General features: G+C 45.2%; 2 protein-coding genes across 4 annotated transcripts in view; one reads left to right on the top strand and one right to left on the bottom strand.

Moving 5' to 3' along the window:
- Positions 1–11,357: 11,357 nt before the first annotated feature.
- Positions 11,358–36,858, top strand: SLC6A7 (solute carrier family 6 member 7). The gene is made up of 13 exons (XM_069102628.1): positions 11,358–11,537; positions 15,710–15,841; positions 17,045–17,279; positions 18,628–18,766; positions 19,387–19,521; positions 20,075–20,178; positions 20,342–20,466; positions 24,314–24,426; positions 24,532–24,663; positions 25,028–25,127; positions 27,399–27,499; positions 27,853–28,020; positions 32,274–36,858. Exons 1-13 carry the CDS (start codon positions 11,375–11,377, stop codon positions 32,478–32,480), a joined length of 1,854 nt encoding a protein of 617 aa, XP_068958729.1. The 5' UTR covers positions 11,358–11,374; the 3' UTR covers positions 32,481–36,858.
- An 8,399-nt stretch (positions 36,859–45,257) lies between these two features.
- The window catches only part of CAMK2A (calcium/calmodulin dependent protein kinase II alpha), a 90,332-nt gene continuing 82,856 nt past the window's right edge, over positions 45,258–52,733 (bottom strand). For 2 of the 3 annotated variants that reach the window (XM_069102625.1, XM_069102627.1), the window contains one exon: positions 45,258–50,930. In XM_069102625.1, coding sequence (XP_068958726.1) covers positions 50,927–50,930 — 4 coding nt within the window. In that variant the 3' untranslated portion in view covers positions 45,258–50,926. The remainder of the gene's footprint in view (positions 50,931–52,733) is intronic. The other variant, XR_011171243.1, reaches the window with a different exon arrangement.

The raw sequence follows: 52,733 nt of genomic DNA, 5'->3' as shown, positions 1-52,733 counted from the left end.
CTCTCTCTCTCTCTCTCTCTCTCCAGAGCTTAGCACAGAGCCCAGGGGGTGCTCTCTCTCTCTCTCTCTCTCTCTCTCTCTCTCTGTCTCTCTCTCTCTCTCTCTCTCTCTCTCTCTCTCTCTCTCTCTCTCTCTCTCTCTCTCTTTGTCTCTGTCTCTGTCTCTTTCTGTCTCTCTCTTTCTCCCTCTCACTCCAGGGCTTAGCACAGGGCCCAGGAGGTGCTTAGCAAATGTCTCTTCCTCCTCCTTCTCCTCTATATCTTCTTTTCTCTCTCTTCTCTCTCTGTCCCTCTTTTCTCTCTGCCTCTGTGTCTCTCTGTCTCTCTGTCTCTCTCTCTCTGTCTCTCTCTCTCTCTCTGTCTCTCTGTCTCTCTCTCTTTGTCTCTGTCTCTCTGTCTCTTTCTGTCTCTCTCTTTCTCCCTCTCACTCCAGGGCTTAGCACAGGGCCCAGGAGGTGCTTAGCAAATGTCTCTTGAAAGCTTCCTGGAGGTATTCAGGTAAGCTGGGTCTTAAAGGAAAGAAGAACTTTAATTTAGGGAAGAAGAGGCATGGGATGGGGATGATGTCAGCAGAAGGCATAGAGATTAGAGTAGCTAGGAGGAAAATGATTACTGGTGAATAGTATAATTTGGCTGGATCATAAAGTATATATGGAAGGGGGTATTAGGAGATAAGGCTGAAAGGGAAGGTTGGAACCAACAGAGGACCTTGGATGCTTACATTTTAAAAAAAATGTATTAATATCTTTTATTTTCAATGTCATCTTCATTTCTAAATATATCTTTGCTTACCCCCCCCCACCTAACAAGCAATTCCTTGTTACAAAGAATAAAAAAGAAAGAGAAAAACGCATTCCAGTAAAACTAACCAAAATAGCAACTTAATTTGACGGTAGAAGCAGTGTTTCAGATCTATAGACCCCTACCAAGGCACCAAAAGGACAGAGTACATTTTCTCATTTCTGGGGTCAAGATTAGGCATTATAATTATACAATGTTCAGCTTAGTGGTTTTTGTTCTTTCCGTTTACATTATTATAATTGTAGTTATTTTCCAAGTTGCACTTACTTCATTCTGCATCAGTCCATATATATCTTTTCATGCTTTTCTGAATTCCTCACATTCATAATTTCTTATGGTACAATAATATTCCATTATATTAAAGTGTCACAATTTATTTAGCCATTCCTCAATCGGTGGGGATTTACTCCATTTCCAGTTCATGCCGCCATAAAAGAATTCTCCCACGAATATTTTGGTGTAGAGAACCTTTTCTTCTGTCTTTAACCCTCTTATGGTGTATGCCTATCAGTGATGGGTCTAAGGGTATGGTTATATATATATATCAGTTAGTCAGTCAACAAGCATTTTTTAAAATGGAATTTTATTGTTCCCAATTATGTGTAAAGACAGCATTCAACATTTATTTTTTATAAGGTTTTGAGTTCTAAATTGTTCTCCCTCCCTCCCTTTTCCCCTCCCAAAGATGGCAAGCAATCTGATATAGGTTATACAAGTGCAATGATGTTAAATATATTTCCACATTAGTCATGTTGTAAAAGAAAAAAAAATACAGAACAAAAGGGATAAAACAGGAAGAAGAAAAAAAAGTGAAAATGTATGCTTTGATCTGCATTTAGACTCCATAGTTCTTTCTCTGGATGTAGATAGCATTTTCTATCATTAGTCTTTTGGAATTGTCTTAGATCATTGTAATGCTGGGAAGAACTAAGACAATCATAGCTGATCATCAAACAATGTTGCTGCTATTATGTACAATGTCTTCCTGGTTCTGCTCATTTCACTCAGTATCAGTTCATATGTCTTTCTAAGTTTTTCTGAAATCCACCTGCTCAACATTTCTTAAAGCACAATAATATTCCATCACAATCACATACTACAACTCGTTCAGCCATTCCCCAATTGATGGGTATTCCTTCAATTTCTAATTCTTTGCCACCACAAAAAGAGCTGCTGTAAATATTTTTGTACACGTGGATCCTTTTCCCTTTTTAATGATCTCTTTGGGACACAGACCTAGTAGTGCTATTGCTGGATCAAAGGGTATGTACAGTTTGATTGACCTTTGGGCATAGTTCCAAATTGCTCTCTGGAATGGTCTGGTTGGATCATCAACAAGCATTTATTAAGTGTTTACTATTTGCTATGCATTATACTAAACTCTGGGAATACAAATAGAAAGGAAGAGTCTGGATTGGAGCCTGGTGAGAAATAGAGGTTGCTGGACTGGTTGCCCCATCCCCTTAAATGGAAGTTCTGAGAGCATACAATGAGAGGGAGGGGATGCAAGAGTTGAAGGGACTTCTGAGGTGTAAATTCCAGGGCTGGAGTAATCTTGCAGGGTGAAGGAGTTTTCTGTGTCATTATGGAGGAGTCTTTTTTTTCTTTTTTTTTTTAAGGGGGGGGAAAGGCAGGGCAATTAGGGTTAAGTGACTTGCCCAAGGTCACACAGCTAGTAAGTGTCTGAGGCTGGATTTGAACTCAGGTCCTTCTGCCTCCAGGGCTGGTGCTCTATTCACTGCACCCCTAACTGCCCTAATGGAGGAGTCTTAATGACATTTCTAAATAGTCCCTTTCTAAATAAAATCCAAATTGCTTACTGAAACTATTAGACCAATATGTATGAGTGTGTCCATATTTCCACAGCTCCTCCAGCATTGACTATGTGTATCTTTTGTCATCACTGCCAATTTACTGGGCCTTATATGCTAAAAAGAAAATAAAACCTTTTCTTTATTTGGGAACAAGGAAATATAGACTTTTTGAGTAAAGGAGTGAAATGATCCAAGCAGTACATTAAATAGATCACTTTATGCTTTTAAATCCACTTTATTGATGCTTTATGTATTTGCATCATCATTTCCCATCCATCCCACTCTAGACTAAATCATCCCTGTCACAAAAGAAAAAATGAGCAAAAACATCCAATACAGAAATCTTGCCTGACAATGTACGCAATCATCTTTCCTACCAGTCCTCTACCTCTCTGCCATGAGAGAAGATGCATGTGTGGTTCATTGCCTCTTCTCTGGGACAGGGAAAGTACTGGGGTAAGACGCTGTTGCTATTTTTGTTTGTCCTTCATACTCAGAGAGGGCCATGACATCAGGATGTTGAGGCCATGACTTGCAAGTGCATTGGATTTAAGTGAAGGACGACTGTGCAAGGACGCCAGCCTCACTTTCTCCTCTGGAGCCATCTGGGTCCAGTGACCAGATATAGATCAGAACGACTGGAGATGGCCTGGGGCTGAGATGTCAAGGATGGCTTGTGGAGCGGATCGCCCAGAGGCAAGAAGTCCTATTAGGAGACTATTACAATATTTTAGGTAAGGTAGATGAGGATAGATGCAGTAAAAACAGAAAACAAGATGTGGGTATGAGAGATATTGTGAATGTAGAAAGGACAAGAACATAGCTGCTTGGGTATGGGATGTGAGGGAAAGGGAAGAGTCAAAGATGATTCCGAGGTTACCTGTCTGGAAAATGGTGATGCTATAAATAGAAATAGAGAGGTTTGGAGAAGGGACAGGTTTTTTGGAAAGAAAAATGAGTTGTTTTTGGATATGCTGAATTTGAAGTACCAAGGGTGGGGGTATCTAAGTAGAGATGTCCCATAGGCATTTAGAAATTCAGGAGTGGAGCTCAAGGAAGAGGCCAGGGCTACAGATATCGATTTGGGGATCATCTGCAATTGCTCTGGGAGAAGGTGGGGTCACCACTGGGGCACAGCATAGAAAGAGAAGAGGTCCAGAGACAGAGATGCCCACATAGTGGGCAGTGGCAGGGAGAAGAAGAGATAGAAGTCAGAGAAGAGATATTTGTGGTTGTGAATAAAAGGACATCAGGAAAACTCCTGGATGTTGGAAGGTGAGTGTATCCAAAGCAAAACAGTACAAAAGTTTATAGAATTTAATTTAACAACATTAATAAAAACTATTGTGTGTCTGGACAGCTAGATGGTGCAGTGGATAGAGTATTGGTCCTAGAGTCAGGAAGCTTCATCTTTGTGAGTTTAAATCAGGCCTTGGACACATGCTAGTTGTGTGACCCTAGGCAAGTCACTTAACCCTGTTTGCCTCACTTTCCTCATCTGTAAAATGGGCTGGAGAAGGAAATGGCAAACCACTCCAATATCTTTGCCAAGAAAACCCCAAATAGGGTCACAGAAGAGTCAGACACTACTGAATAGCAACAGTGTGTGTCTAATACAGTGCTAGGTGAACTGAATTGGGCAAGAATATGGGGTTGGTTGTCAGAAGATCTGAATTCAAGTTTTGCCTTTCTCTACCCACTAGCTGTGTGACCATAGGCAAGGCATTTCACTTGTCGGCCTGAATTTCCTTATCTGAACAATAGGTATAACAATCTCTGCCATACCAAGTCCACAAGGTAGATATGACATAATGGCGATAAAAGCACTTTGAAAGCTATAAATATATGAGAAAAACTATGATTATCCTTTTGTTAGTCCTGAGATGAATGAGATTCAGGCCCTTTTGCTGTTCAAACCCTCATTTAACCTCCCTGGCTGGCAGTTTCCTTATCTATAACAGGAGGAAGATGAACTAGATCAGCATAGGGAGCCTGTGGCCCTCTAGGACCTCAAGTGTGGTCCTTTGAATCCAAACTTCACAGAACAAATCCCCTTATAAAAGGATTTGTTCTGTAAAACTTGGACCACATTTGAGGACCTAGAGGGCCACATGTGGCCTTGAGGCCACAGGTTCCCCACCCCTGGAACTAGATGGTGCAAAGAAAGGTTGTGAAGATGAAGGCCTTAAGATTGGAAGGTAGTCGCCCTGTGAGGTAAGCAGTAGGGGTAGGATTGCTCCTGGGTGAGGAAACTGAGTCTCGTGAAGGTTAAATAACTTGCCCATACAGCTAGTAGGTGTCAGAGGTGAGGCAGGCTTCTCTGCCCAGTGTGGGGAGCCTACCTCATTGGCCAATTATAGAAAGCAGCTGCAAGATGTAACTTTCAGACACAATTCAACTCCTCCTTTCCTTTCTCTGGCTGCGGGTCAGACAGCTGGCAGGTTGCCATTTCTTACATCTTCACTGTGCCAATGTTTTCCTGGACTTTTTAGAACTGGGAAGAATCTTGGAACTCATGTTGTTCATCATCTGGGAGGAAGTGGAGACCTCGAAGGTCTGGAGCGACTTGCCTAAGGTCACACAGTGACTCAGTGGCTGAGGTAAGGCTCGGATCGGGTCTCCTGATTTCTAGCCCCTGGTTAGGTGGGCTTGAGGCACCCATTTCCCTCCAGGCCAAAGCAGGAAAAAGCTCTAGGCGGGCCGGGGCAGGGGAGGGATGAGGGAGTGAGCGAGCATGAAGCCATCCTCGGCTTCCTCAGCCAGAGTCCCTCAGCCCCACGCCGCCCTTAGCCCATGTTCCCTTCCCCAGCTTTCCTCGCCTGCTCAGGCCGGTAACTCCCCGCAGACGGGCGGCAGCGCGTGCGCCGCGGAGAGAGAGGCAGGCAGCAGGCGGGCGCGGGCGCTGCGGGCAGAGGCAGGCGGCTGAACCGGGGCAGCCGCGAGCCAGGCGCTCTCCAGCGCGGGGGGAATCCGAGAAGGGGCGGGAACGGAGGCGTGCGAGGGAGCCTCTGGCCGGTCCCGGGCCCTGCAGGATGAAGCGGCGCCAGGCATCCCACCTGGGCGAGGTAAGAGGCAGCGTGACGCGGCGGGGCTGGGCGCGCTGGAGGATCGTGTGCCCCGGCACCGAGGGCAATGGAGGGAGTGAGGGAGGGGTTCCCCGGAGAAAGCCTGATGCTCCCTACGCCTCAGGGGCTCTGCAGGCCACCGGCCCCGCCAGCCCGCCCACGGGTGGCTCAGATGGCGCGGCGAAGACGGGCTGGGTTGGCAGGCACAGGTGGGTTCTTTTCTAAGGGCCGGGTACTGAATTAGAGAGCTGGGTAAACAAACACTGACTGAACCGGGCCAAGGGATTGCGGGGTTGTCCCAGAGAACAGGTGCTTGCATTTGGGAGGTGTGGCTGAATTGGGGCGGGGGGGGGGGGGGAGGGGGGGGTAGACGAACCTTTTGCAAAAAAAAAAAAAAAACAGTTCTACAAAGATGTGTTTTGGGTCTTTCTACACCACGCAGGTTGATGGTTGGTCGGAAGGGGTGTTAAAGCCTACCTCCCTCCACTCTGATCCTAGATCTCTGGGCACTGGACCAGAGACAGCACGGATCCAGAACCCTATGTACCTGGATCTTCCCTGGGACATCTATGGAATACCCCTGCAGAGGAAACCCTTTTAATTCTCCCTGCCTGCCAGCTCTCTTGTCTCAAAGGACCGAAACATTTGCCCTTCACCTGCTCTCTTAGACCTGTTTTCCCCTCCCCCTCTCCAGTCTTGGGCTAGAAAGACTGAGAGAAAGGTCTAGAGCAAGAGATGGAAGGGGAACTGGGGAGGAAAGACCAGGAGAGTTAGAAGTGAGCACCGGAGAAAACTGAATAGAAGCAGTAAGGGTTGGTAAGCAGAATACAGAGATGAAGAGAAGGAAGCCAGAGTCAAGAAAGATGTATACATGAAAAAAGCAGTACCTAACTAGGTCAGGTTCCAGTCCTGATCCTCTCCTCATCAGTGTTACTGGTGGCATCAATTTAGCAGTAAAGTTGAGGATGATAGCTGATTTTCACCAAGCCCGTGAAATCTGCAAAATGTTTTTTCATGCATATCTCATTTGTTCCCCACAATAGTCTTACAAATACCTCAAATGTTAACTGCATTCATTACAACTGAGAAAACCCCATCCCAGCGATTTTCCTGTTCAGGTACCCTTGCAAGGATACAGGAGTAACTGGCAACAGATCTGTTACTTCAATCCAAGTGCTCTGACACCAAATTCAATATTCTTTCCACTTTACCAAGAGGGATATAAGGATTTAAGTCTCTCTTGTATTTCTGTATTCCTGTCTGATGAAGAATTACCTTGTTGGGGAGAGAGTTTATGAGATTTGGCCTTTAGGAGAGGACACTGAGCCTGTGGGAGTATAGAACAAAAAGTTTCTCATACTTTGGGCCAGTTTCCAACCCAGAGAAAGTCCTAGTCAGATTCCCCGGAGGCAGAAGTTTATTCTCCTTCACCTTGTTATTCTACCTACACCACCCCCACCCCTGCCTCAACCTTTTTCTTATCAGGAGAGATGGACACATCCCTGTCTGTGACTGAGCTTGGGCTCAAACTCACAACCCATTCCCATTAACATTGTGCAGAGTGGGACTGGCATCCAGTGATGCTGAGCTATCTACCATCCATTGTCTTTCCCTCTATTCCAGCCTGAAGCTGATCTCTTACTATTTCCCTTTTCACTTTATGCAACTCCCCATTACCTTTTCCCTCTAGAAATCCCCAACCATCAGCCACCAGTGGCATCCCAGGATAGAAAGAAGCTAGAGGACTGTTTCCAGAAAAAATACAGTTGGGTTGAAGCTATTTGTTCTAGGAGCTGCATTCTGCATTTCATGGCCCCCCTGTAATGTGTAATTCCTGGGAGGGGAGATAAATATTTTACATACATAGATATATCTATATCTACATATGCATATTCACACATACCTGTCATATAAACTGAATGGAGATGGTGGATGCCAGTGTAATATAAGCTCTGAGAGGTCTTGCCAAGCTAGAAAGGCTTTGAGTATGAGCCTGGCAAAGAATAATGTGTCTGCTATCTGAGGACCAGTCAGCCTAGCTAAGCACAGAGGCACACACATCGCCAGAAGGTTTGCCACCAAGCAATTTTTTTTTTATTTTGGAAGGGGCTATGGCAGTTCAATGAAACTGTCTAGAGAGATGTGGACAGGTTATGATCTGTGCCAGCAGCAGGAACATTGGCAGCAATAAAATCACAGTTCTTTTGAAGTATCAAAGAGATACAGAATCACACATATAGAAACACATATATACTCACAGGCCTATGTGCTAATGGATTTATTTATTGCACGGCTGATCTTGTCCTATTTTTTTTTTATAATGCCTTCCTTCTTCCTTTTTATATTAACTCATTCTTTTTTGCCAGTCTGTGAGGTTTAGGCCCATGGTAAGACTAAGGTTCCAGGTAGCTAAGCCCAGGCCCTAGTCCTACCGCTAGGCCCCCTTCTCCCTGGAACAGGGACAGGCCTCCCCCTGAATGGGGTGGGGTGGGGGAGGGTGGAAGTGAGCTGCAAGCATCCTACTCTCGGAACTCTTTGTCACCATGGAAACAGAGCGGAAAAGGGCAGCTTCTTCCCAGGGAGTGGGGAGAGCGGCCTCATTAGCTGGTTTCTCCGGCTGCCTGTGCCCCTGGAGAGGGGGTTTTGGGGTGGTGCCGGGCTGCCTGGCATCTTGCAAACTCTACCGGCTCTTGCTACCAGCTACTCTTGCCCTAGGCAGGCATCACCACGGCCTGGTGTTTACCTATTGCTTTTAGGACTGAGCTGTGAAGGAGAGGTTCTAGAAGAGGGTTAACTGGGCAGAAGGATAGGAAGCAGGCCTGGAGTGCTGAGGGCTTGGCAGGAGGCTTGTGTCTAACAGATCTAAGCCCAGCTGGAGAAGTCACTATGATGCATGTGCCATGAATGGAGTGGAAGAACTGTTGAATGGTTAACCCTTCGTGCTATCCCTCTAGAATAGCTGCTACAACTAGTGTCCCTCTCACTGGCACCATTATGAGCAGAAGTCGCGCCTGTCATCACCACCATCAGTGCCTCCATCATCACTGTCAGTGAGGTCGGTCCCCGAGTAAATATTGTGTCTATGTCGGTCAATCAAAGAACATTCATTAGTCACGTACTACGTACCAGGCACTTTGTTAAGGAATAATAAGGAATGGCAAAATACATTGCCTGCTCTTGAGATCATAATCTGTGTGCGAAGCAGCGCAGTTTAGGAGACAGAGAGCCAGCCCGGATGGTCAGAGTGGCCTGGGTTCAAGTCCCCCTCTGACACATGGGGCTGTATAACCCTCAGCAAGTCAGTGCGTGGTGCTCTAGGTACCTTTCTAAGACACTGGTCTCCCCAGAGAACTCCCTTTGTCAATGAAATCGTAGGAGAAAATAACGTACAGAACACAGTGCAAGGGGAGGTGCCCCATTATTCCAGAAAATCTGTGATCTCATTCATGTAGATATGCCCTTCAACAATATAGATTGCCATCCATTTATATCTGCCCATCCTCAGTGCCTCTCATTTACATCCTCTCTTAAATTCACCATGGGAAGACTCTCTTAAATTCACGTGGGAAGGAAGACCCAGTGTGCTGAAATCCTTTACACACTTTTTGTATTTCATGGGTAGTAATGGTATGCACCTGCAGGCTCACCTGTTTATCAGTTATCCTTTATTTTTGCTACATGGAAAACCCCTTTTCCCCCTGCTACTCACCTCTCCATTGCCCACTAGGTGATCTTCAACTTCAGTTCTTTGGAGACCACAGTGTTCCATGACTCACAGCCATGCAGTATTAAAGAGTGTTGGTGGAAAAAAAAATGGGCCTTTGTCTCAGGGAGAAAGATGGATTCTTAGAAGAACTTTTCAGCTTCCCAAATAAAATCCATCCTACTCTCCTCCTATTTGATTCTGGGCTTGACTCATTGTTACTTTGCAGAGTCAGTCCCAGATTCATACAGCGGTGGACAACTGCCATAGGGTACCCATCCAGTTGCATAACAGTCTCAGCAATAGTCATTATTTCTCTACTTAGTTTTACTATGTAGATAATTGGGCCAGACTGACTTATGATCTTGGATCTCATTCAGGAGATTCTGCAGTGTGCCAGGGATCGTTGCAGTCAGCAGAATGTCATCTGTGACCAGGAGTATGGAGAGAATCCCTCTTTGACATGAACTCTGCTGGACTTCTCTGTGCAGAGCCACGGGCCTTTGGCAAGCACATCTCCATGTTTTATGCTTCACTTGATATCAAGAAGCAGAGGGCTGTAAAACACAGTTATTTACCCTGTTAAACCTTTCTAGCAATCTCGTATCATTTTGACACTTTGTTGGAGGGAACCTTTTAAGGCAGGATTTTGTTGTATTGAACCAAACACTTTTTGTTATTGTCCATAAATAACACAATAAATAGCTACATCTCTATACTTTCTAGTCAAGTAGATGATACTAAAGACATGGTCTACTGTGGAATATTCCAGTGGAATATTTGCCTGCCTAACCCCATTTAATAACATTTATCAAGGAGGTCAATATTTTCATATAGATGAAAAGAAGCCATCGTGACTCAGTAGTGGTTGAAAGTCATCTAGCCGTCTGTTTTGGTAATAATAAATTTTGTATCTCCCGTAGGTTGCTGACCAAGAGAACATCCTGGGGTGATATAAAGTGTAATCAAAATAAGCCCTGTCCTGGAGCCTACAACTCAAACACAAATAACTATTCAGTCACCACTTTCACTTTCACATCAGCATGCCTCCATTATCATCTCCATCATTTGACAGGAGTGTTCAGGGAATGCCAAAAAAACAGTACTAGGCAGCAGATGGATAGTAAAATTTAATTCAACTCAATTAAGTACTGAGTACTGACCATGGATACAACCTGATTTGCCCCCTCCATGAATTTCCCCAGGCAACAGAGGGAGAAAGGAGGTGTCTTTTTTGTTTTTTGATTTCTTGGACTGATTTGATATTAAGTTTCTCTTGTAACTTACTCTTTCCTGCACAAGGTGGATTGTCAAGTGCTTAGGAAAGATGAGTAATATGTGACTGCCTTCCTCACCAATTAGATCTTCCTTTTGGTAGGAGACATTCTCTCTCTTCCCGACAGCCATCATGGCTTTGCCATTCCTTCCTTTCTGTCCTTAATACCAGGTGTTTCATAGGTTTCTCCAGCTCTCGTTATTCATATGTCCAGAAACTTAAGCAGCTAGAGGAGGCATCTGGTATATGTCTTGTTTGCACAAAGCTGTTTCCAAGTTGTCTCCTCCATTTGATTGTGAGTTCGATGAGGGCAAGGATTGTCTTTATCTTTCTTTGTATCCGAAGCACTTAGTACAAGGTCTTTGAATGATTTTTTTAGTCAGAGATACCAAAATCTTGAACTGTCTCCCTTCCCCCCATGTGGGGGAGGGGGAGAAATTAAGGCAAAGAAAGAAGATAGGGAGGGGGGAGAAAGAGGAGAGCAGAAAGAATGGAGAGAGAAAAGAGGGAACAGAGTGTGAATACTTAATACATGGTTGCTGATTCGACTTGGACCATTTAATGTGGTATAGGTAGTAAGGCTGCCCTTCCTACAGTGTTGGGGTGGGGGTGGGGTGAAATGAGGTTAGGGTTAACCTCTGCCCTTTGTATTTCTTCTTCTTCTCCCTCATCCTTCTGGTATTTCTTGTTGGCAGCCTGTGACCCCAGATCTACTGATGACTCCTAGTGATCAGGGTGATGGAGATCTGGAAGTAGACTTTACAGCAGACCGTGGAAACTGGACAGGGAAGCTGGACTTCCTCCTCTCCTGCATCGGCTACTGTGTGGGCCTCGGCAATGTCTGGCGCTTCCCCTATCGTGCTTACACCAATGGAGGAGGTAGGGGACCCTTTGACCCATTCTTGCCCAAGCGTGGGGTCATGCTGACCGAGTGGCCCACGTGGATCCCTTTTATGTGCTGTCTTCTTCCATTAGAATGTAAACTCCTTGAGGGCAGGGACTATCTCACTTGCTTGTATTTCCCAATGTATCTCTCTCTCTCTCTCTTTCTTTCCCTTTCTCTTTCTTTTTTCCTTTCTTTCCTTCCTTCCTTCTTTCTTTCTTTCTTTCTTTCTTTCTTTCTTTCTTTCTTTCTTTTTCTTTCTTTCTTTCTTTCTTTCTTTTTTTCTTTCTTTCTGTATAAAAGGGTGTGGGGGCAGTAAAGTGAAGTGTCATTTCTGCTTATTCTATAATTACTCAATTAAAAGCAGTTTTAAATTAGAGGCTGGGGGGAGGGGTGGGGGAAGGAGTAGAAGGGGCAGAGTAAAGTACCAGATAACTGGATCCCAGGCATGATTTTACCTACTCTAGCTCCCAAGACTTTTCAGCTTTCCCCCAACTCTTATTCTGTAGCAAAAGGCTGAAACCCTAGAAAACAACTATCAGTCACCAATATTTCTTCTTCCTTTTTCTCTCCTATCTTGCTCCGTTTCCTCTTCTCCCTCTCCATTCTTTCTGCTCTCCTCTTTCTCCCCCCTCACTTTCTTCTTTCTCTGCCTTGATTCCCACCCCCCCCCATGGGGGGAAGGGAGACAGTTTAAGATTTTGGTATCTCTGTCTAAAAAACCTCACTCAAAAGGCATGGGCCGCACAACAAGGTGGTAAGAACTCTGATAATGGGATTGAGAACAGGAACCAAGTTCCAGTTCTGGTCCTGGTTGGATGACTTTAGCCAAATCAAGTCTTCATTCCTCTAGGCCTATTTCTCTCTGTATAAAATGAAGGAATTGGACTATAAAATCTCAGATACCTTTCTAATTACATCATTCTGAGACTATATATAAAACGAAAGGGTTAGACTATAAAATTTCAAATGTCTTTCTAATTACTTAAACAACTTCTTGGTTGCTATTGCTCTCTCTCTTCTCAAATCACCTTGCATTTAATAACACTATCTAGCAATTGTTTAATGCAGCCCATACATGTGTTAACTCATCCTCACAAAAACTCTGGAAGGTGGGTGCTATCAGTTCCCATTTTACATATGATAAAAACTTAAGGTTAAGTGATTTGCCCAAGGTCACACATACAATAAATTAAATGTCTGAGGTAGGATTTGAACACAGGTCTTCTTGACTCCATGTCCTTACCACCGAGCTGCCTATCTGTGTACAGTTTCTATTTCCATCAGCTCTTAGGGCAGGTAATGCTTGCCTTTTCCCTTTAACTAGAATACCCAGTACCTAGCACGGTAAAGGTCTATGTGGTCAGTGCTTTATGCTTATAGAATTTGAGTTCTAACTTTAACATTCTATGCCTTCTCCACACAACAATAATACCCTGACGATACAATTCAATTCAACAACAGTTTATTAAGCACTGACTTTGTTCCAGGCCTTGTACTAGGTGCTGAGGACCCAAGGAGTCAAAAGAAAATGAGGCCCTGCCCCCTTAAGGACCTTCCACTCTTCTCACTAGCTCACCACATAACTTCCTGAGACAGCTTTGGCCAGCCTCTTCCTGCCCCTTGGCTTCCTGCCTGACCTCCCACTGGGATTTATGGGGGAGGGGAAGGTTAGGCCCACCTAGGGCCTAGGCCTTTCCCACCTGCAGCTTGAAGGATAAAGGATTGACTTTGTATTGTGAGAAGCATTTCTCTCCCTCATGTGAAATGAGCTTTAAGCCTTATATCTGTGCCTGGTGCTGGGAAAAATACAGAGATGAACAAAATGGAGTCCCTTCCCTCAAGAAACTCAGTATCTACTGGGGACATAGGATAAGAAAAGTACCATAATGCAAGATTAAAAGTACAAAGCAAGGATGTAGGTGAGCACCAAGGAGGGAGAAGATAGTTTATCCCTCAGAGGCTGAGCGCCAAGGAGGGAGAAGATAGTTTATCACTCAGAGGCTCAGAGGAGGTGAGTCTTTGGGGGGAAGGAGAAATGCCATAGATAATAATGGGAGAATAAGACTGAGTGTAGGAACAGTGTGACTAATGGCAGGGGAGCCAGAAGAACAAGATATAGATGGGGATCCAGTGTGGCTATGACAGCACATTGTACATAGAGGCAAGCCTGGAAAGGAAGGAAGCAAGCATTTATTACACGCCTACTGTATGCCAGGCACTGTTATTTCATTGGATTGTTATTTCATTTGCTCCTCGCAGCCCCCTGGTAGGTAGGTGCTGTTATCATTCCCATTTTACAGTTGAGGAATCTGAGGCAGATAGAGGTTAAGTGACTTGCCCAGGGCCACACAGCTAGTAAGTGTCTGAGGCCAAATTTAGAGCTCAGGTCTTCCTGATTCAAGACCCAGCACCTATGAGTACTATGTTCAGTTGACTACCTACTGACTAGGTAGGTTAGAGTCAGATTTTATAGGGTCCTAAATGGAAGACTGAGAAATTTGAGTTTTATTTAGAGCCCAAGAAGGAACCATTGAAGGTTCCTTTGGCAAAGGAGTGATAGGAACAATTAAACCCAATTAATGAATGAGGAGTCTGAAGCTCCCAGATCTTAATACATTAGCACTGGAAGGTACCTCAGAGATCTAGTCAGGCTTCTTAACTTTTCAAACCAAGCTCTGTCAGGGGTGAGGAACCTGCGGCCTCAAGATAACACATGGCTCTCTAGGTCCTCAAGTGTGGCCCTTTGACTGAATCCAAATGGATTTGTTCTGTGAAGTTTGGATTCAGTCAAAGGGCCACACTTGAGAACCTAGAGGGCCACATGTGACCTTGGGGCTGCAAGTTCCCCACCCCAGGGAGAGATGAAGAGACTGGCCCAAAGTCACACAGGTAATAGGAGTAGAACCACTATTCCAGGCCAGGTCCTTTGATTCTTTTTCCAGCTCCTTCCTTCTCCAATTCATTTTGCAGATGAGGAAACTGAGGCAAGCAGGGTTAAGTGACTTGCCCAGAGTCACTCAGCTAGTAATTGTCTGAGGTCAGATTTGAACTTAGGAGGGCGTGTCTTCCTGACCCAAGCCTGTCACTCTATCCACCGCTCCACCTAATTGTTGGAGAAGTAAATGGCAAACCACACCAGTATCTTTGCCAAGAAAACCCCAAATGGGGTCAGGAAGAGTCAGACTCCACTAAACAACAACAGCAGCAGCCGCAGCAGCAATTCTCTTAAGACCGTAAATCTCTGATTTACAACAGTGCTGATCTGCATTGATAGAAGGGGTATTCCTCATTGGGAATTCACTCTCCTAATGAAATCATGAGCTCAATGCAATAATAACAACTTCTACTTCTATAGTGCTTAAAGTCTACAGAGGACTTTCCTCAGGATAATCCTGTGAAGAAAGAAATACAAGTATGACCATCATCATTTTAAGATCGGGAAACTGCCTCTCAGAGAGCTTAAGTTGCCCAGGGTTACCCAGCTAGTAAATAGAGAATCTTGGACTGTAACTCAGGCTTCCCAACTTCAAGTCTGGTTTGTGTGTTTATGTTAAACTGCTCCAAGGGTGGTGACACCTTACTGGTATCCACTGGCAGGGAAAGAAGTGTTAGACATGAGCTGGACTTTAGAACATAGACTATCAGAACTGGGAGGGACCTTCAAACAGAAGAGAGCCTGTCTGTGCTAGGAAATCAGCAAGTCCACCCTGCTCATTTTATAGAGGAAGAAATAGGTCCAGATAGGAGTAGTGTCTTGTTCAAAGTCACAGAAAGAAGGGAGGTGGGAGGAGTGGGAGGAATGGGGAAAGAAAAGGGAAGAGGGAGGGAGGAGGAGAAAGAGGGGGGAGGGAGAGTGTCAGAGACAAACAGAAGAAAAAGAGACAGAGACAGACACACACACACACACACACACAGACAACCAACCAGGTCGCAGGGGGTATAGACAGACAAGAGGAACAGAAAGAGGCAGAGACAGTAGGACAGAGACAGACAGAAAAGGAAGGAGAGAAGGGAAAGAGAGGAAGGGAGAAGAGGGGAAGGGAAGGGAGAGAAATGCAGAGAGAGCACATAACCTCTTCACTTCTTAGCTGTATGTGCAGAGAAAGAGATTCCCCTAAGGGTCCCCAGCTGGGGTCTCTCCCCTTCCCCTGTCCTGTCTTTTCAGGTGCCTTTCTTGTGCCCTATTTCATCATGCTGACCATCTGTGGCATCCCCCTCTTCTTCCTGGAGCTCTCCCTGGGCCAGTTCTCTAGCTTGGGGCCACTTGCTGTCTGGAAGATCAGCCCTCTCTTCAAAGGTAGGCCCCCTTTTTATACCGCAGAGCAATTCTTTGGGCCTTCCTGCATCTCTCCCACCCAGCAGAACTTAGGGCTGAAAGGGAGATAGGGAGTGCTTGCCTGGAGCATGGCTCCAAGCTCTTTGAAAAGTCTCTGCCATCCCATCATGGCAATTTTCCTTATGGGGAAAAGTCAAAGTTCACAAGAGATTTCAAGATAATAGTTTTAGAGCTTGAAGGGTACTCAGAGATCATCTAGTCCAACCTCCTCATTTTATAGATAAGGAAACTGGGGCCCAGGGGAAGCTAGGGGGCACAGTACATGGAGAGCTGGGCCTGCAATCCAGAAGACCTGGGTTGAAATCTGGCCTCAGATACTTACTAGCTATGTGACACTCTTGGTGATTTCCTTAACCTCTCTCTGCCTCAGTTTCCTCATCTATAAAATGGAGATAATAATAGCACCTACCTCCCAGAGTTATTGTAAGGATAAAAATGTTTGTAAAGTGCTTTGCAAACCTTAAAGTGCTATATAAATACTACGGTGTTTCCCTGATAATAAGACACTGTCTTATTATTTTTTTGGACAGAAAAACACCAGAGGGCTTATTTTCAGGGGAGGGCTTATTTTAATGAACATTGACAGCAATTTTAATAAACAGGTAAATGTGAACAAAAAAATGTACCTTTATTCAATAATGAATTCAATAAAGAACAGGATTACGCGCTCACTGCTGCAGCTCTGATTGGATGCAGCTCGGAGCGCGGCGTGCGTTTCACCCGGGGGGGGGGGCACGGTGCATACAGAGGGTACCGTAATGTAGCATGTAGTGCAGGGGATCACCTTCACTACAGTAGCAATCTCAATAGGGCTTATTTTTGGGGGAGGGCTTATTTTAGAGGAATCTTACACAGTAAGGGGAGGGCTTATTTTCGGGATAGGTCTTATTATCGGGGAAACACGGTAGCTATCTTTATTATCTTGTCCAAGGTCACATAGCAAGTAAGGGGTAGGGCCAGGATTTGAACCCAGGTCCTCAGATTTCAAGTTCGATGCTCCTTCTCCCTATACCAAAATCCCATGGCATGTTGACATGGACCTTTGGGTGTTGGTGGGCTGTCTGAGTCATGGGGCACATCTCAGACTGCTTGCCAAGGGAGCAGGAGGTCTGAGAAGGCAGAAGTGAGGCTGCCTCCACTGCTCCCCTTGTGTGGGCCCTGCAGGTGTTGGCGTGGCCATGCTCATCATCGTCTCCTTGGTGGCCATCTATTACAACATGATCATCGCCTACGTCTTGTTCTACCTCTTCGCCTCCCTAACCAGCGACCTTCCCTGGCAGCACTGTGGTAACTGGTGGAACACCGACCTCTGCCTGGACCACCATGCAATGAGAGAAGCCAATGGCACACTGCCCCTCAACATCTCCAACACCGTCAGCCCCAGCGAGGAGTACTGGAGGTCAGGCCAGCTGGCCAAAGGTTCAGGGAGTGAGGGAGGAAGGAGGAGGGAGCTCCTTATGCCCAGACCCTGGGTCGTGGCCTTTGGTGTGCCAGCGTCCCAGTGGGCACTGTAGCCTCACTCCAAAGGACTATGAGTTGGGATGCCTCAGGAATTGTGAACAAGCCCTGGAACCAGAGCCTCCTAGAGATGGAAAGGAGCCTTAGCAACCCTAGACTCCCTTCACTCAATAGCATCGTGATCCTCCAACTTCCCCACAGTGCTAGAACCTAGAAAGTTCTCTAAAATCATTATTTCTAATGTCTATGAACAAACAACATAAGGTTTGTTATTTTTAAAAAAGACGAACTTGGGGTGTTTTAGGATTTCTTGTAGCAATTAGAGAAACACTTCTATGGCATATGGTGGAAATACTATGGAGACAGTGGGAAAGGCTGAGGGCCATGTAGAAGGCTCAAGCCCTCTTCTGATACATACTGATTAGATGACCTTGGTCAAGTTACCTAACCTTTTAATGCCCCAGGCAACTTTCTAAGACATAAATTTCAAAGGGACTCTCTGTGACCAATAAAATCATAGGTTTGATCCCCCCCCCAAAAAAAAGTGGAAAGGCCACTGAACTTGAAATCAAGAAATCTGTGTTTGGATCTTGGGTCTAACAGACTTACTGGCTATATAATGGAATATTTTGCCAAACCAGAAGACTTGAGAGTGTGTGTGTTGACAAAGGAAGAGGGACATGTCACAATAGCTTTCTTCAAGTATTTTTAGGGTTTTCAGGGGAAGAGAGATTAGACTTGTTCAGCTTTTGGAATGTTGCAGAGAGATGGATTTTGGCTCCACATTAGGAAAAATCTTCCTAACAATGATAATTGTCCCAAAGTGGAGTGAACTGCCATGGGAAATAGAGGATTCTATTTCATATTCTATTCTAATATTTGCCCATTGTAAGAGTTAGAGTCCAGAAAATGCTTTGGGAAAAGTATCGCATAAATTGGAATTTTATTATTGAGAAACATAGACATAAATAACTTGGTCAAGGTCGGACAGTGAGTTATAATTAGGTCTCCTGACTTCCTAAGCCAAAGACTGTCATTACACAGAACTTAATGCCAATTCCTTTTCCATCTGATGTCTCAGATGTAAGAACAGATCAAGGGTTTCCCTACTCAGGGATTTCAAATAATTTCTGTCCCTGTGGGTGGTAGGCATAGATGCTAAAGGAAGACTTGAGGTTCCTGGGGTCTTGGATGTGTGGCCTGGTGGGTTTTGAGTTGGTATGTCTATCCAGTCCTAGAATATAGTAACTACAGCCTTGGGACACTCAGGCCTCTTTCTTTTACCCTAGCCGATATGTCCTCCACATCCAAGGGAGTACAGGCATTGGAGATCCAGGTGAGATTCAATGGAAACTCTGTCTCTGCCTCTTACTGTCCTGGGTCATCGTCTTCCTCTGCATCCTCAAGGGAGTAAAATCCTCTGGCAAGGTGAGACTCTGAGAGGCTTGTCCTAGCTCAGGTTAGGGTAGGAGCTGTGAGACCCTGAGTTCCTTCAGTTCCTCCAGCTACTCCTCTCCTTTAACTAGCCAGAGATACTGAAAAGTAACTGCCATGTACAAGGCTTTATGCTAAGCTAATTTGGGGGAGATGCTGAAATGAAAAAGACTTAATCTTTGCTTCCAGGGACCTCATTATCTAATAGGGGAATATAAAGAAATATTCCAGGGAAGACAGCTCTAAAATGACCACCAGAGCAGACTTCTTCCTTTTTCCAAAGCCCATAAAAGCCCCAGGTAGGAAGATGATTGTAATATAGTATTTTGATATTCATAAATCACTTTATTTACATTAGCTTATTTGATCCTCACAATGACCCTGTGAGGTAGGTGCTATTATTATACTCATTTTACAAATAAGAAAACTGGGGTCAAGAGAGGTTTGATTGCTTGCCCAAGACTATACAGCTAAGTGTCTGAAGTAGGATTCAAATTCAGATCTTCCTGATGGGAATTCAACGTTCTAGCCATAGCCTGGGTGATCAGGACCATGGAGAGCTGCCCCACTTCCTCAGCTCCATCCTAGGCTCCCGCTCCTTGTCTCCTTCCCAGGTGGTGTATTTTACAGCCACCTTCCCATACCTCATCCTCCTCATGCTGCTAATTCGGGGGCTGACACTTCAGGGTGCCTGGAGAGGGATCCAGTTCTATCTCACACCCCAGTTTGAGCACCTTCTGACCTCCAAGGTAAATGAATTAAAGTAGGAGATTGGGGAGGGGGGAGACAAGGGGAGAGAAAGGAAGGGAGTGGGGGGGCAGGGAGAGAGGAGGGGTAGCCTAGCATATTGTGGGGTAGGGAATCAGAGCAGGGATGGAAGGTAAGAGGGCCTCTGGATGTTTCAAGTTATTTACACCCATGTACAGATACATGCATGTTCTGGTGCTCTTATAGTGAGGATGTACTTAGGTTGCATGTTTCCCTTTCTTTTCTCTAGCTAAGGGAGCCAGCTGGATTGAAACATGGGGCGGGCAGGCAAGCATTCCATAAGGATCAGTTCCTAAGATCAGGAAAGAAGGATAGAGTTGTCCTTTGGGGATACTTTCCAGGACAGTTTTCTCTGTCTCTTCTCTCCCCTCATATCTCCTTAACCAACAGGGTTCTTCAACTTCTCCCTTTTCCCCTTACCTCCACTTACCTTTCATCTCCTTTTCCTGCTCCTGTCACCTTCCTACTCCCTTATTCTGGTCCCATTTTCTCCTTCTTTCCTCTCTCCCTCTCATCTCTACTCTTCTCCTGCAGGTATGGATTGAGGCAGCCTTGCAGATCTTCTATTCTCTGGGGGTGGGCTTTGGGGGCCTCCTTACCTTTGCCTCTTACAACACCTTTCACCAAAATATCTACAGGTCAGTCCCTTGCAGCCTTCTCTTCCCAGAGGGTAATTTCCCTGGGGGTGGGAGAGTTAGAGGGTGGGCAAACTGACCCTCATAGGGTCAGGGAAAACAGGAGACATCATGGCCTCTCATGTCAAATGATCCCTATCCTACCCTATCCCTCTTCCTTTCCCAGAGACACATTCATTGTCACCTTGGGCAATGCAATCACCAGCATTCTGGCTGGCTTTGCCATCTTCTCCGTTCTGGGCTACATGTCTCAAGAGCTGGGAGTCCCTGTGGACCAGGTGGCCAAAGCAGGTAGACAGATGGGCTACTTAGAATGTGTTGGGCATAGATAAGGCATGTGGTACCATATGTGTGTGGGTCTGACACTTGAGGGTGACATGATGGGTGGATGTTTGCTTGTTGTGTAGAGGGAGTTGCTATAGAAGTGATCTGGGAATGTAAAAGGAAGTTTGGGTGTGTGTTTGGAGCATGAGACTATGTGGAGACTTCCACATTTCTGAAAGATGTTGGAGAAGTCTGTGATAGAAATGCAGTCCTTGTTTGAGTTATGGCTCTACTCCTTTGGTCCTCAGTTTCCCCATATGAAGAATAATGAAATTGGACTCAATTATCTCTAAGGCAGGGGTCCAGAACCTGGGAGATAGATTTCCAGGTGACTGTGAACTCAAATGAGAAAGAAAATTTTTATTTCAACATAATTTTTTTTCCTTTTTAATCCTACACATTTTAGTTTTTGCATTTAAAAACATTATTCTGAGAAGGGATACATAGATTCCACCCAGGGTGCCAAAGGGTTAGACACAAAAAAGTTTAATAACTCTTTCTTTGAGGTCTTTTCTAGATCTGGCAGTCTGCAAGTCTCTCTATGGAAGTGGCATTTTCAACCTATGTCAATCACAAATGGGTCTTCAGTCATCTCTGCTACCTTCCAAGAACCTTGTCCCCATCCATCTCCCACCAATTTCCCTGCACAGTGGCCCTTTCACTCTGATTTTCAAACTTGCCCTTTGTTTTGCTTTGGTTTTTGTTGTTGTGTTTTTCTATTTTATCATATCCTTCTGAGCCCCAAAGACTCCTGGTGAAGGAGTCATCCCATCCGTGAAGGTGGGGCAGGGCGTTGGTGGAAATGAGTCCAGGTGGGACTGTGAGAAGCAATAGCAGTAGAGGGAAGACAGTGACCAGGCCTAAGAACTATAATAAAATCAGTCCTCTTGAGAGTGGGAGCCTGTTGGGATGATAATATCATAGATTTAAAGCTGGAAAGAGCCTTGGAGGCCATCTAATCCAATCCCCCCATTTTACAGATGGGTATACTGAGCCTTAAGGAGGTAATGTGATTTATCCAAGGTCGCACAAGTAGTAAGCTCAAAGGCAGGATTTGAACCTAGGTCTTCTGACATGAAAATTGGTGCTTTTTTCCAATGTGCTAAAATGCCTCCTGAGGTAGACTATGTACTTACTGAGTCAGTTCAGGAGATGTACCAGCAAGTCTAATCTTCCCCATAACAAGTCCTGATATAAAAACAGAGGGGAATTGAAGCTTAGGGAAGGAAAATAACTTTCCCAAAGCCATACAGGGACTTAACAACAGAACCAGAGACTAGAACTCAGGTCTCTTCATACATATGCCTGTGTTCCTTCCAATTTGCCATGTTGGTTTCCTTTATTTTATTATAATTTTAAATTTCCTGGTGTTTATGGGAGGCCAAACAGATACTCTGAGGAAAAAGAGAGGCAGACATAGTTGCTAACTACAAAAACTGATTCAGACCTAGCAGGAGAGAAGGGCTTCCTACCAGACTAATGCTTTCCTTCATCTCCCAAGAAAAACTCCAGCGGATTATACCCATGGGATCTGCAAGGGGGTCTGAAGCAGTAGATGGGACTGTGGGACACAATAAGCAGGGGTTGGGAACCTTCAGAGACTCCAGCAGTGGGGAAGGAAATTGTGGGTGGCAAGTAGACAATATCCACCCCTCACCCACTCCCACCCCAGCTGTCTGTAACTCTAGTTCCAACAACCACACATTAAAATGTATTTTTAGGGTGAGGACAAAGTCGCCTAGGTTTCTGGACTAGCCACCATTGAGGAGGCCTGTATCCAGCTGTAACAGACCTACCTTGTAGAATGATGGTTAAAATTTGGAGCATAGACATATGTCCATGCAAGCAAAGGAGTATGAAAATGGACAATGCTAGCTTACTTTCAATGTAGCATATCAAATTAGTATAAAACTGTATATTATATAATATAGTAATAATAGTAACTTTTTTTTCTTTAAGCCCCAGGGCCACACAGCTAATAAGTGTCTGAGATCAGATTTGAACTCAGGTCCTCCTGATTCCAAGGCCAGTGCTCTATCCACTGGACCCCTCATAGCTTTTTGATCCTTGAGGCAAAAAGGTTGAATTACTTGTCCAGGGTCATATAGTCAGAAAGGGATAAAGTATTTCTAAAGCACCTATTATTATGTGCCGGTCACTGAGCTAAGTGCTTTCCAAATAATCTCTCATTTAATCTTCACAAGAGCCCTGGGAAATAGGTGCTATTATTATCCTCATTTTGCAGTTGAAGAAAATGAGACAAATAGAGATTAAGTGACTTCCCCAGGGTCACATAGCTACTAAGTCCAGATTTGAACTTGGATCTTCCTGACCCCAAGTCTAACACTCTATCCACCACCTCAATGAGGACTGGACTTGACTCCAAGTCGGGTACTCCATTCTGTGGCAGGCATTGCAGAGATACCCAGTCAAGTGAACATTCAGACAGGCTCTTCCAAAGAAGAGGTGGCTTGAAGTCTGGGAAAATAGATTAGGTTTTATGCATGTAGGAAAGTGCTAGAGAAGACTTGGGAAGAAAAGGCCTGTGTGGAAACACGTGACAAGAGGGAACAGGCATCTCTGGGATTGCCAGAGGCCAGGGCAGTATGGAGCTGGCTCACCTTCAGGTTACAGAGCTGTCCATCAGTGAAGGGCCTAAGAAGAGTCCACAGGGCTTGTATCTGTTCCCGAGTTTTGCATGAGTTCTGTGAGCTGTGCATGAGAGATGTAGTATTACTCTCTGACAGCCCATTTTTTTAGATTTACAGCACATTTTGTAGATTTCCTAACTTCAGGTATTTTCATTGGCTGTATCACCCCTAGCTCCCATGCCTAGAATTCCCTCCCTCCCTCTCCTCTCCACCTCCTGCCTTCTCTGGCTGCCTTCAAGTCCAGGTTCAAATTTCACCTTTTTTTGCCTTTTTTTTTTTAAGGGGGAAGGCAGGCAATTGGGGTTAAGTGACTTGTCCAAGATCACACAGCTAGTAGGGTGTGTCAAGTGTCTGAGGCTGGATTTGAACTCAGGTCCTCCTGACTCCAGGGCTAACTATCCCCTATCCACTGTGATACCTAGCTGCCCCTAAAATTTCACTTTCCACAGGAAGCTTTTCCTGATCTCCCTTCATGCTAGGGCCTTCTTTTGGATTCATCCTGCATATATCTTGTTTGTCCACAGTCACTTGCATGTCACCTCTCCATTAGGCTATGAGCTCTATAGTAGTGGGGTACTGGATTTTTGTTTGTTGCCTTTCCTTGTATTCCCCAGTGCTTAGCACAGTACCTGGCACACAGGATGCACTTAATAAATTCTTATTGACCAACTGGCTGACTGACAGATGGGGAAAGTGAGACAGAATAGAAAAATGACCTGAGTATCTTCTACAAGGAGAATGAGCCCCCAGAACTTGATTTTCCACCCGACCCCTGTCCTAAAGTTTCATTCATGTCTTGGTAAACCCCAGTGAGAGAGATAGCAGGCCAAGTGAAAAGAAATCTGGATTTGAAATCAAAGAACCCATTAATCCCAGCACTGTTACCTGTGTGACCCTGGCAAAATTCCTTTCCCTCTCTGAACCACAGTTTCCTTCTTTGTAATAATAAAAAAAATAGGATTAAATTAGATAATCTTCACCATCCCTCTGCACTCTCTGATTCCAGACTCTCTATGCCCCTTTATAGGGGCAGGGGAATAAGAAAAAGATTGGCATGAGGGAGAAAAGGCTCAGGGACCATCTAGGCATAGGCAGCAGTGAAAAGACCTGTTCTGGATGTTTGGGCTGCCATTAACCTTATACCCTCTGTTTTTGTCATCCAGGACCTGGCCTGGCATTTGTGGTCTACCCCCAGGCCATGACGATGCTCCCCCTGTCCCCATTCTGGTCTTTTCTCTTCTTTTTCATGCTGCTAACCCTAGGCCTGGATAGTCAGGTAAGCATACTCAGCAGGGGAACTTGGATAGCAGAAAGTCCAGATTTCCCCCCATTCCCCCATTTCACTGACAGACTTTATAATGCACTCCCCCTTTCCTTACAGTTTGCCTTCCTAGAAACCATCGTAACAGCTTTGACGGATGAATTCCCTTACTACCTGCGGCCCAAGAAGGCCATCTTCTCTGGCACCATCTGTGTGGCCATGTTTCTGATGGGCCTCATCCTCACCACAGACGTGAGCTTCTGGAATGAAATGGGCAGTGGGAGGGAATGTCCCCCTTCACACACCTCCTCCTTCCCATAAGTCTCCCCTTCAACCCTGAGGCAATCTATAGTGGTCAGCTGCTCTTGCTGGAGCCAGGACTAGGCTGACCCAGACAATTGGGCAACGTCTCATTTCAATTATAAACCTGTTTTCTTTCTTTGGAAGGGAAGAGGGTCTCATCTCTATCCCCCCTGCCCCAACACACTCCCATAGCTGATGTCATTCCCCTCTCCTAGACCGCCTACTTCCTCCCTACATCCTCTATGGAAGAGATCTCCCCAGGTGAGGCCTCCCCAGAAAGGGCAAGGTCCATGAACCTTGGCTTGTGTTCTAGGGAGGCATGTACTGGTTGGTCCTGCTGGATGACTACAGTGCTGGCTTTGGGCTCATGGTGGTGGTGATCACAACCTGCCTCACAGTTACCCGTGTGTACGGTAAGGAAGGCCCAGTCCTCAGTGAAGTGGAGAATAGGCTGGGTCAGGATTGTCCATGGGATGTAAATCCTGTTCCCCTTCCCCCACCCCCACAAGGAAAAAGGCATCCCCTTCACAGGGGATGTCTGGGGACCTGATTCCAGAATTCCTAAGTTTCCTTGTGTCCCTTTGTCAGTTTCTGAAGGGAGTTAGGAGATGAAAGGTAATGACCAAGGAAAAGGAAGGATTACCAGTATAGATGTATATGTGATGTTGGGATGGCTGGAGAGAAACCAGACCACTTTAAGAACTAGGAGGCACAAATTCCCCTTGCTGGGTCATAGAAAATTCAATTGACTAAAACAGATTGGGAATGAGTTAGAATTCAGAGCTGTGGGTAGGCACTCTGGGCACTGGAGTTACTTCTTTTCAGGGAAATATAAGAGATTCCCCTCTGTGAGTAAGACTCTGGAGGGGCCCAGAGAAAAAGACTGGGGACTTAAAAGGATATAACTACTGCCCACTTGTTCTGAACCTGGGGAATCCAGAGCCTATGGCTTACCGTCACTGCTTGTTATGTACTTAACACACCATTTTAGACCCTGAGGGAAGATGATAAAAAAAGAAAGAAAGAAAGAAAGAGAAGACCTGCTTACAGGCTAAAAGTAATTTAGAATCCACTTAGGAAGATAGAATACAGGCACACTTATCACAGCTGCACCAAAGTATGATGATAGAACAGAAGTGTAAACAGAAGAACAGACGTGATGAGAGAGAGAGAGAGAGAGAGAGAGAGAGAGAGAGAGAGAGAGAGAGTGAGAGAAGGGAAGGAAGACTCCTCCAAACTACATAGAGCTATCTTTAACTTCTCCATTGCACAGAGCACTTAATAAAAACTTGTTGATTGAATTGAATTATGTAAGTGATGTGAGCCAGGGCAGTATAAGACTTAGGTGGTGCCAATACAGGAACACAGGGAAGGCATCAGGGGCAGAAGGAAGTCCCAGAATCCTTCACTTTGGCAGCTGTAATTAGACAGTGTGCTTAGTTAGGGTGGGGAGAATCTGAGAGGTTTGTAAGCTGTCTAAGCTTCTCAGAAAGCAGACTACCTCTGTCCCCTAGCCCTGCCCCTTTTACACTAGTCTCCATACTCAGGGAGTATGGGGAATATATATTTATCCAATTAGAGTCTTTGTTCTCCCACCCACAAGGAAACTCAACCTTGCTCTCTTTGCTGAGTTTCAGTGGCATTCAGTCAACAGGGGCATGACATAATGAAACTGAACCATTTAAATATATACTATATAGTTATTTACTCACAAGTATAGACACAAAAGAAATAAAATCAATTACATGAAAATAGTCACTGAGCAGGCTGGGTGTCCAGCTCCTCCCAGACCTTTTGAGGTCTATAGACAAGCCAATGCTGTCATTTAAAGAGAATGTTTGGTACTCAAATTTAAGCTTCCCCATTGTCTTCAGAGGACAGCTCAGTGGCTCAGTGCATAGAGTGGCAGGCCTGGAGTCAGGAAGACTCATCTTCCTGAGTTCAAATCTGGCCTCAGACACTAGCTATGTGACCCTGGGCAAGTCACTTAATCCTGTTTGCCTCAGTTTCCTCACCCATAAGATGAGCCATAGAAGGAAATGTCAATCCACTCCAGTATCTTTGCCAGGAAGACCCCAAATAAGATCATAAAGAGTCAGACAAGACTCAAATGACTGAACAACAACTTTGTCTTAAGGCAATATCTAAAGAAAACCCAGAAGTTAAATTCAAGTGCTTAGATTCGAACCTCTTTGGGGGTAGCACAAAGCTCTCTACTGATCTGCTGTGTATGTCACTGACTACAGGCAAATCACTTAACCCCTCTAGATTTTTCTTAGGTGTTTTCTCCTTCAGTAAAATGAGAGGATTGAGCTAAAAAAAAAAAAGCTCTTACAGCTCAAAATTTGTGGCCCAACTGATTCCTTGACCCAGGCCAATCCCAACTCTGCAGCTGCCACTTTGAGTAGGAGAAGGCAGGAGCTGGATAGAGGAAGAGCTATCCAGGTGCTGAGATCCCTGGTTTATATTTCCCATCTTTCTGATCCTGGAACAAGGGTCAGCACCTCTCCTCCTTTGTATATCAGTATTCCTGTTCTACTGTGACCCCTACTGCTGCTTGTGATAAAGTATATTTGGCTGAAGTTTGATCCCTCCAAGATTGTCACCAAGTGGCCAGAAAGAGGTCTCTAACCCCTCTAGAAACACCTTTCCCCCATCCAGCTGATATTCTTTTTCCCTTTCAGGTATCCAAAGGTTTTGTCGGGACATTCACATGATGCTAGGCTTCAAACCTGGTCTGTATTTTAAGGCCTGTTGGATGTTCCTGTCTCCAGCCACCCTGATGGTAACTGGGAGACTAGGGATCAGGCCCCATAGAAACAAAGGGAGATATGTTGGCTATCTTGGGTCCCCTTTCTCCCTTAAGACGGGGGACTAAGGACAGATGCACCTTTAAGGCAGATAGTCTAGTAAGGACTTCCCTTCCCATGAATGAGGGTTAGAGGGAGATAACCAGGGGGTGGTGCTTCCAGGATCAGTCAGGTCCAGGTTCCCCAGCCCTTATATATTTACCAGTCCTACATGGACTCCAGGCCTGTGCTAGACTGATTCAGTGCTAAATGCTTTAAATGCTTGGTCCAGGGTTGGGCTGGGGTATCTGGGGACAGAATGGTAACTGCTAGGGTGACTACTCCACAGGCTCTGCTGGTATACAGTGTTGTGAAATACCAACCCTCGGAATACGGCACTTACCGGTTCCCATACTGGGCCGAGCTCCTGGGCATCTTGATGGGTCTCCTGTCTTGCATAGTGATTCCTGCTTGTATGCTAGCCGCTGTGCTCAAGGAAGAGGGGACACTGTGGGAGGTGAGTCCCTTCCTGGTTGACCTTGAACTCAACCCCAGTCCCATGTCTACTATCCCCATTCCCATTGTGGGGTAATGAAAAGAGTATTGAATCTGGAGTCTGAAGACTTGGGTTTAAATTTCAGCTCTCTAAAATGTTGGGTATGTTTATGAAAGAGTTACCCTTTCTAGATCATTGCTAACCTCCCTTCCAGTACTCTGTGATCCAAGGGTAGTTTTCTTCTTAAAGAGAGAACCCCACCAGGGAGAAGGACACAGGGCAGATGACCTCTTGACCACTTACCTGAAGGATGAAACCCAGCCTAGGCTCAGATGAAGTCCAAGGTGGAAGGGATAGAGGATGGCATCAGAGACTGGGAAAGATCCTTCCCATGGGGCATGGGGCTCCTTCCCTGTTTAACAAAGTTTCACAGAATGATAAAGTTGAGAAGTATCTTAGAGATATTTGATCCAAATTCTTCCTACTGAACCACTTAATACAAATGTGACCTTGGCTAAGTCATTTAAACTCTCTGGGCCTCTTTACTCATCTGTAAAATGGTATGGTTGGAAAAAGGGGCCCCTTAAGTCCTTTCTTCATTCTCAGTCTGTTGTCCTATGTAACCCTGTCTTTGTACATCTCTCAGAATTCCTCTTTTTTTGTCATTTCTTAGAATTCAGTAATATTCCATGACATTCATATACCACATGTTGTTCAGCTGTTTTCCAGTTGGTGGATATTCATTTTATTTCTAGATTTTTGCCACTACAAAGGGGACTACCATGAATATTTTGTTATATCTAGAACTTTGCTTTCAGTCATTAAACTTCATTAAGCATATACCCCACAGTGGAATTGTCTGATCAAGGGATATGAGCTGTTGATTGACTATTCCCCCAAATTACTTTGCCTAAAGGTTTTACCAATTTGCAGCTCCACCAATAATGTAATTCTATGCTAAGTGGCATAGGAATCAAGTGTTGTACTTGGAGACAGGTGGTACTGAGTTCAAATATTGCCTCAGGCATTTAAGACAAGTCACTTAACTTCTCTTGACTTCAGTTTCCTCATTTGTAAAATGGGGATAATATTAGCATTTAATTCACAGGTTTTCTGTGAGGATCAAATGAGATAACAGATGTAAAGGGCTTCTCAAATTTTAAAGCACTATATAATTGCTATTATTGTCTTTCTCTGATACCTCCAAAATTAACTATTTCCATTTTTATCATCTTTGCCAATTTAATGACTGTGGTGTGAAACCTCAGAATTTTTTAAATTTTCATTTCTTCTATTATTAGTCATTTGAGCTTTAAAAATGTTATAACCATTTACATTTTTTCTGGGAGACTTGGCTCTGTCAACAGAACACCAGGCTTCAAATTCCATAGATGATGTTTACTACCTAGCTGTCTCTGGGCAAGTCATTAAACCTCTGGGCTATTTCTTCTAAATCTATGAAGGCTTTTTTATTATTTGTCCCTTAACCACTTACCTATTAGAGAATGATTCTTAGTCATATTTGTTCCTATATATTTTGCATAATGTACTTTTATTACAGATATCTTTCTCAAAGATTTTTTCCCCCTACTTATCTATTTTTCTTCCTATTCTCTGTGGATTGACTGTTCATGGGGTGGAAGGGGAAGCTTTTTAATTTTATGTAATTGAAATGCTCTTTTGTCTTTCATGCCCACCAGAATCCCATAATTGTTTGATAATTCCTTGACCGTATGTTTGAAAGGGACCACCTTCCAGGCTCTAATTATATTATCATAATGGAATCTTTTATACCTAGGTCATATATCCACTTAGAGTTCATGGTGCTATAGAGTGTTACGTGCTGTTCTGAGCCCATTTTCTGTCAAACTCTTTCGAGTTTTCTCATCAGCTTTTGTTGAAGAGGGAGTCCTTTCCCCAATGGGGTCTGTTATTGGGTTTTTGAAACACTGGGCTTCCGGTGTTCTTCCCACTTTCCCAACTTTTACTTCTCTCCTTACTAGCCTGTACTAAGACCATTGCGTAATCAAGGAAAGGGGCTAGTCTCCTGGATCTAGGAATCAGATGTGTAGGCTCTGCTAAGGATTCACTTTGTGATCTTGGTCTTTGTTCTGCTCTACACCTCAGTTTTCTCATCTGTGAAATGAGGCAAACTAGATAATTGCCAAAGCTCTTTTCAGTTGCATGCTTTCTTGACCTCTCCTTATGGTGAGCTCTGTGTGTTTAGGGTGCCCTCTGTTGGGCATCTCCTGATTCTGCTGCCATTACTGGTGAGAGCTCTAGCCAAGACCCATTCACTTTCCCAGCCAAGTTTTAGAAACCCAGAACTTTGGAAATGAAAGGAACCTTGCTCTGACTCCTTCAAGTTACAGATGAACAAGGGCCAAAGAACCAAATGACTTGTTTATGGCCATATCTCTTATGCCATGGTTGAACTGTTTGCCAGATAGTGTTTGGATTCACTACGTTCAAAGAACAGGGTTAGAGAGTCTTGGGGTGAGGCCCCCAGGCTTAGCCCATACTCTCTTGAGCTATAAGGATGACTTTGGTGGCCAGAAGCTGCCAAGGCATTCTGGTGCCCAGTTTGCCTTACTAGGAGCAAGAGGATGGTTAGACCAAGAGAAGGAATCTTATGTGAAGACACCCAATTCTAGTACATGGGCCATGATAGTCATAGGGTCATAGATTTAGAAATGGAAGGGACCTTCAAGATCATATAATTCAATCCTCAATTTTACAGATGAGAGAGCTGGGCCCTAGAGAAATTAAGTGACTTACTCGAGGTTACCTATGTGACAGCAGTGCCCTAATTTGAACCCAGATTCTCTGACTCATTTCAGCATTCTTCCCACTGCAATACAGTGCCTTCTAGACCTATAAGTTTGTCCATTGTCTGGAATCCATCCAGATGGCCTAGCCCTGCCCACTAAAGGTTATGGGGTCAGCAAATGCCTAAGTTTTAAGATCAGCAGCTACCTTTGCCCTTCCCTAGGTCTGTTTCATCTACAAAATAAAGAGTTGGAATTAAATGATCTAAGGGCCCTTTGGTCTCTAGTTAAGGCAGCTAGGGTGGCACAGTGTGGCTAGAATGCTGGATGTGGAGCTAGGAAGACCAGAGTTCAAGCTATGTGACTCCAGGAAAGCTATTTAACCCCTGTCAGCCTTCTGTTCCTCAACTGTAAAATGGAGCTAATAATAGCACCTACCTCACAGAGTTACTGTGAATATAAAATGAGAGAACATTTATAAGGTGCTTTGCAAACCTTAAAGTGCTATATAAATGCTCACTATTATTATTCTTTGGCTCTGAGGGTGAGGGTACTTTTTAAAATTTAATTTAAAAAAAATTTTTTTAAAGCAGTCGGGATTAAGTAACTTGCTCAAGGTTACATGGCCAGTTATTTCTGGGTGTGGTGCTAAGTATCTGAGCCCAGATTTGATCCCCAGGTCATCCTGACACTGGAGCCAGCACTCTTACTTGCTGAGCCACCTGGCCACCCCTAAGCAATTGGGGTTAAGTAACTTGCTCAAGGTTACACGGCCAGGTGTTTCTGGGTGGGTGCTAAGTGTCTGAGCCCAGGATTCGATCTCCAGGTCAATCTGACACTGGAGCCGGTGCTCTTACTCTCTGTGCTACCTGGCCTCCCCTAAAATTTAATTTTATTGTTTTCAATGAACAAAAATTCATTTTCCCTCCCTCCCATCTATCCTCCATTGGGAAAAAAAACAAAAAGAAAGAAAAATTAAACCCTTGTAAAAAATATGCTTCCTCAAGCAAAACAAATTCTCACACTGACCATGTTCAAAAAAGTCTGTCTTATTCTTCAAAGGAGTGAGTACCATGACGGATTCCTCCTGCTTGGTTCATGAATCACATACAACAGTCCTTGGCATGGATGATAAAAATGGAGTCTAGAAAGGAGAGCGAGGCCTGGAGTGGGTCCTTTTAGGCACCCCTAGATCTCCTAAGAGGGAAGAGTCCATAAGGACAGAAAAGGTCCTCAGCCTTGGCTTGTGGGAGGAGGGATGTAAATGAAAGGTTGTCAGTCATTGCCAAAGGCTGCTGGGATTGGAGGTAGCAACCATATTTTTATCAATTCCCCAAGCATGGGGCAAAGGAAGAGATGCCTGAGCCCTTGGATTCTGCCCTAGGGGCTTTCATCTTGGGGTAGAACCCAGATGGTTCAGGGGAGAGAAGGTATTTCCCCTCCTTTCATCTCTGGATAGTTGAGGGAGAAGTCAAATGACCCCTCTTCTTCTTCCTCTATTCCCAGAGGATCCAGCAAGCCAGCCGTCCAGCCATGGACTGGGGCCCTTCTCTGGAGGAGAACAGGACAGGCATGTATGTGGCCACCCTGGCGGGTAGCCAGTCCCCCAAGCCTCTGATGGTCCACATGAGGAAATATGGTGGCATCACCAGCTTCGAGAACACAGCCATTGAGGTGGACCGAGAGATTGAAGAAGAGGAGTCCATGATGTGAGGGATGGGGAGCAGGGTCCCTGGGACAGAGGATTGCTGAGGGCAGTACTGTGGGCCCCACGGGCTCTCCCCCTTGAGCAGAGTAATACTGTGATTCTGAAACTTCTGTCCCAGGGCCTAGAGGCTGTGTGTGGATATGTTCCTGTGGGTCCCTGGGAGTAAATGGGACAGGATGATCTTTTCTGTCTTAGGTGTGGTCAGAAATCAGGCCCTGTCCTGCTTGAATTGTTTTCCATCCTCACTGTCCACACATCTCCTTTGGGCCCGGGTCACCAACAAAACAATCATTCCTGACTTCTCCCATTCCCCGCTCTGGACTCTCCTTATATACCTATACTGTGGCCCAGAGAACTGACCCAAACCCACACTACAGCAGGGAATCTCTCCTTTGTGACCTGGGAAGCAGGGCAGTGGAGCCCATAAAGATGCTTGGAGCAGGGGTTTAGCGCAGCCATTGACCTGCTGGCAACTTGGGTCATCCACCTATATCTGTTCAGCACTTGAGACCGAAGGATCCAAGGGAATCCTTCTTGTTTCCCAGTGTACTGGACCACAGCTATTCCATTCACTGAGCATTTCTTGTAGGCCTAGCCTTGTGCTAGATTGTGGGAAATAAAGGAGTACAGGACATGGTCCCTGTCCCCAAGAGCTTACAGGAAAGCTGGAGAAACAAGGCAGCAAGCACAAAAATATGCCAGATTTCTATAGTCAGCATGATAGGAATTCAGAGGTGGGAGAGATGGCAATGAATCTGAATGATTTAGGAAAGCTTCCTACAGGATGCAGGGATTGTGATGGACCCATAAGGATAAGTAGGATTTGGCTAAGGATTAGGATCAGGGTTGGCAGCATCTGCAGGCAGAAGAAACAACCTGAGTCAAAGTTTAGGATAGGGAGGAAGCGGACCTGGCTAGAACAGAAGGGGAAGATGAACTTAAAGGGAGGAGAGAGGGATGTAACCAAATGGGAGAGAACCTGAAATGCGGCGGAGGCAATAGGGAGCCATTGAAGATGTTATGGGGAGCAGGGCATTAGGAAGTTGAATGTCCCTGTGTACAAGTTGAATTGGATGAAGGAAGCCAAATACCAGCAGGGAGAAGAAAGAAAAGGAAGAGCAGAATCAGAGAAGTAAGCTATGGCAAGAGGGGTCCCCAGCAGTGATGCTGCCTGGGATCCAGACCAGAGGAGTCTGAGATGAAAGGTCCATATGTGACTTCACACTTATGTTGTCAGGGAGACAATAGAGGGCTCAGTATTGGTCCCCATAGCAACTGTTCTAGACCTTCTCTTCTCTTCCAACCTCCATTCCCCCTCCCACACTTACAACAGATGATTTAGCCTCCTACTTCCCTGAGAAGATTGAGGCCCTCTGACAGGAGCTCCCCTTCTGAGTTCCCCTGTCCTCCTTTCCTTCCCAAATCAGAGGAGGAAGTATCCCTTATTTCCTACAGATGCTAATCCTATGACCCCCTCCTCCTGCTTCCTCCCGGCCCTTCTCTAGCAATCACCCATTGTTCTTCAGGCATCTTCAATCTTTCATTGATTGGCCTCTTTCCAAGACCCTACAAACATTCTCCAAGCTCCCTGGAACTCAGAGAGTCTCCTAGCCCTTCCGCCTCCTCTGACTACGGTCCCTTCTCTCCCCTTCCCTTCCCTGACAAATCTTTTGAAGCAGTTGTCCATATGCATGGCTCCCATTCCTAACCACCCACTCTCTTCTCTACCCTCTGCAATCTGGCTTGTGTCAGTGACCTCCCTAGTCACTGAATCGAATGGCCTTTTTCTTTCCTCCTTGTCTTTGACCTCCCTAAAGGGTGTGGTACTTAACCACTGCCTCCCATCTAGAAGATCCTTTCTCCTTTGGTTCCCAGGACACTGAACTATCCTAGCTCTCTCCCCACTTTTTGTCTCCTGAGTTCTGCCCTCTTCCCAAGGTCCTAAAGATGGGTACTTCCCAAGGTTCTCTCCTTATCCCCTCTCTTCTCTTCTCTTCTCTTCTCTTCTCTTCTCTTCTCTTCTCTTCTCTCCATGTGCTTCTCTTTTACTGATTTCATCGCTCCTGTGGCTTCAGTAATCACTTCCATACCTATACCCCCTGTCCTGCCTCCCACTCTGATCTTCAGAGCCATATCTTCTTATCTAGGTGGATGGAGTCTATCTCTGTGTCCTAGAAGCACTTCAAATCCAACTTGGACAAACTTGAACTTCTATGTCTCCACCCTCCCCACACCCACACCACACCTTATTTTCCTAACTTCATTATTTTGGTCACTAAATTCACTGAATGTGAGAAGAATTGTCCTCTTCTGCTTTGAACAGACAGCTATCAGTGGGTCACCTTGGAGATGAGGGAAGAAGAGATTGGAGTTTGCAGTGCTTCAGTCGAGTCCTATTCTTCCATGTCCCTAACCTCAGGGTTATTTTTCACTCTTCCTTCTCCCATGGCATTCCCCAAAGTTACAAAGTCCTTTTCAATTCTACCTCTACGATATCTTTTGCCTCAGTCCCCTCTTCTCTATTCCACTGCCACCATCATGATACAGGCCCTCTTTTCCACCCACACTACTGCAATAGCTTCTTTCCATTTCCCTGTGTCCCCCTCTCAGCCCTTCCTTCACATCTCTCCCAGATGTCTTAGGCATAAATCAGGTTATATGACCTCTTTGCTCAAAATTTCTGCTCAGTAGAATTCTGACTGGGGACAGTTGTGTGGCACAGTGGACAGAGCACTGGGCCTGGGGTCAGGAGGACCTGAATTCAAATGTGAACTCAGACACTAACTGACCCTGGGCAAATCACTTAACCCTGTTTGTCTCAGTTTCCTCATCTGTAAAATGAGCAGGAGAAGGAATTAGTAAACCACTCCAGTAGCTTTGCCAAGAAACCCCCAAATGAGGTCACGAAGAGGTAGACACAATTGAAATGACTGAACAGGAACAAAGAATTCCAACTCCTTTGCCTGACCTTCTAGACAACTTCTCTCACTCAGAACCTGATACACCACACTTACTACACCTTTCCAACCTTCTCATATTATACTGGTCTCCCCTTTCCAAACATCCTCCATGCTTTCCTGTCTCCATGACTTTCCTCACAGATAGCAGCTAAGGGAAGCACTTGGTCCCTTCTCCAACCATAGGGAAGGCCAAATGGGCCCTTGCCCTGGGGCAGGATAAGGTTGTGGATCTGAAAATGCTGCCCAGAGGCCTGAAAGCTGGGTGTAGAAGACCCACTTGTTGAATTTCCAGTCACTTATGATGCCACCTCCTCCTCTAAGAAGCCTTCTCTAATGCCCCCTTTTCTCTTTCTGGCCCCTCACATAGCACTTTGTACTTTTCTGATGCACTTCTGTAGTATTTTACATAGCTATTTGTCTATGGGACCCATGCCAGACTTGTGTTCCTCATCTGAGAACCAACCTAGTTAATCATTAAAGGTTCATCACTTGCCTGACAAGACATGGAGGGTCTGTGATGTGTTGATATAGAGAAAACCAATATTAAGGAAATCTCACCATTTTTGAGTAGTAATATAGTTATTTGAGCACATCTTATATCCTTCTGCTGGACTGTAAGCTCTACAAGGATGGGGGCCATGTTTTCTTAATTTTGTATCCCACTCAGCACCTAGTACAGAACACTGTACATAGTTGGTGCTTAATAAATGTTTCTAGCATTGGGTCAGCTCAGATGACATCCAGTCCCCCAAAACAGCAGTCCAATCCTGGACCTCTCTTCCATATACTATTTACCCAACCCCAGGGCACAAGCAACCACATAGGCAATGATACTAAGAGTCTACCCCTCCTTCCTCATCTATGTGGCCAAAAATACTCAGAAACCATACAGAAATTCCTTGACAGAGTTATCCATGCTTGGTGGGGGCGGAGGGGTGGTTGCCTAGGTCACTGCTCCCAATCCCACCCCAGGCACCCATGGGAGATGCTCCCTTGCCTACCAAAGGGCAAACTGGCAGAGACTTTGCCTGACTCAGGCCCTCTTCCCAACCTTGGTGTTCCAGTCCCCTGAGGTGGAAATATTGAGGGTACTAAGTAGAGAGAAAGAATCCAGAACTCAGTGTGCTTATCCCAGTACTTGGGCATTTCTCACTCTGTCTAGGGAAGGGAAATCTTCCAGGTGGTATCTAAGCCCCTTGAACTATTGGGACCTGATAGCAGGTGCACATCTCTGTGAGGCAGCTTGTCTTTTGCAAATAGTATTCTACAAGGGGTGCAGGGCACTCTCCTTTAAGGTATAGTTGAACAGTGCAGTTGTGGTCTTCTGTGAACCATACCCCTCCTCCCGGTGTGTTCTGTTCTTTTGACTGTCCACGTTCTGTTAGTTCAGTGTTAATAAACACTCAGTGAGTAGCCTTCCAGACATCTTTTCCTTGTGTGCCTGATTTCTAAAATAACCTTTCCTCTCCCTTTTCTAACCTGGCTCTCAGGAGAGGCTAGTAAATACACAGGGCCATAGATGTTGGAAATGGAAGAGGCCTTAGAAGAGAGAATATCAGAGCTAGAGTAAGACATCTCAGAAGCTCTCTGGTCTATTCTACCCATTTGAAAGATAAAAGCCGAGAAAAGGAAAGTGAATTGCTTAAAGATGCACAGCCAGTTAGTGGTAGATCTGGGACCAGAAACCAAATTTCTTTCCTTTAAATCCAGCGCCCTTTCTATTATATTATACCAAGAACTATTTTCATTATAGAGATAAACAGAAATCTTATCTGATGCCCTTGGTCAATGTCGTGGGCGTAGGCCAATAAAGATACCTTCTCAGATATACAGAATTCCACTTCAGAGGGCTTTTGGTTTCTCTAACGTCCCAAGGGACAAGTAGGTGGCTCAGTACTTAGAGCACCAGGCCTGGGGTCAGGAAGACTCATCTCCCTGAGTTAAAATCTGGCCTCAGACACTAGCTAGCTGTGTGACCCCAGGCAAGTCACCTAACCCTGTTTGCCTCAGTTTCCTCATCTGTAAAAGGAGCTGGAGAAGGAAATGGCAGGCCACTCCAGTATCTCTGCCAAGAAAACCCCAAATGGGGTCAGGAACAGTCAGTCATGACTGAAAAACAACTGAAGAACAACAATGTCCCTAACTGGGTTGGGGTATGTCTGAAGTCAGCCTGATACCAATGGACCTCCCATTGAGTCCAGTGAAGTCAAATTAACCAGTTTTTATTAAGGACCTAGTGGGAGAAGCGATGTCTGAGATCCCTCTTCCTGCTCAAAGGTCCAAACACTTGCATTCCCATCTCGATGGGTTCATATAGCTTTCTTTTAATGGTGCCCATGAGTTAGGATCTTGCCTCTATCTTTTCTCCAAACTGTGTGCTATTTCAAGCTAGTGACTCAGTGGGAGAGGCGACAGTCAGAGAATGGGTTAAAAAGCAAACACAGATGCTTTGGGTTTCCAGGTGACCTTTTGTCCCATTGGACTCAGAGCTGGGTTGCAATGTTGGTCTACAGCAAATGCTTCTTCAGCTGCTGGGGTAGTCAGTCTCATATTTTTGTCAGTGGGTCATGGAAAGTTTTGCGTCTTTGTGGCATATTTTCCCTTGCAGGCCAAAGGTCCTGAAGACAGACGTCGTCACTCTGGGAAGCTGCTGGGCCAAAGGACAAATTGGCCTTCATTTTCCACCTCTGCCCACCCTCTACCCCAGGAATATTTTGCTGTCCATGTGACTTCCTGTTCTCTTGGCCCCTAGATGATTGTTGATGGCTGGTGTCCCAGGCCCGTCTCCTCTCTGGTGGGCCTCATCAAGCAGTCTCTCCTCCATTTCAGTCCTTGCTCCTTAAAAACATTTTGTCCTGCCCCCAATGCTATCCATGTCCCCTTTGCTTGTGGGATTTCAATTACCAACTACTCTGCTAAGTCTAAGTGCCAATCATTAGACTAGAACTTCCTCAGTCACCTGGCCTCACCCCGTCATGCTACAAAGGACAATCTCAAGGCCTAGAGAGCTACTCAAATACTGTGACTTTAATTAGTAGCAGCATGGAAATGAGATGGCAGGTTTTCTAAAATTTTTTTCCCCACTTTTAAAAATAGTTTGAGGCCAAAGCACAGGAAAGTAAAGATTTGAGTACTGGTCCTGAATCCAACACTGATTATGCTAGGTAAGTCTGGTTGAATCACTTAGCATCTTTGTCATCTGTAAAATGGGACTGCTGTTATGTCCTACTTGCCTTTGAGGATCTTGGAAGATAAAACGGTAATGATGGGAAGGGGAGATGTGTAAACAAATCAGAAATCCATATAACCTGTTCTGAGCTTCCTAAATAAAAGCAAAATCATGATCTTCTCTCACCATCCCTACAATTTAAGTGGGAACAATATAGCCCTTTTTAGGAAAAAGTATCCCACCTCAAGCCCTCAACTTCCTGATCTGTAAAATGAGTGCCAGATGACCTCTGAGGTCCTTCCCAGCTCTAGTCTATCATCCTGTGACCTTGGTGGCACAAGGTCAAATGACAGAGGGGTGTGAGAACCCTCCAGACCATCCAAGGGTTAGGCATCTTCAGCCCTTCCAAGAGATCCATTACAGGGGCCAGCCTTCCTACTCTAGTATCATTCCCCTAGTAGGGGGCTACTGAGTCTGGCCAGGCATAAGGAGATCTTTTTAGTTTTGCTCTGATCAGGCAGCAGCCCAAGGGCTGTCTTGAAGAAAGGAAGGGAGAAGAGATCTGAGCTTGCCCTGTCTCAGTCAGGTCCTACCCTGAGGACTGCACTACTCCACCACTCTAATCCATATACCCCCTCTCCCCTCCTTCTTTATCAGGTTGGGGGGCAGGGAGAATATTCTGTTGCCCCACCTAGACTTGAAAGGACTTTGGTTTTGGGGGTGGAGAGAAGAATTACGTCTCCCAGCAAGACTGCTTTTCCCAGCAATAGTTATGCATGATCCCAACCTTATCTCCCCTAACTATATTGGAGAAGGAATAGGTGGCCGCCACAGAGTTGTAGCTAGTTTCTAAGTTTCTGCTGATCAGGAAATTATTTGAGTTCCACATAAATCTAAAGCTGCGCCCCTTCTCCTCTCTGAGCCTCAGTTTCCTCATCTACAAAATAAATGGGTTGGACTACATTACCTCCCTATTTTTCCATTCTATAATTCTTTGCCACACTACTAATCTTAGAAACCAAAAAAAAAGAAGATGATTAAGGCATAAGAGCTGAGAGTGGAATAAAAGTGCAGTGTCCTTCCCATCAACTCTCTCCACTTAACTCAGCCCTCAAAACTTCTGCTTTGGTTTCAATGACAAGTTCTGGGGGACTGGAAGAAATTTTCCAGCAGTCTTTCCACAAGGTTAATCATTAGGAGACTAGCGTGGAACCTTCTGCTGAAGTCCCACAGGGGAGAGGCAGTAAAATTTTATGGTCTCAGAGGCTTACTTTAACCTTGGTTCTGTTTACCCAAATTGGATGTTTAGAGGTTAAGGCAGAACTGGGAGCCCATTGGGCCAGAGGTAGATAGAAAGGTAAGCTGAGAGAGAGACCAGGCTAGAGGAAGAATTTGTCAATAGCCAGAGCCTGATGGAGAGCCATTGTTGATGTTGGTCAGAACTGATAGAATTGAGTTGAAAAAAGGAAATGGGACCAGCAGGATGAAGAAATGATGAAGCCATTCAATGGATTTTGGAGATAATTCAGTTGCTGTATCCATGGTAACTGCTAGTTGGGTGGTTTGGAGAAAGTACTGGCCTTTCTTTAGCTTTCTTCTACTGAGATAATCTGGGGCCCCACCTCCCCACTTCACCCAGATCCTCCTTCTCCCAGGGCCCAGGGAAAGGTCACCAGGCCTGACTGCTATGTCATGGGGGTTTGGGGCTAGTCAATAGCTTGGGAGGAAATGGAGGGCATGTGTGATGTCACCCCATAGGAGGAAGTGGTTGGCTTGGGAGAAAGCAATTCTCATGGGAATGGAGTCGGCTGGGAGGAGAGCAGAGCTCCACCCTAGCTTATACAAATACTTCCTGCTAAGAAGAGAAGCTCACTAAAGTATTTATGATAGACTAGGGTCCTAACAACTTCCACATTTCATAGTCTGAAGGGGCCATGGGATAGCAATTGGGCAAATGAACCACTTCCTTGGCCAAGGAATGCCTATCACTCACATCTATACTCATTTATCACTGACTAGCTAGACAACCATCTCCTAGGCATGCTCTAGCCCCCTAGCTGCTTTTCACACAAAACTAGGGTAAATAGAGACATCTTTCAAATGGATCAAATGTGGATGGAAAGATATTAATGAGTTCTTGAGCACTGGAGAAAAGTCACTTAAGTGGAGGGGGTGGGAGGATGGGGATAAACATTTACATAGTGCTTACTATGTTCGAGGTACTTTACAAATATCTCATTTGATCCTCAGGACAACCTTTCTACCTAGGGGCTATTGTTATCCTTATTTGACAGTTGAGGAAACCGAGGCAAACAGGGTTAAGTGACTTGCCCCAGGTCACACAGCTAGTAAGTGTCTGAGGCCGGATTTGAACTGGGGTCTTTCTAACTCCAAGTCCAGTGCTCTAACCTCTTCACTGCCCACTCAGCCTCCATTGCCTTCTCTGTAAATTGAGGAGAATAGCAGCACGTACCTCATGGGGTTATCATAAGGATTGGATGAGGTGACATATGTAAGGCACTCTGCAAGCTTAGAGTGCTATATAAATGCCGGCCAGTATTATTTTAGCATCATAACTTTAGAACAGAGCTGAGACGCCAGCCAGTGAACCCCCTCTGGGTTCTCTGGGGAAACAGCCCTAGGTAAGTAAATAACTTACTCAACTGCCTTTTGAGCTCTTCTGATTCCCTCAGTGAGTTCAAACCCTTGGTTGACTTTTGTTGTCGTGTAGTTGTGTCCAACTCTTCATGACCCCGTTTGGGGATGGGTTTGCCATTTCCTTCTCCAGCTCATTTTACAGATGAGGTAACTGAGGCAAGCAGGGTGAAGTGACTTGCCCAGGGTCACACAGCTAGTAAGTGTCTAAGGCCAGATTTGAACTCAGGGAGATGAGTCTTCCTGACTCTAGGCCTGGCACCCTATCCACTGAGCCACCTAGCTGCCCATGACTAGAGAAGCAAGATAGAGCTAGTCACTTTCAGTGCTGCCAGCAATAACTCTGATGTTCTCCTCATACTGATAATAATCCTATGAGACGGGTCCAACAGAGAATAAGAAACCGAGAGGGTCTTTATCTATTGTCACACAGCTAGTGTCAACATGCAAAGCAAGGGCTTGCCCTGCACCAAGTCTACTGCACTAGTAGGCCTCTCTAAGGGCTAATTTGAGTATCCTTTCCTCTGTGAAACCCTCTCCAAGTCCTTCAGTTGATCCCAACTTCTTCATTCTCTGAGTTCTTCTTGTACTTTATTCATTCATTCATTCCACAAATATTTACCAAGCACTTGCTATGTACATATCCCCATTTCAGGGGCAGGCGGTGGGGACAGATGGCAAGACACAGAGCAGTGTTCCACAGCTTATAATCTAGTGGGGGAGTCAAGATACACACATAAGGCAGTCGAATGTGACAAAATGGAGCAGAGTTATTTGCATTCAGAACACTGCCAAAACCACGGATGGCAGCCGATGAAATCATCGGGGGGAAAATCCTCTGGAAGAAAAGAGGAGACTCAGGTCACTCTGTTCAGCAGCTATTGCACAAGCCCAGGGTGGGGGATACATGGCTAGACAGCGGTTCATGTGAAAAACGGCTGGAGGGGCTTTCATGGACTGCAATTTCAATGAGTCAATAATGTGATGCATCTGCTATAAAAGTTAATGAGATCTGAGGTTGCATTTGGAGGATAGAAGCACACATTCATAGCATGTCCTGGTGAAAGGGACTCTTAGAAAGAGTCCAATCCTCTCCTTTTACAGAGGGTGAGACAGGTCCAAAGTAAGAGAAGCACTGTGCCTAGAACAGGGAAGGTGGCACCGGCCAGGTCTTACCTGCTGAATTATGTTCAGGTTCTGAATGCCACATTTGAGAAGAGGCATTGACAAGCTATGTCCAGGGAAAGATGAATAGGTAGTGAAGGGACTTTCTGAAACTGTGTGCTATGAGGATCAGTTGAAAGAAATAATTTAGACCCAGAGAAGACCTAAGAGGGTCCTAATTACCCATTTTCAATTGTCAAAAAGGTTATTATGGTGGGGTGAGGATTAGAATTTTCCTGTGTGACCTCAGAGGGCAATATTGTGAATGAGTAAATGTAATACAGAAATAGATTTCAACTCAATATAACGGCTTCCTGGGGCGGCCAGGTAGCGCAGTGAGTAAGAGCACCGGCCCCGGCGTCGGGAGACCCGGGATCGGTTCTGGCCTCAGATACTTGGAACCCACACAAAAAAAATGACCTCCGAAGTTCATTCCAAATCCAAGTCTGTTCCAATGTGTCTTAAATGTGACAGGCCTTTGCATATTTAAAGACAGCTTCTATCCCCTCCTTTCCCTGGTCCCCTCCTTCCCCCCAGTCTTCTCTTCTCCAGGATAAACAAAGTTCACTCTTCTAGCCACTTCCTGTTGTCCATAGTTTCTCAAAGATTGCTGGTAGTGGTCTGGAGATGACATCTACAAGTTTTTCAGGGTCCTGGTATAGAATTCATCTAGACCAAAAGACTGGACTCATTTTAAAAAGTTAGGTGAACCCTCCCTCTGTTAGAGATTCCCATGGATGCCTCATTGTGGCAGGGGGACAGCCATAGGTACTCTGAGGCTATGCCAGACTTGTAGGCCCCATACTAAGATTCAGGAATGAGACCAAGGTCCAAGGATCAACCTAAGTTCAGAAGCAATTAATCACCAGAAGGTTGACCCCTAGATGGTAAATTTTTAGCTACATCAACTCATGAAACTATTTGCTAAGTCACAGACAGACTTCTACATCATTAGTGGCAGTGCCAAAATGATGAAATCATCAATCCCTGCAAGATCAAACTGCTGAAATAAGATATACCCTTACTTGCCCACCTCCAGTCTTAGGTTTCAATTTCCTTCTGCCTCTCTCTGTAATAGCTGTCTGTTGATAGTATTGACTGACATGAACTTTTTTTCTAAATTTCACAATACCTTTGGAAATCACTGTTGTTATCTAACTGAAGCTGAGGATCACAGCTCAGAAACTACACTAGGCCCCTCCCTCCCCTTCAGCTGGTAACTTGCAAAAATCTGGTCCCATGATGCCACCTGCTGAAAGAAGCCTGGAATAGTCTCAGCGTCAAAGCTACAAGGGGCATTATAGACACAGAACAAGGATTATCAGAGCTGGAGGGGAGCTTAGAGCACAGAACAGAGACGAGCCAGGAGGAGACCCAGAACAGAGAAGATACAATATCAGAGAGGGAAGGAGCCTGGGACCAAAGACCAAAGAATGTTAGAGCCGGAAGGAGTCTAAGAACATAGGATGTTGGAGCTGAACGAATTTGGGGAGTAACCTAGTCCAACTCATTCTACAGGACCCTGGCCATAGAAAGCGACCAAGACCAGCCCAGACCTGGAGAGTTCTCTGCATCTCTCACAGCCCTTTGTCAGTAACAAGAACCTTCTTCTACAGTCTGCCAGGCTCTACACTAACCCTTCCATAGCTCTCTCCTCTCAGGCACCAAAGCAGCTGCCAAAGGGATGTGCCCAAGTGGAAATGCCCCCAGTATACATTTTTTGGTCTAACAGGTTCTTTACGGGGGAATTGCACTTTACTGTTACTCCTGAGTCTACTCATGGTTTAGATTCAATGTACCCCAAACTGAATCACTCTCCACCCCATGGGAACTCTCTTCTCCTAGAACTAACTTTAACAAATCACTTAGAGCTCATCTCATAACAAAAGAGTTGAACTGGAAAAAGCATAGTAATAGCAGGATACAGTAGGGATACACATAAACTACAAATGGAGAACTGAAGTTAGGTGACTTGAACAAGGTCATACAGAGGCTGGTAAGTGTCAGAGGAAGGATTTGAACAAAGCTCTTCCTGAATCCAAGTTGAGCTCTCTACCGAGCCATGCTTACAGTCTAAAGGGGAGAACAAATAGACAGATATCTCCTTGTACCAGTTAAGAAAGAAGAGACCCCATTGGCCTTTAGCTTGGGGGTGATGACCTCAGGGATCCTGGATGGAAGAGCATTGGAACTGGGCAATGAGTAAAGCCAGAGACAAATAGAGAATCATAAGATCATAGATTTAAAAGTAGAAGAGACATCCAAAAGTCTCTTAGAGAGGTAGCACAGGACAGTATGAAATTCTCTGGATTTCAGAGTCGAAGAATTTGGCTTTGAATCCTGACTGCCACTTATGAACTTGAAGACTTTGAGACATTTAACCTCTCTAGGCCTCAGTTTCCTCATCTGTAAAATGGGGGTGGATTAGATGGGTGCAAGGTTCCTTCCTAACTCTAAATCTATACTACTAAGTCATCTTGTCCCACCCCTTTGTTTCACAGGTAAAGAGCTGGGTGACTTGTTTAAAGTGACACAGAGCTAAATAAGAGAGCTGGGATGTGAACTCAGGCCTTCTTTCTCCAAATTCAGCACTTTCTCTCCCCATTAGATCATCTAAAACCTTCTTCAATCTATTCTCCATTCCCCAACTCATCTGTTTTCTGATGGTGTTGGACAGCTCTGAGGGGACCAACAGGGCCCTCTAGGGGTTTTCCCTTGCCCTATAATTCTCTGAACCATGATTTTGGCTTAGAGGCCAGCTACATAGATACTGGTAACCTAGTCTCCCCCTCACTCCATCTCAGACTACCCAGCAAGAGAGAAACAACCAAGGCTTGTCATGCACAGAAGTTAGTAGCTCTTTATTGCACTGGAAACATCAAGAATAAAACAGATAGCACCCTCACTTCCTCCCTCCCTCCCCCTCCCAAATAACATAAAATTGAAACAGCGATTATTCAGGTCACAGCCACAGATTCCCCAAAAACAACCCCCCAAAAAACAGTAACAATGCAGCACGGGCACAATGGCAAACATGCCCCAAATGAGGTCCCCCCTAGCCACATCCAGACCGGAGAGGAGCAGGGGCCAGGCTTTGCTCCATGAGCAAGGAGGTGAAGGGGGGTGGGGTGTCTTTAAATATGTTTTTAAAAATATATCCTCTGCTATTTTTTTTTTTGCAATCACATGGGCTCTAGAGATCCACACACTAAGTTTGGGTGCTTGGGTCCTGCCCATTTGAGCAGAAATCATTATGCCTCTAAAATATGCAAGAGTTAGAAAAGTGAATGCCTACTCCATACCCCCATTGCCTTACCTTCCCCCAACCCACCTTCACCTGCTGGCCCCACTTGAAGGGTAGAATGAGGGACGAAGGGGTGTCTCTGGGGTAACAGTGCTAAGGATAGAGAAGAAAGCTCACCTTAAGAAGAGAAAGGAAGAATGAATGAATGGGCATTGAGGGAAGAGCATATGCTTGGTCATATACTAATAGGATGTCAGAGCTGGAAGGAAGCTTTGAACTCACTTGGTTAAGCATTCTAGTTTTGTACTTGGAGAAACTGAGGCCAAGAGAAGTTAAGAGATTTGTCCAAAGTCCAGCTAAGTAGCAAATAGCTAGGACTAAAATTCAGGGTTTAGTGCTTCTCCCAACCCCCATTGTGATGATTTGTATTGTTACTCAGCATCAATGAATGACTATGCTTCTGGGGTGTGACCAGAGAGCTCCATGGTTAGACTAGGTAGTGCTAACAGGGATTATGGGATCCCTTCACTAAGGACTTCTGCTGCTCTAAGGCAGCCTGAATGATTACCCTAATACCCACCTGCTATGTGTTGCATGCTCTCATTCCTCTTCCATCCCCACTGAATACCTGGTGTCCCTTTATCTGAGCTAGCCACCAAGGAGGTACAATGCTCTCCTCCAATCCCCAATCAGGTAATTTTCCCCAACACTTCAGTGATTGGTCTTGGGAGTAGGGAGTGTGGCAGAGAATGACCCCAGAAGGAGAGATATGGGTTTCCTTGCCCCCCCAAATTCTGACATATCTACAGGGACTATGAAATTACAGCCTGAGAGCTGAGGGTGACCCAGGAGGATGGGCCACCCCACTACCTGAGGGTGATGAATTGGGGAGGAGGAAGAGAGATGATCCTCACATATTCACACACAGACATACTCACACATGCCAGCATTCTGATGACTCTAGTGTCTAGAATCACAGAATTTCAGAGCTGGAAGGGACCTCACAGGTCCTCTGGTCCAACTCATACCTGAGAAGGAATTCCCTCTATGACATTCCTGATGAGTGGTCAGCCAATTTACACTCAAGGCTCTCAAGCAAAAGGTATCTCATTGCCTCCCAAAGAAGGCCTTCCACTTTGGGATGGCTCTGATCATTAGAACTTTCCCCATATTGAGTCAAAATCTGCCTTTCTGCCACTTCCATGCACTGTTCCTAGTTCAGACCTTGAGGGTCAAGTAGCTTTTGCCCATGGCAATCCTACAGATTCATGAAGACAGAGATCATGTCTACCCAAAGCCTTCTCTTCTCCAAATTCAACATTGCTGGTTCCTTCAAGCAATCCTCACACAGAATGGTTTTAAAAGGCATTCAGAAGACACAGGGGCATATGTGGGAATGAAACAGTCACTGACTCAGTTCCACTGTGAGTGGCTTTTCCTGCCCATCTAACTGTTTTGGATGCTACCATTTAAAGCCACTGTGGGGGGGGGGGGGGGTGCAGGGGGGTAAGGGACAGCTCGTCCCAAAGCCTATAAGGCACTAAGGGGTGTGGTGACTTGGCTCTGGAGGGAGGAGGTGGAAAGGAGGAGGGCTGATACTAGAGTTCCATTCAGAACAGGCATGGGGATCAAGAAATCCTTCTTCAGTTTTCTCATCTGTAAAATTGGGGTGACCATTCCTGCCTCACCTCCCGCACAAGGCAATTTGGAAAATAGACTCAGATAACAGATGTGTAAACTCCTTGATAAAAAGTAACAGATAGATCATTGTTAGCAAGGGAAGAAAAGAACCCCATGGCTCAGATGCTTATCTGGACTGAAACCTTAGGGCTGGAAGGGACGTTGAAGCTCATTTGGGCCAATGACCTACTTTGAGGCCCCCAAAGATGAAGACGTCAGGCAGGGAGTCATTAGTAAAGCCAAGACTAGAATCCAGGGGGGAAGGAGAAGACCATGAAATAAAAAAAGATAAGCCACAAAATTCCAGGGCTCTTTCTCCTGTCAGGCTACCAGGTAGTTGTTGGGGTACCGAGAAGGGATTAGGGTTGGAGGAAGGAAGGAAAGGAGGGAAAAAGAGAATGCTTCTCTTCAGTGTGTAAGAGAAGTCTAGAGTTTCTCTAGCTGTCCCCCCCCTCCATCAGCTCAGGGCCCCCTGGGGCACCAGAGGTAGGAGATCGTAGACTTTAAAACAGTAAAGAACCTCAGAGATCATCTGGTCCAACCCCATCATTTTACAGACAGGGAAGTAACCCATGAGAAAGGAAGTGGCAAGCTCCTCTGGCCTATTCCACTGGAATTGACAGGATAAAGGTCACTCATTCTGGAATAAGAGAAATGATCGAAACGTTAGCCTGGAAGAGTGGGCCCTAGGGGAAGACATCTTAGAAGTTTGGAGGAAATCAAACTAAGCAAGTTCTGGTCACTATAGAGCCCAAGAATACAGCCAAGGGGAGCAAAAGGGCTTCCTAAGAGGCAAAAACAAGAAGGGGGCCATTGGTGGAAGACCGTTAAGACTGCAAAGGAACTAATCTGGGGAGCTGAGGGAGAAGGCAGGGACACTTTCTGCCTGATCTCCTGGAAGATATTTCCCACTAAAACACTGGGATTTAGGACAAGCATCTGTTTGTTTCCATACTGGCAATCACTAGTACATGAACATATTCCCTACCTCCCACCCCTTACCTCAGCCCCTTACAGAAGAGACCTATAGAGCAAAGAGAACCGTAACTTAAAACTGTACTGACCCAATGATTTGGGGAATAACTCTTCTTAGGCTTTCTGTCCCTTGCCTCCAATGCTGACATACTCAGGCATTCTAATTACCCTGTCTTTCCCCTACCTCCAGCTACAACTCCCCCACCTGCACAGGCTCCTCTTCCCACTTCCCAATCCCCACAAAAGGAACCAACAAACCCAAAGGTGCTGGGGAAGGACCAGGGATGGAGGATCGTCTGTCATTCGGCAGGAGATCACTCACAGAGAAGTCAAGCAGGGAAGACTTGAAAAATGCCCAGATTAGAAATAATTCAATAGTCCTGTGCCTACCCTCACTCCACACACAGGACTCGTGTGGAGGTCAGTGGGCTGGATGGGAGCCATCTCCCAGAGCTCAGTCTATGGCCTCTCATTAGCTGGGCCTTCCTCTCCTAAGATACTCAGGAGAAAGGATCTTGCTCTGGCAAAACATGGCCACACAAAGACTGTGAGACACAGAAAGGCAGCAACGCAATTCCAAATTGAACACTGAGAATACGACCTCTTTTTTTTTCTTTTTTCTTTTTCTTTTTTTTTTTGTCCAAAACACATGATCGGTTTTGTTCGTTTTTGTCAATAAACTTACTGCATATACAGTGTAAGGTCATGCAAGGAACACAGTGCAGACACAGCCCTGCTGGAAGGGCCAGGGCAGCTTACGTCAGAGTCAATCCAGGGGAAAAGGGAGAAAAACCAAGGGAATGTAAGAGCAAGAAAGCAGGAAACTGAAGGGTGAAATAAACACTAGAAATACTGTCAGACCCCATGGGGAAAAGGCCACACAGCATCAGGCCACATAGGGGCTCCCTGACCTCTCCCATCCACTGCTGTAATGCCCTGTTAAAGGTAAGGTCCACTGAGCCACACAAATGGCTTGGCTCTTCATAAAGGCCCAGGGGAAGCTTCTGGTGGGGAGCCAGGAGGCCAAGACGTTCCTCCAATGGGCCAAGTTCTCCCTTGTCGTTTCTGACATCCTCCGTGGCCAGCTGTGGTCAGATGTGGCCAGCTGTTTCAACATTCACATCAGCATGCAATGCTTCTCCTGACTCCAACTCTGTCAGCAGAACAGAAGGGAACCTGGGTGGGGGAGGCTGATGCACGGGAGAGGGCAGAAAGGAGAGACTCCCCCAAGGATAAGAGGGAGAGCTCACCTATACCGCAGACACCCAATCGTTACACATTTATAGCTTCAGAAGTTAAGGGGAAAAGAGAGAAAGAGAGAGAAGTGAAAGAAACAATTACCCTACCCTAACCCACCCTTCCTCAAAGTAATCTGAAATGTTTAGCTATTACATAAAGACCCATTTCAGCAAATACATGAAATCAATTTACCAAATACACAGAAGTTTGGATATCAAAAGGCATGCGGTCAAAGTAGAAGAAATTCCTAAAGGTTGCTTTTAGTATTTCTTTTTTCCCCCCAAAAGATGATCAGCTTTCCTCTCTCAGGTATTACTAAAGCAGAAACTCTCAATCTATGCTGGAAGAATGGGTTCGATGAAATCCCTATTTGAAGCAAACGGCCCCACCAAATAAACAAGAAAGGGCAAGTACCCTGGTCTAGCACCAGTGTTCTTAACACTGCTTGTTTTCCCCAAAATAAATTAAGTAAATGAATAAATAAATAAAATCAGTTTCAATTTTCACAGAAGGAAAAAAGGGGAGAGAGAACAGAAGAAGGAGAAAAGCAATTCACCAACGGAAAGGAAAGAACGCAGAAGGGAGGGATAAAGGCAGTACTTGTATTTGAAAGCCCAAAGCAAAGAATCTGACTAGTTCATGCTTGCAGCCAGATTCCCCCAGTTTCCCTTCTTTGCCATAAATGACCTTCTCTATTGGGTCAGCTGCCCTTCTCCCAAACGTGCCTCAGAAGAGAGGCAGGAACAGAAGAGGGAGTCCTGAGACCTTAGGAGAGCTGGCAAACAGGGACCTGCTCACTCTGCTAGCTAGCTAGCTACCAAGGCCTGGCATCACCATGGAACAGGCTTGATTCCCCATCTACCCATCTCTGCAAGGAGGGGTAGGCTGTGGGAATTGAGGATTAGATCCAATAGGCATCACAGCTGACAGACAAGAGTGAGCCCCTGGGAAATTGTTAGCTCCCAGGCCTGGGGCAGGGGGTGGGAGGATTGGGGGAGGGGTCCCTTCCTTCCACATTATTCTCCCTCCCAAGAGTTGGGAGCAGCTGACCCAGGCAGAGGAGTGACAATCTGGGTCCCTAGGCCTGGCTCATGCACAAAATCAAAGAGTGAAATAAAAAGCAAAACAAGGAGAGAAAAAAAGGAAAAATTAAAAGCAAACAAATAACTGTGGCCGTTTGCTCTCTGGTACATGATGGCTTGAGTTGGTTGGCAGGTTTTCTTGGCTTCTGTGAGGAGCTTGGTGGTAGTGATGATGATGATGGTGAGAATTCCAGCACATGGTAGAACCAGCAGCCACATGCCACAGATGAAGAAGGGTGGATCTCCGTGGTACAGCCAGGGAGTGCACAACCCAATCAGAACTTCAACTGAAAAACAGAAGTCGGGGGATTAAGAGGGAAGGACAAGATCAAACAAGGATGATGATGACAGGTGATATACACTTGGGACTATAGGTCATACGAGGATAGGTTTAGATCTAGAGAGGCCTTGGAGGCAATTAAGTGTAACCCTTCCCCATTTTGCAAGTGAGGAAACTGAGGCACACAGCAGTACGTAGCCAATGCAGTATTCACCCGGAGTCACACAATTCAAGCTCCCCTATTTCTGTCAAAGGTCATTCTTCTGGTGTATTACCTAAGAGGTATCCTTGACTCACCCTCACAACTAGCTGCTAAATACCACCATTCTGCCTCTACAACATCTCTTCGGTCTAACCCTTTCTCCTGCCCCACCTCTATATGGGCTAGCAAGGTGATGCAGCAGAGAGAAAGCTGACCCTGGAGTCAGGAGGACCTGAGTTCAAATCTGGCCTTAGACATTTACCAGCTATGTGACCCTGGGCAAGTCACTTAAACCTATTTGCCTCAGTTTCCTCATCTGTAAAGTGAGCTGGAGAAGGAAATGGCAAACCACTCCAGTATCTTTGCCAAGAAAACCCCAAATGGGGTCACAGAGACAGATGTGACTACTAAGCAACAACCCCTCCCATCACCTGTTGCCTGGATTACTGCCACATCCCCCTAATTGGCCCCTGCCTCCCTGCCGTATGTCCCTCCCCACTCCAGTCTATCTTCTCCACAGCTGCCAAAGTGAGTTTCCTTAAATACAGTTCTGACCAAGCTCCTCAGTATACTGAAGGGGCTCCCTACTATTTCTAGGATAAATTATAAACTCTGTTTAGTTTGAAAAGTCCTTTGCAACCTGACCTCAACCTCTCTTCCCAGCCTCATTGTCCAACCAAACTGGTATCTGTTCCTCTCACAGGCATGGCACTCCATCCTCCAAGCCTGGAATGTCCACCCTCCTCACCTCCACCCCATAAAATCCTTCTCATCTTTCAAGACCCAGCTGAAGAACCATTTTCTACTCCAGAGAGATTCCCCTGAGTGTCCCAAATGCTAGTGCCTTTCCATCCCAAATAATTTGGATTTATTTTCTTTATATTATTCTAATTATACATATATAGCATTCTAATTATACATATTGATCCCAAAGGTCTCAGTGCAGCTTTAAACTTTAATATCTAGGTGACACAGCAGGCACAGCTGGAGTCAGGAAGACCTGAGTTCAAATTTGGCCTCAGATATGGACTCGTTGTGTGACCCTGGGCAAGTCACTTAACTTCTGTTTGACTTGGTTTCTTCATCTGTAAAATGGGGATAATGATAGCATCTACCTCAAAGGATTGTTGTGAGGATCAAATGAGATAATATTTGTAAAAAAAAAAAAACAGTACAGTGCCTGGCACATCGTAGGAGCTACATAAATGCTTATTTCCTTCCCTAAAGCACTTAGCAAAGTGCCTGGCCTATACTATACTATATATATATATATAGTATAGTATATATAGTGTATATATATATACTATATATAGTAGGCACATACTTAATGCTTGTTCCCTTCTGTCCCTCCCCTAATATATAGCAGGCACATAATTAATACTTGTTCCCTCCTCTCCTTCCCTAATATATGGCAGGCACATAATTAATGCTTGTTCTCTCCTCTCCTTCCCTAATATATGGCAGGCACAAAATTAATGCTTGTTCTCTCCTCTCCTTCCCTAATATATAGCAGGAACATAATTAATGCTTGTTTTCTCCTCTCCCTTCCCTAATATGTAGTAGGCACATAATTAATGCTTGTTCCCTCCTCTATCTCCCCTAATATAT

This window comes from Petaurus breviceps, unplaced genomic scaffold (genome assembly GCF_028583685.1).
Source record: "Petaurus breviceps papuanus isolate PSGF00001 unplaced genomic scaffold, PetGlider_PUasm1.0 551, whole genome shotgun sequence".
NCBI lineage: Eukaryota > Metazoa > Chordata > Mammalia > Diprotodontia > Petauridae > Petaurus > Petaurus breviceps.
The sequence above is the reverse complement of the archived record's forward strand: the minus strand, read 5'-3'. Positions and strand labels throughout refer to the sequence as shown.

Coding starts and splice junctions, on each gene's coding strand:
- SLC6A7 (XM_069102628.1), top strand. CDS start 11,375: ATGACTCCTAGTGATCAGGGTGATGGAGATCTGGAAGTAGACTTTACA. Junction 15,842..17,044: donor GATCAGCCCTCTCTTCAAAG/GTAGGCCCCCTT, acceptor TGGGCCCTGCAG/GTGTTGGCGTGGCCATGCTC. Junction 25,128..27,398: donor CACAGTTACCCGTGTGTACG/GTAAGGAAGGCC, acceptor TTTCCCTTTCAG/GTATCCAAAGGTTTTGTCGG.